This window comes from Lolium perenne, chromosome 1, assembly GCF_019359855.2.
Source record: "Lolium perenne isolate Kyuss_39 chromosome 1, Kyuss_2.0, whole genome shotgun sequence".
Lineage (NCBI taxonomy): Eukaryota > Viridiplantae > Streptophyta > Magnoliopsida > Poales > Poaceae > Lolium > Lolium perenne.
The window spans coordinates 23291270-23363358 of NC_067244.2; the positions used below are offsets into that span (position 1 = coordinate 23291270).

Genomic DNA, 72089 nt, shown 5'->3' on the forward strand with positions numbered 1-72089 from the left:
AAGTTCAGCACAATGTCCTATGTGTCCATACACAATTGTTTTTGGTTTCGTCTCTGATCAAAAGGATTTTCTCATTGCACGACCCATGTTAATGAATTGCAATTTACCAACTTTACATTGGAGTCATGCAGTTTTACACGCTGCTACTGACTAACTGTATATAGCAGTACTTCCCCTCTGCAATTGATACGTGGAAATCCTCCGAGCATTTCCCATCTACGTAAGTTCGGAAACGCTTCACGCGTACCGATCTCACCACCGCAGCGTACATCATGGGCCCACATATGCGGGATCTATGTGGGGTACATATATCCGTCGATAACCCAGTACCTTGAACCCCACATAAGGGATGTGTTCATAGCCCAGTACGCTGATTGCTTATATTTAAGGAGGATTATTTCCAGGCATTAGGGGGAGATTTCAAGTACCACATCGAATGCCAGGAAATTAATTGGGACTTCACGTTCCTCATAACCATGTACTCAAGAATCTGGACTCTACGTTCGGATTCACAAATTTGCAACACATGCAAATAACCTGCCAGATTCATTTACTGATCTCAAAGGTGTTATATAATCCTTTATTCCGGCTAGAAATGCGCCCGAAAGAGTGGAGGTACCAATAAAAACCACTCAACTCCCTATTTATTAAAAGAGGGGGAGTAGTACGGCCTCTAACCAGGATCTAGCTTCCTACAAGCAACAAGGAAAGACGAGGAGAAATCCTCTGAATCAGTAAATACATATCAACCTAGTGTTGATAAACACCTGATGGGTAGTATACACCCAGTGGACGGGAAACCTCCACGCCCTAGCTTCAGTTTGCACACACTGGCTGGGACATCGGAACACCCGGACTCATGCGTATTGGGGAATCACGAAGAGTCATCATGGGTGCTTGAGATTTCCTCCAACCATATCGATTCTGGAGAATCATATAACCAAAGCCTACAAATGTCGACAATATTTCTCTTGTATGATTGCAAACATCCTTCACAACGATTCAGATCTGAAGACCATGGCCATGGCAGAGTGTAAACCACTCGCCCGGATTGAAACAATCAAAGGATGCAATCCAAGCAGAATTAGCCTTGCTCCTCCAAATGAATTCCCTATGCGGTTCAATATGTTCTCTTCCAGCAACGGAACGAGATAACAAGGTGGTGAGAAAGCAAGGCTTGTAGCACAAGGTCGGATTTACGCAGAGATCCGAGACCTAATCTCCAGATGCGAGTGAAATCCTATTTCCGATACATTATTTCATTGGCAGTACAAAATCATCTATCTATGCAGTTGATAGATGTAGTGACTACATATCCATGTGGATCACTAGATTTGGACATTATGGTTCCCGATGGAATCACAATCCGAATCGAAATAAAAATGCGACATGTATTGTGTAAATTTAATAAGTCACAACATGGCTTATTGTTGTCGGTATATTTTGGTACAACCGATGTAGTGAGTTCCTTATACACAAGGATTACTCCTACAATGATGATTACCCATGTGTGTTTGTCATACACAAAGATTACTCTTACAATGACGAAGCGCGTGATCATCTAAAAGACGGAATTTGAGGTGAAGGATTTGGTGAAACCCAAATAGTGCTTTGATATTACAGGTCGAGCTACTTCACTCAAGTATTATGGTACACCAAGCTGCCTATATTATAAATATTGGAGAAACTTACAATGGAAAAGTCATAGCCATCTCCCATGTCGGTTAATCGATCTCTAGACGTAGAGAAAGATCCACTCAAACCACGGGATGATGTAGAAGGGATGTTGGAACTTGAAGTTCCATATCTCAGTGCCATTGGACCCACCAACGCTATTGGTTGGGAATCAAGAATATCTTTCGATATCTCCAAGGCACCACACATTACTTGACATATTCTTGTAATTTCAGAGAAATCTGAACTCCTATATCATCAGGATACACTGATGTTGGCTACTTGAATGATCCCCACAATGTGTATCAACATGGTAGAATTGTCGCTCCATTGATGTCTTCGAGACAGACTCTGGTGACTGCACCTACCAATCATTCTAAAATACAAAGCCACGTTAACACGTGTAGCTTTACGGAATGATAAACCACATAAATGAGTCATGTGGTATTGGTCCTCTTGAACCATCAATCATTATCTACACAGATAATGTTGCTTGTGTTGCATGGATGCAAATATGATACATCAAAAGCAATATCACTAAGCATATTGCCTCTAGATTGTTTTATCTCCATGAACTTCAGAAGAGTTGGGAATAAACATCTTGCAAGTCAAATCACACAATAATGTTGTTGGTTTGTTCACGAAGTCTCTACCAATTTCAATGTTCCAGAAGTATTTTATGGAATTGGTATGCGACGGCTTCCAAAATTGCAAGAATCAGGGGGAGTATCTTCCTGAATCAATCATGTTCAAAGCATCATATTACACTCTTTTTCCCTTTATGAGTTTACTACACAGGTTCTCATCAAGGTTTTTAATGAGGTAATATCAACACAAGATGATATGTCATATTTTCTGTTTTCCCCAACGGGGTTTTTAGGAAAGTATATACGACATATATTGTTCTCTAAACTCTATGGGTTTTTTCCTTTTACAAGGTTTTTCTCATATTGAGTTAACAAAGAGACAATACCAATTTTATGCTGTGTCATTTTCTCCTTATTTTCCCACTGGGTTTCGAAGGAGTTTTAACAGCATATCCAACCATTATATGTTGCACTATTTTCTCCTTATTTTTCCCACTGGGTTTTTAAGGAGTTTTAGCAACATATCATACACACTAGTCTCCTCATATATTTTTTTCCCACAGGGTTTTTAGAGGAGAGATTATGAGCTTCAAAGATCATCAAGACTACATGAAATAGTGTCAAGGTTATACAAGGGATACAAGACATTGCTTTGTGCAAGGGGGAGTGTTAGGATTAGATCCTAACTGCCATAGGCAGTTAATTAGTGCCCAAACCACCACCGTCCGTACGGACGCCTTTTTATCTAACAGGCATCTCCTACAGACGCCTTCTCTTTTAACCGACTTCCCGAACAGACGGGAACCCCTGTATAGATACCCCTTGTTGATCAATGAAGAAGATAGTTGAATCATTTTGTTATCTTTCTCGTTTGTCTCTCGATTACTTTCAACAGTTTCAAGAAACTTTAGAGCATGAATGGTACTTAAGAGGATTGTGTGAACAAAACATTTCCATATTGCTGCCATTTTTGTGTGAGATTAGTATTACATATGATTGTGGGTGCAATAAATCTTTTGACGCCATAAGAACTAACATGGTTAGGCGGGTGGTTGTACCCAGTCCATCAGAGTTCAAACCCTAGGTTTGACATTTCTGTGTCCCATAAAGGCGGAATATACATTTAGTGGGAGGCGACGTTCCCGTCGACAGCGACGCGCATTTGGTGACTTCATCAATTTCAAGATACATTCCGCCGGCTCAGTTTTCCGGAGGTGCTCATAGGGTATTGTGTTTCTCAACAACAAAAAAATCTTTTGACGCCATGTGTCTGCTATGCACTTGGTATTGCGTCATATCCTATGCATCTGCTTCCTGTTTATGTATACCCGGACGATTAAAATCGCTGCGTTAGAAATACCTTTGCGGTAATCTTGTGAGGCGGCTCGCAGTGTAGACGAGATACCATGTTGAGATAAATCAATTTCCTTCATATGCAGGAGAGGTAGGGTCCTGTGCGGAATGAGCGGTAGGGGCGATCTGGGTGACTGTAATATCCCAGGTTTAGAGGCTATAAAATGAGAGAACACCAAAGTGTGCATTACATTCATGCATAGAAAATCCGGGGAATTTTGGCGCTTTCAAATAAAACTTGTCACAGTAACTGAAGTTTCACTTGACTTGATGGAATTGAAGTAGATCATCAAGTCAAGCGCTATAAACTTCACTGTGATCTTTGCTAATACCCTGTTTTGGGTAGAGACGATGATTTGATCTATGAGCTAGATCAAATGGGATTAGCTTTGCTATAACAACATCTTAAGTGAGGATCAAATACCAAATCTTATAAAAGATCCCAACATGGTATTCCTTACAACCACACATTATTGAAGAATCAAGCCCTAACTTATTAACACTTAAAAGCTAGCAACTACCTGATGGGATTCGTAGCATAGAAAACAAAAAATTTCCTACCGCGAGAACGCAATCCAAGCCAAGATGCAATCTAGAAGATGGGAGCAACGAGAGGATGAACGAGACTAACCCTTGAAGATTTCCAAAGCCTACAAGAGAAGGCTCTCGTTGCTGCGGTAGACGATCACTTGCCGCTTTCAAAAGCGCGTAGAAGATCTTGACGGTGCCACAATCGGGCAGCACCTCCGTACTCGGTCACACGTTCGGTGTTGATGACGACGTCCTTCTCCCCGTTCCAGCGGGCAGCGGAAGTAGTAGATCCTCCTCGGAATCCCGGCAGCACGACGGCGTGGTGGCGGTGGTGGTGGAGATCTCCGACAGAGCTTCGCCTAAGCTATGTGGGAGATAGAGGTAGGAGGGAACCGCTATGGTTTGGGAGAGGGGGCGCCGGCTAGGGTAGCATTGAGGGGGTGCGGCCATGGTGGTATTGATGTGGCCGGCCAGCCCCTCTCCTCCCCTCTTTATATAGGTAGAAGCCCCAAGGTTTAGGTCAAAGTCTCCGAATAAGACCCCAACATAAACCTTCCATGTGACCAAACCTAGGGGGAGTGGAACTCCCCCCTTTCCTTGGTGGGGTGGCCGGCCACCATGGGGAGGAGTTCACTTGGGACTCCTCCTCCCTTAGGTTGGCCGGCCAAGGTGGGGACTCCACCTTCCATCCTGATTTCTTCCGGACTCTTCTAGAACCTTCTAGAACCTTCCAAAGAAAATACCGGATCATTTTCAAACCTAGAAAATGACTTCCTATATATGAATCTTATTCTCTGGACCATTCCGGAACTGCTCGTGATGTCCTGGATCCCATCCGAGACTCCGAACAAAACTTCGAACTCCATTCCATATTCCATATCTACTTAAACGACATCAAACCTTAAGTGTGTCACCCTACGGTTCGCGAACTATGTAGACATGGTTGAGACTTCTCTCCGACCAATAACCAATAGCGGGATCTGGAGATCCATAATGGCTCCCACATATTCAACGATGACTTTAGTGACATAAATATATTTGGGAAGAGCACTTTAATTGGAGATAATTTGATGCCATAAAAGACACAGTACATCTCTTAGTAATGGATCATCTCCAATTTAAGAATTAAATACCATTACCTTGCGATTCACAAATTAAATTTCAGATATTCACATGATATCAATCTTTTTAAATGAGAAGTTTGCAAGAAAACTTATTTTCAATTGCCATACAATTGTCGTATCGAATTACATGGAAAACGCAGTAAATCTAACTGCTAATAGTTAGCCTGATAATAAAGCTAACTTCCTATTTAGCCTAGATGTAACGCTAAGTATTCCTAACAGAGGCGAGGCGGGTGCTGGTGCGTACCTGGCGGGGAGGGCCGGAGGGGCACCTCGAGCGGAAACGGGATGAGGGGCTGGGCACGGTACGACGTAGGCGCTCATGTGGCGGCTACAATGAGTCCCAATACAAAACGCAAACGCAAATTTTGTGCAAACATATACTCCCTCCGTCCATAAATAAGTGTACATGCGGGGTTTTCAAGATACATTATGAAGTGAAATAAAAAATGCATTGGGAAGATGCATCTCCCCTCTTTAATTAGTTCACCTCCAATGAGCTAAGTGCTTGTAAATAACAAGGAGAACATATGCTCAATATTATTGGGTTTGATTTCCGTGCGATAAGAGAGAAGCAATTAAAGTGCATTGGGAATATAGAAGTACACTCTTTTGTGGACAAAATTTAGGGCTAGATGTCCACTTATTTGTGGACGGAGGGAGTATCTCCTGTACGTAGTCCTGTGCTGGCGTGACCTACCGTACTCGCACAGTCGCCCGATCCGATTCCTCCGTCCGTAGTACCCCGGCCGGGCGGTGGACGCCATGGCGGCGACCGGGTCTTGGGCCAATCTCAGCAGGGATATGCTCACGTTCATCGCCAACGATGCCGGCGACGGTTTATCTCTAGGAGACTACATGAGCCTCCGCGGCGTCTGCAGCGCGTGGCGCTCTGCGCTTGCGCCGCCGTTCCCCGCCCTCCTCCGCCTCACCGACGGCGGCCGCCGCCCGCCTGTCCGCCTCACCGTCTTCTTCCTCCCGTTGCGGCGCTCGTTCCGCTACATCTACATGCGACCCTCCACGGCGCTCGACGACTGCCTCCTATTCGACAATCTCATCCAGAGCCACGCCAGCATCGTCGGCTCGGGCAGCGGCCGCTTGGCCATCGCCGTCCACAGCCAGCTGGATGTCAAATCCTGGACGTGGAGGATCTACCTCCTCCATCCCCGCTCCGGCGAGGAGACGGAGCTCCGCCCTCCGTCCAGGGCCCACGGTCAACGCGTGCGCAAGGTCGTCTTCGCGCCGAACCCGCAGCACGCCGGACCAAAGGACTGGCCGACCGTCGTGGCCCTATACGGCCGGAACAAGGTGGCCTACATCGACGCGACTAGAAGCAAGGAGTGGACGACCGTCGACATCCCCTTCGAGGCGGTGGTGCCGTTGGAACAGTTGGTCGATCTGGCCTTCGACGCCGGAGGCGAGAACGTGTACTGCATCGACATAAGCGGCGGCGTGCATGTACTACGCATCCCCCATTATCGCGGCCAGAAGAACCTGCAGGATCCGGCACCAGGGCCTATCATGGCCTCGGACGGACTCGCCCCTCCCTACAACGTGGCGGTCCTGCGAAACCCCACCAAGCACCTCTTCTTCTGCGACGGCAGCCTATACCAGGTGTGGCAGGCGGAAAGGAAGCACCGGGACGAGATCTTCGTGCTGAGGTTCCATCCCGGAGGACACCGGCCGAGCTGGGACGTCGTGAAGGATCTCGGGGGCTGCTCCGTGTTCGTCGGCGAGAACAGCAACCCGACGGTGGTGCGAGGCGTCCGCGGCGTGAGAGCCGACTGCGTGTACTGGATCAACAACGGGCTGCACGGTGCTCCCTCCAGGGTCATGGTGCACGATCTGGCCACAGCCACCTGCGAGCTCTGCTGCGCTAACAAAGGTAACTGCTGGTTTTTCGATGATGCCAGCGTCGCCATCAGCAACAACGACGAGAAAAAACTAAAGAGAAAAAGATGTTCGACATAGTATTGGGCTCTTTCAATTTTATCCCCATGCATGGCGTTTTCTCCAATCTCCAACAGGAGCGGAACACTCTTTCATGTACGCGAATCAAAGAGACTATATGTTTCATGTCACAATGTTTTGTTTGGGATCAGTTAATTTTATGTGATGCGATGTGATGCTTTCTACGTGATTGTTTGTTAGCTTTGTTTTGTACTCTCAAAGGCTCCAATTCGATAGACATTTGATGACCTCCTCGTAGCCATGGATTAGCTTCACATGGTGGACGACATCTTCGTCGACACAGAGACGGCCGCGAAGCACATGTGCTACTGTGCAAGGCCCAGTGTGTGTACGCATGATATCTGACCAAAGACTTCTTCACTGTGCTACGCGATAATTCAAATGAACTCATCTTTGTCAGAGCATCTCCAGCCGCGTTCCCCAAAGGGATTTAGGACACGCTGGACAAATAACGTTCCTAGCAGCGTGCTCTAAAGCCTCTTTTTGTCCGGCGTGGCACAATACGGTGTCCGGCGCTCTAAGCCCGTCCCCGCTACACAGGAGACGATCCGGGCACGCCGGACACAACGTAAAGTGAGGCGAGGAGTGGCGGGACCGATGCATCAGCGGGTTTATTCAAGTTTAAACCTAACCGTCGCCTACCTCGCGATGGAAGTTATTGACGCGCATGCAAGACGTCTCGTCGGTGCTACGTAGTCTCCACACCTTGCCGGCGTTCGCACGCCACCACGCGTTTCCCGCCGCTTGGCCTCTTCCCGCTCTATCTTCCCGCCTCTTCTGGCGACATCGGCGTTTATAGAAGCCCCCCTCCCGGCTCAATGGCAGTCACCACAGCCGCCAGCACCCTTTCTCCACCGCAAGCACATCCCTCGTTACATAAACACCTCTGCGTAATGATGAACCGCCCCGGCGCCATCCGCAACAACGACGAGAACAAACTAAAGAGAAAAAGATGTTAGAGATAGTAGTAGGCTCTTTCAATTCATCCCCATGCATGGATGGCATTTTCTCAAATCTCCCAAAGGAAGCGGAACTCTTCCCTCCCTACGACGTGGCGGTGCTGCGAAATCCCGCCAAGCGTCAATTCTAGCGATTATGTTCAATTTTAGCCATTCCATGTCAATTCTAGTTCTTCCATGTCTGTTATCACCAGAATTTGACCGAGTCAGAGGTGGGCCGCGATCAAGATGGATTTGAAGATATACATGGAAGAAATATGTGAATCGGCCTTTATATGCAAAGTGTGGGCTAGTTGGCCCGTGTATCTGTAACATATTAGGATACGTGTCGGTTAGTTAGAGTTTTGCCCGTGCACGGTTAGGTGCACGTCTAAAGTTAGAAAGTCCCTTGGACTATAAATATGTATCTAGGGTTTATGGAATAAACAACAACTCACGTTCAACCAAACAAACCAATCTCGGCGCATCGCCAACTCCTTCGTCTCGAGGGTTTCTATCCGGTAAGCGACATGCTGCCTAGATCGCATCTTGCGATCTAGACAGCACAAGCTCCACGTTGTTCATGCGTTGCTCGTACTGAAGCCTTGTTGATGGCGAGCAACGTAGTTATCATAGATGTGTTAGGGTTAGCATTGTTCTTCGTTTAAACATGCTATCGTAGTGCAACCCTTGCATGTCTAGCCGCCCTCACACCTATCTTAGGTGTGGGGGCGGCACCCCGCTTGATCATTATTTAGTAGATCTGATCCGTTACGATTGCTCCTTGTTCTAGAAGGATTAGTTTAATATCTGCAATAGTTAGGCCTTACAAAGGGGTGGAGGATCCAGCGGCACGTAGGGTGTCGTTCGCTAGTCCTAAACAGGATGTTCCGGGGACCAACTTCGTGTTGGTTTTTAGGCCTTGTTTAGGATCGGCTTACGATCACCGTGCGTGGCCGCGAGGCCCAACCTGGAGTAGGATGATCCGATTATGCGGTGAAAACCCTAAATCGTCGTAGATCTAATTAGCTTTATCTTGATCAAGCAGGACCACCATATATTCGTGCACCCCGTACGAATCATGGGTGGATCGGCTCCCTGAGCCGATTCACAGGATAACCTGAGAGCCGATCGAGGCTCGTATTTAATGTTTACGTGTATGCCATGCAGGAAACTAAGCGAGGCATCTCCATCACCTTCCTGACCAGGTATAGGTCAGGTGGCACGCCCTTGCATTCAGCATCGGACGTGTGACCAGAAGTGCTTTGTGGGCCGTCGCTCGGAGGGACCTCAGCCAGCCGCAGCTCTAGGTTGTTCCCGGCTCTACGGTGTTGACCCGTCGCTGCCCGTCGGTGGGTTTCTGACGTCAACACATTCTGGCACGCCCGGTGGGACAATCGTCTACATCAACCACATCGCCATCTACATCTGAGATGGCGGACGGCACGCCAGTCACCTACGAGGAGCTGCCCGACGAGCTCAAGAAGAGGTATGACGAGATCAAAGTCACCCTCGAAGCCGACCTCATCGGCTCTTTTCAGAGAACCCGTTCCCATGGCATCAGATGGAAGGGGTTCTCACCACAAGGTGCACTCGATGGGATAGACCTCTCTGCCCCGTCGGAGGAACGCACCAGGTCCCTGCGGCAGGAGATCAACTACTTGGTGGCTCATTCGCTACACCGCCACTCTGAGAACCTGGTCAACACGTTGGAGCGTGTCGCTCTTCGCGTGATCCAGGAGATCATGAGGCACCAGTACTCGCCGTCAGGACCAGCTCTCGGGACGCATCAAGGAGAGTTGCCACTCCAGTCCCGTCCACCGCTGCCATATGCGTTGGCAGCACCGGAAGTGCCGGCTACACCGGCATTCGTCGTCTACAAGATTGGTGGTGACCCTAGTGACTACCAGTTCTTGCCCGAGGCGCCTAAGGAGATCCCTCACGGGTACACGTGCACGTATGTGCCAGATTGTGGCAACTGGGCAATCGCAAACCAGGCCACAACATCAGGGACTTCTGGGAAAACAGGAGGAACGTCAGCGACAGAGCTTGAGAAGCAGACGTGGCTAACTAAGTACGCCACCCCGACGAACCTCCAGAGCCCAGCTCCTGCAGTTGGCTCAGAGCTGGAAAAGCAAACATGGCTGGCTAAGTACGCCACCCCGGCGAATCTTCAGAGTTCAACTCCTGCAGCCAGCACAGCGGATCAGATCAGTACCATACTGAGAGACCAGTTCGGCATGGTGCCGAAAAGAAGGGCAATCGGCTATTCCAAGCCGTACCCCGACGAGTACGAGATGATCCCGCTGCCACCCAAATATCGGCTCCCTGATTTCTCCAAATTCAGTGGATCAGATGGTTCCAGCTCCATCGAGCACGTCGGCCGATATTTGGCACAACTAGGACCGGCTTCAGTGTCGGATCAGCTACGCGTGAGGCTCTTCTCACAGTCCCTCACGGGATCGGCTTTTGGATGGTACACCTCTTTGCCACCAGACTCCATCCGGACTTGGAAGCAGTTGGAAGAGCAGTTCCATATGCAGTACCATTCAGAGGCTTCCGAGTCTGGCATTGCCGATCTAGCACAACTACGTCAGAAGCGCGGAGAAACTGTGACAGAATACATCCAGCGCTTCAGGAATCTTAGGAACCGATGTTATTCGGTTCGTATAACTGAAAAAGAAGCAGTCGAGTTGGCAGTAGCAGGCCTTGCAACACAGCTCAAGGACATGGCCTCCCAAGCAGATTATCCCTCACTGGCGCACATGGTTCAGAAATTATCGGCATATGAACAGCGTCACCCGGACCTGTACCAAGACAAGTTCAAGCGTGCAGTAGTCCTGGTCGATGCAGAGGAAGACGAAGTTCCTGCGGGAGACCAAGAGGTAGCAGTGGCTGAATGGACTCGGGGAGGAACCCCCGTATCCTGCAAATGGGTAAAGCCACCAGGCCCACCCAAGGGATTTGATTTCGACGTGACCAAGACTGAGCAAATCTTCGACCTCCTGCTCAAGGAGAAACAGTTGACGATTCCTGAAGGTCTCAAATTTCCCACGGTGCAAGAGCTGAACGGAAAGCCATACTGCAAATGGCACAACTCGCTCTCCCATGCCACCAACGACTGCAGGGTATGGCGTCAGCATATCCAAGCGGCGATAGAAAAGGGGCGTCTAATTTTCAACCAATACGCCATGAAGGTCGACACCCAGCCCTTCCCCGCCGTTAACATGGTGGAATGCACGTACCCTGAAGGTTGCCAGCCAGGATCCTCGTTCAGCATCAACATGGTAGGACCTGGGAACCACTCTGGCAAAGATGGAGACGAGGGCAGCTGCTCTCGTAGCAAGGACACAGAGGAGACCGCTCCACGCGATCGGCTCCATCATAATGGCAAGCGCTACGTCACAGAGGGAGAGGTGAAGAACATAAGATATCAGCGACCCCTCTCTGATCACCTCCTCAACAAGTATGTGAGTCAGTATGACCAACGCCGACGGTCCAGCTATGATGATGAAGGAGATCGTCTGGCTAGAGAAGCCAGAAGATATCGTCGGCATGATCGCGATGAGGAGGAGCACGAGCGCCGTGCCACGGAAAGATCAAGGGAGCAAGATGACAACGCCAGGCACTGGGACTGCCCCTTCTTCAGACACTGCTGGGATTCAGGAATGAGCCGATTACCCACAATCGGCAATTGCCCAGAATGCAACCAGAAGAAGAAGGAGGCAGCCAACGTGTCTGTGTTCAAGCGCCTAGGGCCTCTCCCGCCACAAAGCAAACGCGCTGAGTCACCTCGGTGGGCGGATCTCGAGGATTCCGAAGACGAGGGACAAGAAGAAGAAGAAGACAGGTACCACCGTCCAAGGTGGTGCCCTGATGGACTCAGCCGTTCCCAAAAGCGCAGGGTTCAGCGATTGCGCAGCCTAGAGGAAGCCGAAAGGTTATACTTGCATACGTTAAGGAAGGCACGACCTGATCTAGCTGCGAAAGTTCAGCGAACCCTGGATGAAGAGGGTCGACCACGGAAAATGGAGTGGCGTCCCAAGCAAAGGAAAGCCGATGATGAAACATCGGCTGGCACAAACATGGTGTTCATCCTCCCTTCGGAGTTCAGTGCTCCAGGGTTTGACGAAGCATCTGTGGCACAACTTGACTGCGGCCCACGGTCGGTTATCTTTGAGAAGCCACGAGAAAAGAGCTACAGACATCTGAAGGCCCTGTACTTGCGAGGTTATATCGATGGGAGGCCTGTAAATAAGATGCTGGTGGACACCGGGGCGGCAGTCAACATCATGCCGTACTCTATGCTACGTCGGTTGGGACGCTCTAGCTCAGATCTAATCAAGACCAACGTGACATTGAGCGATTTCAACGGCCAAGCGTCTGATGCACAAGGTGTTCTGAACGTGGATCTGACCGTAGGAAGGAAAACTATCCCTACAACGTTCTTCATCGTCGATAGCACGAGCACTTATGCTGTGCTGCTAGGAAGAGATTGGATCCACGCCAACTGCTGCATTCCCTCCACGATGCACCAATGCATAATACAGTGGGATGGAGATGAGGTAGAGGTCGTCCAAGCCGATGACTCAGCCGAAATTTCAACGGCTGGCATGAACGCATGGGAAGCAGCAGGCCAAGAACCCCTCTCAGGTATCAATTTGGACGACTGCGAGCGCATCGACGTAACAAAGGGAAGGGTTAAGCTGGTTTTGTCCACTGGCCTGACCATGTAGCTGAAGCGAAGCGATGATCAAACATGGCAAGGCTGATCCCTGTGATCGGCCCCAAAAATCTTTGAAGGGACATTACAGAACCTTCAGTCAATGCTTCAATCATCATGGAGGCCGATCCCAGCAATCGGCCAAAATTATCCTCACCACATGTTCCGCTTGTGTTCGTCCTTGATCCTACCGGAGCCGACGTATGAATTACAGAGCCGATATCTACCATTCCCTGACAGATTCGGCTCGGGGGGCACCTAAACACGATGAACATGGGAACAGATGCAGGAGGACATGTGTGCAATGAAATATTGGGGGCCGATAGGAGGAAATCGGCCAGTACAAAAAAAAAAAAATTTAGAGCAGCCGATGCGCAGCCATCGACTCTAGTGGAATTATGCGAGGTTTATCAAATCTCCACCAAATCCAGGCCAGCGGTGGTGCCTTCTGCTTCTTCGCAGGAGTAAAACAATGGAAATTTCTTCAGCTGCTTCGTGCCGATCCGGGTTCCTGAACCTTTTTGTCGAGGATTTCCAATCTTTGGTGCTAGTTCAGCTGTGTTGACAGAAGGGGTTATCGGCTGTCTAAGGAAGAAAGGGGATCGGCTTTGGCGCATTCTCTCTGATATTCTCGCCTCGAGTAAGGCTCGGGGGGCAGCAGGCCTGGTGGATACTCTGTTTTGCTCTGTTTAAGGAGCTGATTGGGATACCATCGGCTGATCTTTCATTGCAACCTTCTTCACAAATGATGAGTATTGAAGAGAACCATTGGGTTTGGTTGGAAGAATTCAAAGGTTTTCCTGAAGATTTTACATTATCCACCAGATTTAGAAAATCATCAGTTGAAGAAGGGAAGGGTGAATTTCAAAGGACCGATGCGTTGCTATCGGCTCATTACGCATTGGCAAAGGGGGCGAATCGGCAAGGTCAGTATGAGAGGGAATCGGCTAAATTAAGCTCAAAGGAAATCGGCAAAATCAAATTGGGGAAAAGTTCTTCATTGATAGGCGAGATTTCTTACATAAAGAGCTGATTGCTCTCAAAAGGAAATACTAGGGTACATTGCCCCATCTACTGCTACTGGCCCTATACTAGAGGTCCTATCTACGGGCCGTCACTGCCCTCGTCGTCGCCGTCGTCGCCGCTGTCGGTGACATAGGCATCCCAAATGGGCCTGCCGAAGATAGTACCCGGGGTTTACTGAAGGCCCACTACCCGAAGAATAAGAAGATTCGGGAGCCCAAGATATATCAAGGAAAGTTAAGAGTTGTAATAAGAAGTGTTATTTGCAATCTGGCGGGATGAGTTAGAAACCGTCCCGGACTCTGTAACTTGTATAGCACGAATCCCTCGGCTCCACCTCCTATATAAAGGGGGAGTCGAGGGACGAAGAAATAATCGAATCGTTGTCTGCAAACCCTAGTTTTCATAATCGTCGAGTACTTTTCGGCTGAAACCTTCGAGATCTACTTGCCCTCTACTTCCAACTAAACCCTAGCCTACAATCCATAGGCATTGACAAGTTGATACCTTGTCAATTGGCGCCGTCTGTGGGAACTAGAGGCGTAAGGATCTGATCTCGATGGCACGTTCAAGATCTTCGACATCGTCAACCGCAAGCAACACAATGGATCGAGGTAAACAGATCGCTGCTGGTCTTGTCGATTTTGTTCCTCACCCACCCTCCCGTTTGGATGCATATGCGTATCTGGCGGAGCCCATGGAGATGACGTTCAGAAGGTTTCACTTTCGCGTCGAGAAGGAAGGATCGTATCGTGTCGAGATTCCGATTTCGTCGGGATCGTCGGTGGTCGATTCCGATTTTTCAAGCTACGCATCGTCAACTGAGTCAGGAGAAGAAGAAACTTCGGCGACACGCTACGTCAGTACCAGAGCAAGAGAGAAACTCGCCAAGATCTTCAGCGACATGTCGTTTGAGTCATCTGCGGACTCATATATAAGCGATGGCTCAAGCGATGTCGACAGTTATGACTTCATCGACAAATCTATCACAGTGGGCAAGGTCTTCATCAATCTCAATGATGATGTCACCAAACCCAACATAGATCTGAGTACAAAGTATCATCAGATTTATGCTATTGAAGATCAAGAGGAAACATCTGAGGCTTTCGACAGTCTGGGAAATCCATACGTCGATCCCTCCAATCTGTGCCAAGGCCTGGGCAACAAATACGTCGGGCCAGAGCCGCGAGATAGAGTTCAACTTTCACAAGCAGCGTGGGACAGAGCCGCGAGAGCTATGAACGGCACAGAACCAATGGCTACCACAGCCACACCAGAGGAATTGCAAGCATATCAATATAGGCTCGCACGAGCTGCCAGGGAATTGGAAAAACAGACAGCTGAGTTGAACAGGAGAAAGGAGGCAGCTTCTGCATCCAGCAGAAGAAGAGCAGATCTAAGCCGACAATCTAGAACTTCGGGTGATAGCCACAGGGAGGCGCGGAATAGAGCAAGATCAAGGCTGCAACACATACCCGAAGCAGAAAGAGAGCACTTGGTCCAAAACCTCGACATGTCCTTCATGTCGATAGATACAAGAGGAAATATCATCCCTAAGACACCAGAAGCTGGGTATATGGCGACACATGCTTTTATCCTTGCATCTAAACCACCTCCAGGTGATCCAAGGGAAACACTGTACAATATGGCGGTAGCAGGAGTTGGAGCTATGGGGACAGCGTTTGTATCAACGCCTCCCGAAGGAGCGGCAAGGCAAAATAGTCCACGACTGCGGCGGCAACAGCAAAGCACACGAAGGACCAAGTGGAGCAAGAGACACAGCAGCACAAGCAAGGGTCGATAGAGCACGGCAAAGCAGAAGGGATCATCGGCAATCTCCAGAGCTTAACGACGAAGATATGTGCGGCTTACCATGCTTCACGAGGAGAGTCCGAAAAACGCGGGTCCCCTCAGGATTCAAGTTACCCGATAATTTCAAGAAGTTCGACGGCCTTCAAGATCCAGAGGATTGGCTAGTCGACTATCTGGAGATGGTGAAGCTCACAGGAGGAACCAGGGCAACAGCTATGCAAAGCATCCAGGTGCATTTGAGTGGAGCCGCACGATCTTGGATAAAGAAACTCACTCCAGGATCCATCGACAGCTGGGAAAGTTTCGAGGACGTGTTCGTCAAGAACTTCAGATCCATGTGCAAAAAACCCGCGTCGTTAGAAGAGTTGAGAGCATGTCGACAAAAGCCAGATGAGCCAATGAGAAAGTACATCCAAAGGTGGAATATCATCAAAAACTCGGCAGAAAATATATCTGACGAGAGAGCAATAGATGCGTTTGTCGCAGGAGTCAGGCGTGGAGATTTTGTCGAGGACTTGAGAAGGACCAATCCAAAGACAGTATCCGCGTTAATGGAAATAGCAAACAAATGGGCAGATGGAGAAGACGCTGTCCACAACAAACGGCACAGGTCGCCAGAGGAGGACCGTGGTTGAAACTATCAACCGAGGCGAAGATTTCCTCGGCAGTACCAGAACTATGACGCTCCAGGACAAATTTCGGCAGGTTTTCGGACAAATACAGGAGGAAGCAACAGAGACGATTACCAGAGAAGCAATGAACAGCGAGGTGATAACAGGGATGATTCACGCAACAGGCAAAATAGCGGGCCTAGGTTCCCAAGGCCTTTTGTGTCCCCTGAAGAGATGATGAATGGACCGTGTCAGATGCACTTTTTCCTCGACAGCAACGGTAAAAGACAGTCAGGGCACTTGCAGAAAGACTGTCAAAATTTTCAGGCAATGTTGCGATAAGCAGAGAACGCTAACGCGGGCAGCACAGAGAAATCCTCGAGAACCCAGAAGCGAGATTCACTTGCCGCCTCCTCCCGCGATTACAGAGGACAATCGGCATCAGCTCAGAATAGCGGCAGCACCTCCACCCCCACCTTATGTCGATCCCAACTCCAACGGAGCAGTGTCGATGATTCAGAAGGGAAGGCCGTCCAATAGAGCTCAGAAAGTAATCTCACGATAGGTGTTTATGGCAGAGAAAATGCCTCCACCAACAGTTGAGTACCTTAATTGGTCAGGACAAGATATCGGCTTCACAATAGCAGATCATCCACAGCAAGTTCCTCGACCAGGGCAGTCAGCACTTATTCTGCCAGCAGTTATCGCGGGATTTGATGTCTCTCGAGTGTTCATAGATGGCGGCAGCAGCCTAAACCTTATGTATGCAGATACATTGAGGAAGATGAACATATCCTTAGCAAACTTGAAACCAACAGACACAAGGTTCCACGGCATCACACCGGAGAAACCAAGTTATCCATTGGGGAAGATCAATCTCGACGTTCAGTTTGGGACCCGAGAAAATTATAGAATCGAGAAGCTCGAATTTGAAGTCGTGGATTTTCCGTCGCAATACCACGCTCTGTTGGGACTACCAGCATATGCTAGATTTATGGCGGTGCCACACTATACATACCTGTTGTGGAGGTTGCCTGGACCAAAGGGACCAATCACAGTCAAAGGAAGCTTTGCCTTAGCCGATAAATGCGACAAGGATTTTCACCGGCTGTCAGAAACTTTCGGGATGCAAGCTGAGTATTTGGCGTCAAAAAGCATGACTGATTACGACGTACTGCCAGACGTTGGAAGGCCAAACAAAGAATCAACTTTCAGTACCGAGAAAAATTCAAAAGAGGTGCAGATTCACCCGACAGACCCGAAAAAGACGACATCTATCGCAAACGACATGGATATCGCATAGGAAAGCGCGCTCGTCGAGTTCCTCCGTGAGCACTGGAAAATCTTCGCATGGTGTCCAGCTGACATGCCAGGAGTACCCAGGGAACTTGCCGAGCACCACCTAAACTTGGATCCAGTAGCGAGACCAATCAAACAACCTTTGCGGCGTTTTTCGGAACCAAACCGCAAAGCCATGCTGTCAGAAATCAATCGACTACGAGAAGCTGGTTTTATCAAAGAGATATTTACAGAAGCCACATGGGTAGCAAATCATGTGCTGGTGCCGAAGAAAAACACTAAGGTCCTTCGCATGTGCGTCGACTTTACGTGTCTCAATAAACATTGTCCAAAGGATCACTTTCCCCTCCCGAGGATCGATCAAATTATCGACTCCACGGCTGGATGTGAACGTCTTTCCTTCCTGGACGCATATTCTGGTTATAACCAGATCAGATTGAAAGAAGAAGACGAAGTAAAGACCGCGTTTATTACACCTTACGGCGTGTTTTGCTACAGAACAATGCCCTTCGGTCTAAAAAATGCGGGAGCAACATATCAGAGAATGATGCAGAAATGTTTGGCGACACAGATCGGGAAAAACGTGCAAGTATACATCGACGATGTCGTCATAACATCAAAAAAGGGAACAACACTGATCGAGGATCTCAAGGAAACTTTTGACAACCTCGACAAATTCTGCCTGAAGCTGAACCCGATGAAGTGTTCTTTTGGCGTCCCAGCAGGAGAACTTCTGGGGTTTCTAGTCTCAGCAAGAGGGATTGAAGCAAATCCCGATAAAATACAAGCTATCGTGACAATGAGGAAGCCAACAAAGTTGAAAGAAATACAACAGCTAACGGGGCGAGTCGCAGCTTTGAGCAGATTCGTCGCCAGGTTGGGAGAAAAAGCATTACCATTCTACGCTCTGATAAAGCAAGGAGATAAATTCCAGTGGAATGAAGAAGCCGACAGAGCTTTCGAGGATTTGAAGCGCACAATCTCAACACCACCAATTTTGGTGGCACCGAAGGAAAAGGAATCTCTCCTGCTGTATATCGCAACCACGCCCCAAGTGGTGAGCACGGTGCTAGTTGTCGAAAGGGAAGAAGAAGGAAAACTCTACGGCGTGCAAAGGCCAGTATACTTCGTTAGCGAAGTTTTATCGCCCTCAAAACAAAGGTACCCTCAGTACCAAAAGATAGCATATGGAGTGTTCACAACAGCACGAAAACTGCGCCACTATTTTTCGGCACACCCGATCATAGTGGTCAATGAAGCTCCCTTGTCAAATATACTGAACAACCCAGAAGCTACGGGTCGCGTCTCCCTTTGGGGAATAGAACTTTCCCCTCGGGACATCACGTATGAAAAAAGAAAAGCAATCAAGTCGCAAGTTCTGCCAGACTTCATCGCAGAGTGGATGGAGTTGCAAAACACAGGACCCCCAGACTTGTCGAGAACCTGGACCATGAACTTTGATGGGTCCAAGAGACTAGAAGGGGCTGGCGCAGGAGTAGTACTCATATCACCTGAAGGCGACAAGTTGAAGTACATCCTTCGGATGATGTTCCCTAACGCATCTAACAATGAAGCAGAATATGAGGCTCTCATACACGGGATGAAGATGGCAAAAGCCTGCGGTGCAACTCGACTAAAAATCTTTGGCGACTCACAGTTGGTGGCTCAGCAAGTTATGAACTAATGTGACGCAGTCAATGATAGCATGATGGCATACAAGGAGGTGTACAACGAACTCGAGAAGTTGTTCGATGGATGCGAAGTAAATCATATTAGTAGATTGAGCAACGACGAAGCCGACGTTCTTGCAAACATCGGGTCGCAATGCCTTGCAGTCCCGCCAGGTGTATTCTGGGAAGAGATAACAGAGAGATCCACCAAGTCGACAAAATCAAAAAAGAAGGAGAAGAAACCCTCGGGGGCTACCAAGGAAAAGCAAGAGGAAGAAGAAGAAGATCAGGACCTGGTCATGGTGATACAGATACCGTGGATGCAGCCGTACATATCATACATCCTCAGGAAAGAAATACCCGACGATCCAGTTGAGGCAAGGCGAGTAATTCGACGCTCCAAAGCTTTCACGGTGGTCAAAGGAGAATTGTATAAGCGAAGCATTTCAGGCGTCTTGCAAAGGTGTGTCACACCCGAAGAAGGAAGAATAATTCTGAAGGATGTACACGAAGGAATATGTGGCCACCACGCAAGTAGTCGAGCTATTGCAGCCAAGGTCTTTCGGGCAGGATTCTACTGGTTGACAGCAATCGAGGACGCCAAGGACATAGTAAGAACTTGCGACGCGTGTCAAAGGTTTGCCGCAAAACCTCACTCTCCAGCAGCAGAGCTAGCACCAATACCATTGTCATGGCCCTTTGCCCAATGGGGACTTGATATGGTGGGCAAGTTACACAAATCCTGGCCAGGAGGAAAGGAGTACATGCTAGTAGCTGTCGACAAATTTACAAAGTGGATAGAAGCGAAGCCGATAAATTCACCAGACGGAGCATCTGCAGTAAAATTCATAAAAGGTCTCGTCTTCAGATTTGGAGTGCCCCACAGCATCGTCACAGACAACGGCAGTAACTTCACATCCCACGAATTCAAAGATTATTGCGAAGAGGTGGGTATCAAGTTGCACTTTGCGTCAGTTGCATATCCTCAAACCAATGGGCAAGTCGAGAAAGCCAATGGCATCATCTGCAATGGCATCAAGAAACGCTTGTTAGGACCACTGGAAAAAGCTCGACATACCTGGCCAGAAGAACTACCAAGTGTGTTGTGGAGCATCCGAACAACACCAAACACAGCAACACAGGAAACTCCGTTTTTCCTGGTTCATGGAGCAGAAGCAGTATTACCAATCGAGATAGAGCACAACTCTCCACGCGTCGTCGGATATAACGAAGAAGTGTCGAGAAAAGCACTAGAAGATGACGTCGACGCACTTGATGAAGCTCGAGACGAAGTACTGTCTCGAGTAACCAAATATCAACAGGACTTGAAGAATTACCACAGTCGACGTTTGCGGCCAAGATCTTTTCAGGTGGGAGACCTAGTTCTTCGGCTCACGCAAAAAAGTCATGAAAAACTCGAGTCACCATGGCTTGGCCCTTACATTGTCACGGAAGTAATCGGAGGAGGAGCATACAGGATAAAGGACAAGAAGACAGGGGTGGAGGAGCCAAACCCCTGGAACGTGGCGCAACTCAGGCGGTTCTACGCCTAGAAGTCGAAATATAGTCCTTGTAAAACTTCAATGTACTGAAACGCCCGCGAGTTTTCAGACGCACTCTTTTCCTTTTTCGGGGCACCGAGTGGGGCCGGGAAAGGTTTTTAATGAGGCGGGCTCGCGGTGCTGCAATATAATAAAGACAGTGTCAATATAACTTTCTCTTTATCGACATGCTCAAAGTCTTTGCTCCGACGAATTTCAATATAGTTCATCGAAAAAGAAAAAACCTTGCCTTGGTATTAAAATACCACGTGAGTCAGTAAAAATACAAAATAGTACTCAATAAAGAAGCTCGGGGGCTCATATTCGCCATAAATACATAAATGCCTTGGTTCAAAACCTCGCAATATACAAATACAGTAAAGAGTCACCGAAACACTCGGGGGCTAGACAAACATAGAAATATAATGATTGCTTCACAATATAATCATAGTCATGGGTTACAAAGAAGAAATATCTACAAGAGGAAAATAACTAGTCTTGATTCAGTATGTCATCAAGGGTAATTCTGTTTTCTTCAGGAGCAGCGCCAAGAAAGTCAGCATAATGACCATCGGCAAAAAAGTCGGCGTCCATCCGAAGAAGGTCCTCAATCATTTCTTCGGCTACAGGCGACACCTTCGTGTTAATCCTGTCCACACCAACTCTTCGATGTTTTACCTTCTGATGAACTTTCGCGACAACTTGGGTAAGGTCAAGGTTCGAGTGGCAGATCTGGAGCATGATAAGAGCAAATCTGGCGCCAGCCACCAATTGAGCTCTGACGAAGTCATGGATCTTGTGAGCATCTTTGAATTTCTCCATCAACTCAGGAAGAGTTTTTGGTTGAATGTTCCGAGGAAACATGGAGTTATAAACCATAGACAAGGTCTTGGTACAGAAGTCAAGGAAGTCGCGAGTTTGAGAGGCGCGATCCTGAAACCTGACAATTTGACGGGTCCTCTCCGGAGTAGCCCAGAACAGAGCACCATGGTCAAGGGAGAGGTTAACAAGGAGGTTCGTCCTAGTATTTACCCTCTCTTCCTCGGCAGCAGCATCAGTAAAGGAACCTATCAGGACAACGAAGTAGAAACCCTTAAGAGACATAGCATGAAGGTGAAAGATATCGGAGGATGAAACAAGCATACCCGACATATCTGCACTGGCTTCATTCATTAACTCGAGCATGAAATTTTCTCGAGTAGTTGCCTTTTCAGCCTCGGAAGCAGCAATTTCCTTAGCAGTCACGGCCTCGCGAGCTTGCTGAAGTGCAATTCTTTCGGCTTCAGATGACTTATGAGACTTTTCCATCATCACAAGTGTTTGCTTCTTCGCATACTGAAGTTGCTGTCGAAGTTCGTCCAGTTCTTGCGACAAGGTATCATCGACAGGTGCAGTATCAGCAAAAGCTCTCCTCGAGCGAGAAGAAGAAGGCGAAACATTGGAAGGAGCGGAAGATGGAGTATAGTTATCAAATATCAACTGAAATTTAAACAAGACAACATCAAACAACAAGCAAAGATAGAGTTTTCATTAATCTCTTGGAATAATTACAAGGGCATTACAGTGGAGCTAAGGAAGTACGTGTCGCCAAATGACTACTTTGGCGACAAGAGCAAAAGAAACATAGAAAGAAAAATAAAGAGGCATGCAACTAGACCTCCGGCCTTGATGAGCTAGGAGTCGACGCTGGTTTGATCCCGAGATAGGCCAAGATCTTCTTCGTGTTGGGCTTGGCTGCCTTAATCAGCGACCTCCATCTTGATTGCTCTATCTGCTCGGTGTCGCCAACTTTCGACCAATCAACAACCTGTTGACTGTCAGCAACCAAAGCGACAGTGTTTTCAACGGCAATCTTCATATTCTCTTGGCGCATCTTCAGTCCAAGGTCTTCGGGTGAACTGAACATCTTGGCAAGGTTAAGGAAAGTCGAGGGCTCCTCTTTCTTCGGGAAGAAGTAGGGGAACAACGCCGACAATCCTGCATTAGCATTCGACACGCCTTCACGAATTTCGGACCCATGCAGCTCCAGATAGGAAAGTGCGTCAAGGAGAGGGTCATCGACAGGATTCGTCAGATCAAAATCTTGGTTTGTTTGGGCTGTCAAGGAAACAAAGCGTTGGTCAAACAACAAGAAACAATGATTCTCATAAACATAGAAGGGATCAGCAATATTACTGAAAGTGCGGCGACTTTGGGTTTTCAGGCGCTTGAGGATCCCTTGTTCACGAGAAGCTTGCGCAGCTTTGTGCTCGTTTAAGGCAGATGTAGCATCCTCAAGTTTTTTCTGCAGTTCCTCGACACCAGCAGCTTTTGCCTTGGCTTTATCAGCTTCGGCCTTGGCTTCGCTAGCAACAAGTTCGGCTTTCTTGCGAGCCGCCTCACTTTGCTCAAGTTTTTGAGCAAGTGCGTCGGCACGTTCGTTGGCCTCTGCAAGTTTTCTCTGTCGAGATATGAAAAAGAGAGAGAAGAAAGATCAAAAATCGCGACAAGCAACAGGAGCAAAAAGTCAAGAAAAAACGGCAAGTATAAAAGTCGTTACCTTCGGCTCTGTTAGCATATTCACGGTACCCAATAAATTGGGATCCGATGCGGAGAAGCTCTTTGATCATGGGCTGTTCAAGACGAACACAGCAAGAGAAACATCGGCATGAAAAAGAGAGTGAAGGCGTGAAAAAACAAAATAAAGAAAATATAGATATCGACAAACTTACATCATCTAAGAGCAGAGTCGACGAACTGCCCAACTGAGGGGCAGGTTCAACAATCTTTTCAACCCTTGACCTTTTTGGTGAAGGAGCAAGGGGGCTTGCTGGTGGAGTTGTGGTGACGACGTTTTGTTGAGGAGGCGAGGTTTCTTCTCCTTCAACTAGTGTGTCTGAGGCAAGTACAGTACGTGACGTGCTTGTCCGAGGAGCCACGTCAACAGTTGGTACTTCTTCTTCGTCATCACTGTTGATCAAAAAATCGGCAGCTTAAAAAGCAAGACAAGATAAATATCTCGAGTACAAAAATAGGGAGAAATAAAGATGACTTACGAGCTGACGAGGGATTCAATATAAGGATCATAAGCTGCCTTCGGGTGAGAAGGAACAACTTCTTCAGCCTTAGAGGTGCCAGAATCCTCGGCATCATTCCTTTTCCTTTTGTTCCTTGGGGAAACAGCAGGAGGAAGGGATTGCGTCGACTCACTGGCTTCAGACTCAATTTCTTTTTCATGGGAAGCCGCAGATCTGTGAGAACCCGCGACTTCACTTTCAGGAATAGAAGAACCTTGAGTATCTTCGGCAATGATAGCCTGTTCTTCGACTTCTCCACCTTCAGGAAGAGGAGGAAGGGAAGCCATAGTAGGATGGTTCTGCAAGAACATAGCGACAAAAGAAAAATTAAAGAGATACCAAAACAATGAGATGCAGAGAAAGTTCGGAACAAGACAGAAACTCGAGAAGACAAAATACCTCGGGGAGTGGATTGGCGGAGCTGTATTGTTCCACGCGACAAGAGGAAGGAATAGGATCCTTCTTGGCCAGGCGGGAAATTCTTCGAATCAATTTCTCCAAGTCCTTTGCAGAAAGATCACTGGAGATTCTATTGGCGTCGTTTTCACCAGAATACGTCCAAAGGGGATTTTTGCGAGCCTGAAGAGGCTGCACTCTAATCCTAAGAAAGTAGGCAGTGATCTGAACACCAGACAGCTCTTTGCCTCGAGTGTTTTGAAGCTGATGAATACGAGACATGAGCGCCTCTTTCGCCTTTTTCTCTTCTTCGGAAGCTTCGGCATCCCAAGAGCGGCGGCGCTGAATTCTGGCACTTCCATCGAAAGGAATTATGTTGTGTTCAACAGAGTTGGCGCTTTCTTCGTGAATGTAGAGCCACTTTTTGCGCCATCCTTGGACAGAATCAGGAAATTTGACGTCGAAGTAATCGACATCAGTTCGGACACAGATAACAACGCCGCCTATGTTATAGGTGACGTTGTGGGAGCCATTGCGGCGGAGGCAGAAAATGCGTTTCCACAGAGCCCAATTAGGAGGGATTCCGAGAAAGCATTCGCAAAGCGTGATGAAAATGGAAATGTGAAGGATGGAATTGGGGGTCAACTGGTGCAGTTGAATCCCGTAAACAAAAAGAAGGCCGCGGAGGAAATCGTGAATTGGGGCCGAAAGGCCGCGGATGAGGTGATCAACGAAACTAACCCGGTACTCCATTGGAGGCTTGGGGTAGCTTTCTTCGCTGGGAAAGCGGATGGCGTCTTCCTTCTTCATGAGGCCAAGCCTCTTCAGCGTGTTGATGTCCTGGTTGGAGATTTTAGATCTCTCCCACTCAAGATCCTCGGCGGCCATCTTGGATTCTGGAGTGCTGTGGCGAGTGAGTCGTGTGCGCGGTGGCATCAACGGCAATGGGCAAAGCAATGTTCGTGAGTGCGGAAGATCAGAGAGAGTTGGGCGCAGGGGAAGCTTTTGCGAAGAGGAACAGATGAGCGGCGCAAGCGAGGGAGTGAACGGAGGTTGAAGAAAGGTTTATATAAGAATTGGGTGAAGCAGTGCGCCGTTGGATGAAGAAATCGTGTGGTGAAAAAAGATCTTCTGGATACAAGGGTAAAAAGGTATTTTTACTGAGATAGGCGTTACCGTACGTGCGCCAGAAAAAGCGGAGGACGTGTGTCCCCCACTTGCCCGGCGTGTCAACATGGTAGAAACAATGGACCCACAAGGCAGAAAAATCAAGATTACTAACAGAGATGAAGTAATTTTGATTAAGGGAAGCATGTCGACAAGAAAAATAAAAGAAGATTGGCGACAGGAGGAATTATTAAATACTTCGGGAGCCTTTGATCAAATACAAGTTTTTGCCCAAATGCTCGGGGGCTACTTCGACAAAAAGTAAAATTTCGAGTATGGCAGTATAGAAATTGCGGGAGCCTACAACTAAGCACAAGTTGTAATAAGAAGTGTTATTTGTAATCTGGCGGGATGAGTTAGAAACCGTCCCGGACTCTGTAACTTGTATAGCACGAATCCCTCGGCTCCACCTCCTATATAAAGGGGGAGTCGAGGGACGAAGAAATAATCAAATCGTTGTCTGCAAACCCTAGTTTTCATAATCGTCGAGTACTTTTCGGCTGAAACCTTCGAGATCTACTTGCCCTCTACTTCTAACTAAACCCTAGCCTACAATCCATAGGCATTGACAAGTTGATACCTTGTCAGTCGGCGCTGCTCCCGATGGGCTCGTCGTCGCTCCAGTGGCCGCCGACCGGGCCCTCATTGTCCTCATCTTCTTCGTCAGCGTCATCATCGCTGTCGAAGTCGCTGAGGTTGCCCGGCCAAGGGCAGAACCGCTAGGCCGGCGGCTCGTCGGAGGAGGTGTCGTCCTCCTCCTCCTCCTCCTCTTCCTCCTCCACCTCCTCGGAAGAGGTGAAGTCGTAGGAGTAGCGGTCGTCGTCGCTCTCCTCCTCCGTTTCCCCGCTGGCGAGGAAGCGGAGGTCACTCTCCCCGTCGGTCAGGGACTTGTCGTCCTCGGACCAGACGGAGAAGTCGTGGCTGGACTCCTCCCCAGCTTCGATGGCGCGGCGGGTGTTCGCCGCGTGGATTTCCTCCTGGGTCGGCTCTGGCGTCGGCTCACGGGAAGGGGAGGACTGGCTGGAAAGATCCGATGGAGCAGAGGAGGAAGAAGACATGGTGCCACAGGAGGGCTTTTGGAGTGCTAATGCGAAGGAGATGCAGAGGAGAACTGTTCGTAGCGGTTAAATAAAGGGGATATAGTGGAAATTCAATGCCACAGCAGTTTCCGAGGAAGTGGTGCCTAAGAAAAAAAAAACTGCCAGGTCACGCGGAGAAGTGGAGAAGGCAAGGCATCATGATGATGGATACTGCAACGGTTCTGCCACGACATGACCCGACGAAGGAAAAGCAGAGTGATTTTGGAATTACCAATTCCAAAACCAGGGAGGCATGTGTTATCACCAGAATTTGACCGAGTCAGAGGTGGGCCGCGATCAAGATGGATTTGAAGATATACATGGAAGAAATATGTGAATCGGCCTTTATATGCAAAGTGTGGGCTAGTTGGCCCGTGTATCTGTAACATATTAGGATACGTGTCGGTTAGTTAGAGTTTTGCCCGTGCACGGTTAGGTGCACGTCTAAAGTTAGAAAGTCCCTTGGACTATAAATATGTATCTAGGGTTTATGGAATAAACAACAACTCACATTCAACCAAACAAACCAATCTCGGCGCATCGCCAACTCCTTCGTCTCGAGGGTTTCTATCCGGTAAGCGACATGCTGCCTAGATCGCATCTTGCGATCTAGGCAGCACAAGCTCCACGTTGTTCATGCGTTGCTCGTACTGAAGCCTTGTTGATGGCGAGCAACGTAGTTATCATAGATGTGTTAGGGTTAGCATTGTTCTTCGTTTAAACATGCTATCGTAGTGCAACCCTTGCATGTCTAGCCGGCCTCACACCTATCTTAGGTGTGGGGGCGGCACCCCGCTTGATCATTATTTAGTAGATCTGATCCGTTACGATTGCTCCTTGTTCTACAAGGATTAGTTTAATATCTGCAATAGTTAGGCCTTACAAAGGGGTGGAGGATCCAGCGGCACGTAGGGTGTCGTTCGCTAGTCCTAAACAGGATGTTCCGGGGACCAACTTCGTGTTGGTTTTTAGGCCTTGTTTAGGATCGGCTTACGATCACCGTGCGTGACCGCGAGGCCCAACCTGGAGTAGGATGATCCGATTATGCGGTGAAAATCCTAAATCGTCGTAGATCTAATTAGCTTTATCTTGATCAAGCAGGACCACCATATATTCGTGCACCCCGTACGAATCATGGGTGGATCGGCTCCCTGAGCCGATTCACAGGATAACCTGAGAGCCGATCGAGGCTCGTATTTAATGTTTACGTGTATGCCATGCAGGAAACTAAGCGAGGCATCTCCATCACCTTCCTGACCAGGTATAGGTCAGGTGGCACGCCCTTGCATTCAGCATCGGACGTGTGACCAGAAGTGCTTTGCGGGCCGTCGCTCGGAGGGACCTCAGCCAGCCGCAGCTCTAGGTTGTTCCCGGCTCTACGGTGTTGACCCATCGCTGCCCGTCGGTGGGTTTCTGACGTCAACAATGTCTTACATGTCAATTTTAGCCATTCCATGCCACTTATGCATCTATGAACTTGTAGGAGGACAAGGAGATGGAGGACAAGGAGGTGGAGAAGGACAAGGAAGTGGAGAAGGACAAGGAAGTGGCCACGGAAATGGCGAAGGTTGATGTTGGTTGTATGAATTTGTTGTGCGACTTGGAACATTCTATGTTGGAGACTTTGTTGTTAGACTATATGGACTATTGTATGGACTTTGTTGGACTATTATGTATGAACTTTGTTGTTGATGATGTGCAAATGCTCTATATACTGTGCTATATATGTATGAGGATATATATTTGTATTTGTGTATTACATATGCAGGGATTAATAGAGAAACAGAAAAAATCTGGAATTTTTTCAGCACCACGGCAAAGATAGAAGCACACGGCAAAGGGGGCCTGCTGTGCACTGCGCTGCTGCGGCTGTCCTGCTGGGCTACCTTTGCCGTGCGGGTGGGAGGCGAAGCGCACGGCAAAGCCGAGGCTTTGCCGTGCGGCTTGGAGGTGAAGCGCACGGCAAAGGATGCCGCACGGCAAACAGCCAAGCCGCACGGCAAAGCCTGCCCAGCGCATGGCAAAGCTAGCCCGCACGGCAAAGGCTTTGCCGTGCGATTTTCGCGCGACGCACGGCAAAGACGGCTTTGCCATCTCGATATTTGCCGAGCAATCTTTGCCGTGCACGCACGCACGGCAAAGGCTTTGCCGAGCAGATTTCGGCATTTGCCATGCGTTTCGGCTGCACGGCAAAGCCTAGTTCTGCCGTAGTGAAGGGTTGTGTGCTCTAGGAAAAACCCTAGATCTAGGTCTCCCGGATCGAACGATGGTGATGCCACCCAGTTCCACTCCCCCTACCGGTCCATCATTTTGGAGTTGATGCTTGTTGGAGGGGTCCAGAGGTGGAGCTGCATGGCCTATTCCATGTCAAAGACCGCGGGTCACAGCGGCATGGCAGAACAAGGTATCATCAGCGGACGCGTATTGATGGACGCGCGCAGGGCGGATGCGTTGTTTGGCCCCGTGGTGCGTTGATAACAGGCCTGCTAAGGATTATGCATAGATGATGAACTTCTTGTACTCTTACTTATCGATGAAAGCATTACGTTGTTCAGTTTCGTAATGATCTTATCAAGCTTATCGAGCCACCGTGCGGATCTGTATAGAAGTAGACTAGGTTTAGTTTACTTTCTTAGGATATGGCTCGCCGCCGTTCTTGCTCTGCCAACCATGGTGGCGGTCTTCAATAAATCGGCTCTAGATTTTGGCTTGGGGAGGTGGTCTTCTCGACCATCGACCACGCATCTGGGAGCCGGTGGCTGCGCCGCTCTATTTCCCTCGGTGGATCTGGGCGTGTGCTTCTGGCTGCTGGGCGCAGGGCCGGTCCATACATATTCAGGGCCCTGGGGCGAGACAACAAAAAGGGCCCTTGTTGTTATTTTTTTTTCTTTCAGAATGCATTATATTTCAAGAGAAACTGAGTACATAACTTATATCGATGGTCTTTTAAACTACAAAACTCCCACAAGACATATATTCGCAACATTAATTCCAGAGAACCACGTAATGATAGAAGGAATAGATTGTAGCTATACAAAAGATCGATCTTCTAAATGCCAGAAGGTGACCATCATTTCATCACTCAATCTGCAAAACAAACAACCTTGTCATAACTGATTGCTAGTTGCAACTTATAGCTTCTGTGCTACTATGAGAATGATGCTAGTGAATGAGAAATTACATCATATTCTATCCCTTCAATCTGCTATGTTCACCAGAATAAAAATTCTCCAAAGATACCTACATAAGAAATAGTAAAGCAAATTTAGCACTTGTTCAGTTTCCTAGGCTTACAAGCCCCATTTCAATTAAAGTATGCCTAGATTTATCATCCAAATTGTCCCAATGTCGTGGATCAAGAATATCAGTAGTAAAAGGTTGTTGTTCATCGACACTTGGAATTTCCGAATTCGGTGAATCAACTAGATTTTCATGCTGACTAAAATTATTATCGACCTCGTTGGTATCATAATCATCGCCTAAATTCTCAGTGTGCTGCTCTTCAACATTAACTAGGGCTAATTGCAGGGAATTCCTGGAAGAACTACCGGTTCTAAAAAAATTGTCAATCGAGCCTCTCTGAGATTCTACCAATTCATCTCTCTCTTTTTTCTTCTCCTTTTCACGTTTACAGACAAACTTTTTCTAGGCAACATGTCACGGAAATAATTTGCAAAAAACAGTCAATACAGGGAACAAAAGCACCTGGATATGTCGAACTGCCGATGAAGATTTATTGATTTGCAGCTTGCAATACTCAGCATGAAGACAAAAGGGGAAGATCGCCTCGCTGATTCCCCGTCCCCTCTTCTTCTCCAAATTTTCTCACTGCTTTGTCTCCTCACGCTCAGATCCAATTGACCCTTGAGGATCTCAAGAACGAGCCTAAGAAGAGGAGAATGGGAGAATGAAAATTGGATGTGCTATTTAATAGTTTGAGCTAGGGGAAGAAATGAGACCCACCATCTCTCATCGTTGATGTGGTCCTGTTCTTGGGAATGGAAAGAAAGAGAGGTGATTGGGGAACCAAATAGCACCATTGCCCTGCCCATCAATAGATGCGGAGAATCAGTGATCTTGAAATTGGAAAGGAAAGAGCAAGATTTGAGGCGACGCCGCCGTCCTGATTGGAGAATTTGGAGAGGGCTGGGCGTGGGCGGACGCGAGTCAACGATGCGACTCAGGTCCAGAGGATAAGAAAACGATGCGTCGTGCTCATCCTTGATTTTTTCTCGGGAAGTAACGATGCCGATGGTTGCCTGGTGTGCTGGACTAGTACCTGGGCCGGGGCCCCTGCCTCCAGAGGGCCCAGGGCGGTCGCCCCGTTGCCCCGCCTTATGGGCCGGCCCTGGCTGGGCGGTGGCGTCGGGGTAGCGGCGACGACGACGCCCTGGCCTTTTGTGCTTCCTGCTCCGCTCCTTCCCCGACGACGTCTACTCCGACACGTTCGAGGTACGTGGGAAGCTTTGTACTAGAGTTGGTCGACGTTTGACGTCGGCGTGTACCAGAGGACAAGGAACCTGGGCTTCCGGAAGAGGATGGCAGGTGGAGGCTTTGGCTTTCTTCCTCGACTTGTTCGACGGAAGATGGCCGGGTTGAGACCTGGATTTGGGTGCGGGATGGTTTCCCGGCCGACGATCCACAGAGGAGGTGTGCTTACCGTTCGCGGTGAGCTCTTTTTGAGGTCCACAAAGGAGCTTGACTCCGATGGCCCTCCTCCAGGTCTTGTTCAGCGGGTCTTTCTCCCAGCTCTCCGGCGACGGCGGAGGTGGAAGATGGATGGAGTTGATGGCGCACAGAAGATCCTTCAAGGGCTTTTTTGCATATTTTTGTTCAGGGTCTTTTGTGTAATTGTTCCAGGTGACGTGTCCCTCTGGTATCTTCCAGAACGTGACCGCGTGTGTTGTAATGTGCTTTTGTTTACATGAATGAAATACGTGGTTTGCTTCAAAAAAAAAAAAACTCGAGTATTTCCGGAGTCGAGCCAACCTGGGGTTTTGAACTCGTTATATTAATGAGTCGAGTCGAGCAAAATCGATAACTAACTGAGTGTTTACGAGTTGAGTTGAGTCCAGCAAACTCGTTAACTAACGAGTATTTACGAGTTGACTCGAGCTGGCTCACTATCCTCCCATAGGGTTGAGCACGGAAACTGGGGCGAAGAACATGAGGAACCAACCTCTCCGCCACGACCCGCGTGCTAGGTTGAGTAGCGAGTGTGGTTATAGTTGGGCTTGCAGCCGATGAGAGGGTGGGAGCGGAATGTGAGTCACGGAGGGGTGACGTGGCGAGATAAGGACTGCGCGATGCAAACGATCCAACAAGCCCGAACCAGCTGCGAGCACCGCAGCCTCCGGGAGAATACAACCATTTTTCAATAGAAATACGGATAGATTTGGTCATTAGATGAAATGTTAGACGGTTGAGGTTATTTGATCAGCCCAATCTGGTACTGTACTTTTTATGCTGGCATACATATAGATATAGATTTGCACTTTTGTATCTCGGGTCCGATCAGGCAAAATCCGAGCGACTCCGGCAGACGACTATAAGCCCGAGCTTGATCAAGAGCGAATCTTCACTCTTCAGCCTTGCGTGCGTCACCCGGAAGACGATGTCCTGCACCGGTTATGTGGAGATGGGGGCAGATAAATAATTGCAAAGTTTTGTGTGTACAAGATTAGAATAACTTTAAAATAACTGATGTAATTTTTTATTTTTCCTGATCAGAAAATTTTATAAAAATGAAAGGAGTTAGATTTTTTTTGAGATATATGGTTAAAGAAGAAAAATAAGAAAACATGGTTCTGTTTTTTAGAAAGACAGTACAAACGCAGACGCTCACATACAAGCGTATACACTCACCCCTATGAACGCACATACGCACACCCTATCCCTATGAGCACCTCCGAAAGATTGAGCCGGCGGATCGAATCTTGAAATTGACGAAGTCACCACAGGCACCTCGCTGTCGACGGAAACGTCGCCTCTCACTGAATGAATATTCCGCCTTTATGAGACACACAGATATCAAATCTGGGGTTTGAACTCTGCTGGACTGGCGGTACAACCACCCTCCTAACCACCCAACCTTGGTTCTCAGAAAACATGGTAAGTATTCAGTTTTACCTATCTTCAATAAGATAGGGAAACTTGCTTCAGCATGTGGCCTTTTCCTTTTATTCGAGAATTAGCATGTTAAATTTATTAAGGTAGCAACACATTCAGACCATAAGATTAGATCTGTATAATCGGTCTGGCATTTAAATTCCGACCAATTTACAGGTTTGGACCTTTTTCTTTTGACCTGAAAAGACACGGTAAAATGAATTAGGTCCGTAAATCTTTTGTCGGCACCTTGAATCTGCCGTCGACTTGTTCAAAAAAAAAAAAGAATCTGCCGTCGAAGCAGGGGGCTCCTACTTCCCACTCTGTGCGGCCTCCTTCCGAGGCGCCGCCTAAAGGAACTGCCTCATTTGCTGCATTAGTGTGGCCCATTTACAGGGCGTTCGATCGTTCAATTTCCTTTTTCGCTTTTGATCGACCACTTTCCTATTTTGGTCTTCTGGGTTTTCTATGTCTGGTTTTTTCTGTACAGATTTAAAAACTGTTTCAATTTGAAAATTGTTCAAATTTTAAAAAGTTCAAACTTGAAAAATGTTTAAAATTGGAAAATTTCAAATTCTAAAAAAGTTCAGATAAAAAAGTGTTCATATTTCAAAATGTTCAAATTTCAGAAAGTTTAGATTAAAATTGTTAAAATTTGAAAATTATTAAAATTTGAAAAAATTTCATACTTAAAAAAATATTAAAAAATAATTTCGGAAAATGTTCAAAGCTAAAAAATCTGGTATAAAAAAGTTCAAGAGAACCGGAAACCACCGGAACTGAAGAAAACCAAGCTAGAACAGAGAAAACAATAGAAACAGAAAAAAAACCAGATACCCGAAAATCGTTGCTTCAGGCGGCCCCGACTATTGGGCTCACGTTAGGCGATGAATAGGTTTCGCCGTCGCATCCACCTTTTGTAACGATCCACGAGGGATTTGAGGGCCTCGTACCGCTATCGTCTTCTCCTAGAATGTTCGGCACCGGCGACCAAATCCCACCCCCCCCCCCCCCCCCGCCCCACACACACACCAATATAGGCCAGTCCCAACCCAGGGGGAGCACCGAATGGACACGTGTTGGCGGGAAGCATGGCTGGAAATAACATGTGTAGTAGCCTATTGATACGTCTCCGACGTATCGATAATTTCTTATGTTCCATGCCACATTATTGATGATATCTGCATGTTTTATGCATACTTTATGTCATATTTATGCGTTTTCCGGAACTAACCTATTGACGAGATGCCGAAGGGCCAGTACCTGTTTTCTGCTGTTTTTGGTTTCAGAAATCCTAGTAAGGAAATATTCTCGGAATCGGACGAAATCAACACCGAAGATCTTAGAATCCCTCGGAGCTTCCAGAACACCCGAGAACCGTCAGAGAGGGGCCACAGGGGGCCCACACATGGTGGCGGCGCGGCCCAGGAGGGGGGCGTGCCGCCCTAATGTCTGGTGGCCCCAGACCCCCTCTGACCTTGCCCTTCCGCCTATTTAAAGCCTCCGTCGCGAAAACCCTGACACGTTCGACGAAACCAGAGAAAACCTTCCAGAGCCGCCGCCATCGCGAAGCCAAGATCTGGGGGACAGGAGTCTCTGTTCCGGCACGCCGCCGGGACGGGGAAGTGCCCCCGGAAGGCTCCTCCATCGACACCACCGCCATCTTCATCAACGCTGTTGTCTCCCCTGAGGAGGGAGTAGTTCTCCATCGAGGCTCGGGGCTGTACCGGTAGCTATGTGGTTCATCTCTCTCCTATGTACTTCAATACAATAATCTCATGAGCTGCCTTACATGATTGAGATTCATATGATGATGCTTGTAATCTAGATGTCATTGTGCTAGTCAAGTGGATTTTACTTATGTGATCTCCGGAGACTCCTTGTCCCACGTGTGTAAAGGTGACAGTGTGTGCACCGTGTGGGTCTCTTAGGCTATATTTCACAGAATACTTATTCATTGTTATGAATGGCATAGTGAAGTGTTTATTTATATCTCTTTATGATTGCAATGTGTTTTGTATCACAATTTATCTGTGTGCTACTCTAGTGATGTTATTAAGGTAGTTTATTCCTCCTGCACGGTGTAATGGTGACAGTGTGTGCATCGTGTAGTACTTGGCGTAGGCTATGATTGTGATCTCTTGTAGATTATGAAGTTAACTATTGCTATGATAGTATTGATGTGATCTATTCCTCCTTTCGTAGCGTGAAGGTGACAGTGTGCATGCTATGTTAGTACTTGGTTTGGTTATGTTGATCTGTCATGCACTCTAAGGTTATTTAAATATGAACATTGAATATTGTGGAGCTTGTTAACTCCGGCATTGAGGGTTCGTGTAATCCTACACAGTTAGTGGTGTTCATCATCCAACAAGAGGGTGTAGAGTCTAGCATCTATCTATTTATTCTGTTATGTGATCAATGTTGAGAGTGTCCACTAGTGAAAGTATGATCCCTAGGCCTTGTTCCTAAATACTGCTATCGCTGTTTGTTTACTGTTTTACTGCATCTATACTTCCTGCAATATTACCGCCATCAACCACACACCAGTCCTGGACAGCAAAGCACTTTTCTGCTGCCGTTGCTACTGCTCACATTTATTCATACCACCTGTATTTCACTATCTCTTCGCCGAACTAGTGCACCTATTAGGTGTGTTGGGGACACAAGAGACTTCTTGCTTTGTGGTTGCAGGGTTGCATGAGAGGGATATCTTTGACCTCTTCCTCCCTGAGTTCGATAAACCTTGGGTGATCCACTTAAGGGAAACTTGCTGCTGTTCTACAAACCTCTGCTCTTGGAGGCCCAACACTGTCTACAAGAATAGAAGCACCCGTAGACATCAAGCACTTTTCTGGCGCTGTTGCCGGGGAGGAAAGGTAAACGGCACTCACACACCGGACCCCGGCAACGAAGCACTTTTCTGGCGCCGTTGCCGGGGAGGAAAGGTAAAAGGCATTCATACTCCGGTCCCAGGTAAAAGTACTTTTCTGGCGCCATTGCGTGAGTGTTCGAAGCTATTTCCTTTAGATCCTGCAATTGCATCTTTTTGTTTCTTGTTTACACTAGTTTGGCATAATGGACAACAATGAGCTTCTTATTCTATTTCCTGAGTTAAGACATGGATGGTTTGATCCGAAAATTAAAAAACCCATGGAACATATTAGCATGAATAGTTTGAATACCATTGTTGCTAATGATATGGAAAATTCTAAGCTTGGGGAAGCTGGTTTTGATGAGCATGATATTTTTAGTCCCCCAAGCATTGAGGAGAAAATTTACTTTGATGATACTTTACCTCCTATTTATGATGATTATAATGATAGTAGTCTTTTAGTACCGCCTGTTATGGAGGATAAATTTGATTATGATTACAATATGCCTCCTATATTTGATGATGAGAATAATAATGATAGCTACTTTGTTGAATTTTCTCCCACTACAACTAATAAAATTGATTATGCCTATGTGGAGAGTAATGATACTTTTATGCATGTGAATAAGAATGCTTTATGTGATACTTATATTGTTGAATTTGCTCATGATGCAACTGAAAGTTATTATGAGAGAGGAAAATATGGTTGTAGAAGTTTTCATGTTACTAAAACACCTCTCTATATGCTGAATTTTTTGAAGTTACACTTGTTTTATCTTTCTATGCCTGTTGCATCATGCTTCATGAATTTGTTTATTTACAAGATTCCTATGCATAGGAAGCATGTTAGGCTTAAATTTGTTTCGAATTTGCTTCTTGATGCTCTCTTTCGCTTCAACTACTATTTCTTGCGAGTGCATCATTAAAACTGCTGAGCCCATCTTAATGGCTATAAAGAAAGAACTTCTTGGGAGATAACCCATGTGTTTATTTTGCTACAGTACCTCTATTTTATATTTGTGTCTTGGAAGTTGTTACTACTGTAGCAACCTCTCCTTATCTTAGTTTTTTGCCTAGTTGTACCAAGTAAAGTCGTTGATAGTAAGGTTCATACTAGATTTGGATTACTGCGCAGAAACAGATTTCTTGCTGTCACGAATCTGGGCCTAATTCTCTGTAGGTAACTCAGAAAATTATGCCAATTTATGTGAGTGATTCTCAGATATGTACGCAACTTTCATTTAATTTGAGCATTTTCATTTGAGCAAGTCTGGTGCCTCAATAAAATTCGTCTTTACGGACTGTTCTGTTTTGACAGATTCTGCCTTTTATTTCGCATTGCTTCTTTTGCTATGTTGGATGGATTTCTTTGTTCCATTAACTTCCAGTAGCTTTGGGCAATGTCCAGAAGTGTTAAGAATGATTGTGTCACCTCTGAACATGTGAATTTTTGATTATGCACTAACCCTCTAATGAGTTTGTTTCGAGTTTGGTGTGGAGGAAGTTTTCAAGGGTCAAGAGAGGAGGATGATATACTATGATCAAGAAGAGTGAAAAGTCTAAGCTTGGGGATGCCCCGGTGGTTCACCCCTGCATATTTCAATAAGACTCAAGCATCTAAGCTAGGGGATGCCCAAGGCATCCCCTTCTTCATCGACAAATTATCAGGTTCCTTCTCTTGAAACTATATTTTTATTCGGTCACATCTTATGTGCTTTACTTGGAGCGTCTGTGTGCTTTTGTTTTTGTTTTTGTTTGAATAAATGCTTGTGTGGGAGAGAGACACGCTCCGCTGGTTCATATGAACACATGTGTTCTTAGCTTTTATTTTTCATGGCGAAGGTTGAAACTGCTTCGTTAATTGTTATATGGTTGGAAACAGAAAATGCTGCATGTGGTAATTGGTAGAATGTCTTGAATAATTTGATACTTGGCAATTGTTGTGCTCATGTTTAAGCTCTTGCATCATATACTTTGCACCTATTAATGAAGAAACACCTAGAGCTTGCTAAAATTTGGTTTGCATATTTGGTCTCTCTAAAGTCTAGATAATTTCTAGTATTGAGTTTTGAACAACAAGGAAGACGGTGTAGAGTCTTATAATGTTTACAATATGTCTTTTATGTGAGTTTTGCTGCACCGGTTCATCTTTGTGTTTGTTTCAAATAACCTTGCTAGCCTAAGCCTTGTATCGAGAGGGAATACTTCTCATGCATCCAAAATCCTTGAGCCAACCACTATGCCATTTGTGTCCACCATACCTACCTACTACATGGTATTTCTCCGCCATTCCAAAGTAAATTGCTTGAGTGCTACCTTTAAATAATTCAAAATTTATCACCTCCGATTTGTGTCAATATTTTATAGCTCATGAGGAAGTATGTGGTGTTTATCTTTCATTCTTGTTGGGCAACTTTCACCAATGGACTAGTGGCTTCATCCGCTTATCCAATAATTTTGCAAAAAGAGCTGGCAATGGGATTCCCAGTCCCAAATTAATTAACCTAAATAGACACTCCTCCATGGTATGTGATTGTTGGACGGCACCCGAAGGATTCGGTTAGCCATGGCTTGAGAAAGCAAAGGTGGGGAGGAGTGTCATCATAATAAAACTAAAATAAAAAGGCACTCCTTCATGGTATGAGATTGTTGGCAGGCACCCGAGGATTCGGTTAGCCATGGTTTGTGAAAGAAAGGTTGGAAGGAGTGCCACCCAAAAATAAAAATAATTCATGGGAGCCGCTCTTTGAAGGTTTGTCTGGCAAGGGGGTTAGAGTGCCCACTACCATTCGTTGACAACAACAAACACCCCTCAAAATTTTACTTTTATGCTCTCTTTATGTTTTCAAAACCAAAGCTCTAGCACAAATATAGCAATCAATGCTTCCCTCTGCGAAGGGCCATTCTTTTACCTTTTATGTTGAGTCAGTTCACCTATCTCTCTCCACCTCAAGAAGCAAACACTTGTGTGAACTGTGCATTGATTCCTACATACTTGCATATTGCACTTGTTATATTGCTTTGCATTGACAAATTATCATTGAGATATACATGTTACAAGTTGAAAGCAACCGCTGAAACTTAATCTTCCATTGTGTTGCTTCAATGCCTTTACTATGAATTTATTGCTTTATGAGTTAACTCTTATGCAAGACTTATTGATGCTTGTCTTGAAAGTACTATTCATGAAAAGTCTTTGCTTTATGATTCATTTGTTTACTCATGGCATTACCATTGTTTTGATCGCTGCATTCATTACATATGCTTACAATAGTATGATCAAGGTTATGATGGCATGTCACTCCAGAAATTATCTTTGTTATCGTTTACCTGCTCGGGACGAGCAGGAACTAAGCTTGGGGATGCTGATACGTCTCCGACGTATCGATAATTTCTTATGTTCCATGCCACATTATTGATGATATCTATATGTTTTATGCATACTTTATGTCATATTTATGCATTTTCCGGAACTAACCTATTGACGAGATGCCGAAGGGCCAGTTCCTGTTTTCTGCTGTTTTTGGTTTCAGAAATCCTAGTAAGGAAATATTCTCGGAATCGGATGAAATCAACACCGAAGATCTTAGAATCCCTGGGAGCTTCCAGAACACCCGAGAACCGTCAGAGAGGGGCCACAGGGGGCCCACACATGGTGGCGGCGTGGCCCAGGAGGGGGGCGCGCCGCCCTAGTGTCTGGTGGCCCCAGACCCCCTCTGACCTTGCCCTTCCGCCTATTTAAAGCCTCCGTCGCGAAAACCCTGACACGTTCGACGAAACCAGAGAAAACCTTCCAGAGCCGCCGCCATCGCGAAGCCAAGATCTGGGGGACAGGAGTCTCTGTTCCGGCACGCCGCCGGGACGGGGAAGTGCCCCCGGAAGGCTCCTCCATCGACACCACCGCCATCTTCATCAACGCTGTTGTCTCCCCTGAGGAGGGAGTAGTTCTCCATCGAGGCTCGGGGCTGTACCGGTAGCTATGTGGTTCATCTCTCTCCTATGTACTTCAATACAATAATCTCATGAGCTGCCTTACATGATTGAGATTCATATGATGATGCTTGTAATCTAGATGTCATTGTGCTAGTCAAGTGGATTTTACTTATGTGATCTCCGGAGACTCCTTGTCCCACGTGTGTAAAGGTGACAGTGTGTGCACCGTGTGGGTCTCTTAGGCTATATTTCACAGAATACTTATTCATTGTTATGAATGGCATAGTGAAGTGTTTATTTATATCTCTTTATGATTGCAATGTGTTTTGTATCACAATTTATGAAGTTAACTATTGCTATGATAGTATTGATGTGATCTATTCCTCCTTTCGTAGCGTGAAGGTGACAGTGTGCATGCTATGTTAGTACTTGGTCTGGTTATGTTGATCTGTCATGCACTCTAAGGTTATTTAAATATGAACATTGAATATTGTGGAGCTTGTTAACTCCGGCATTGAGGGTTCGTGTAATCCTACACAGTTAGTGGTGTTCATCATCCAACAAGAGGGTGTAGAGTCTAGCATCTATCTATTTATTCTGTTATGTGATCAATGTTGAGAGTGTCCACTAGTGAAAGTATGATCCCTAGGCCTTGTTCCTAAATACTGCTATCGCTGTTTGTTTACTGTTTTACTGCATCTATACTTCCTGCAATATTACCACCATCAACCACACACCAGTCCTGGACAGCAAAGCACTTTTCTGGTGTCGTTGCTACTGCTCACATTTATTCATACCACCTGTATTTCACTATCTCTTCGCCGAACTAGTGCACCTATTAGGTGTGTTGGGGACACAAGAGACTTCTTGCTTTGTGGTTGCAGGGTTGCATGAGAGGGATATCTTTGACCTCTTCCTCCCTGAGTTCGATAAACCTTGGGTGATCCACTTAAGGGAAACTTGCTGCTGTTCTACAAACCTCTGCTCTTGGAGGCCCAACACTGTCTACAAGAATAGAAGCACCCGTAGACATCACCTATCGTCATAGGATGCGGACCGGCCTTGTTGTCTTCTTCCTACTTACCTTCTGCACAGCGTTAATGGCCCGGTCGTCACGCTGGCATTTGCAGCAATGGAAGATGGGCGCCAACAACAACACATCCCGTCGATGGGGTACACATTGGCGTCTCATGGGAAAGCGCATCACGGAGCACGACCCGTTCGAGCACGTGTCACAGGAGACAGACGAGTTCGCGGAAGTATGGTCCGCGGCGGAGTACCATCGCGAGTAGACCGAGCTTGCACGACACCTCTGCTTCATCATCGATCTGGACGACGACGACAAGGCCGACCCGTTAAACAAGTCGTACTAGCACAGCGATGACGGCCAGCTTGCAGCAACCACCCGCCGCCGAGGAACTCATGGACTACGTGGCGGCGATGTACTATTGATACGTCTCCGACGTATCGATAATTTCTTATGTTCCATGCCACATTATTGATGATATCTACATGTTTTATGCATACTTTATGTCATTATTATGCGTTTTCCGGAACTAACCTATTGACGAGATGCCGAAGGGCCGATTCTGTTTTTCTGCTGTTTTTGGTTCCAGAAATCCTAGTAAGGAAATATTCTCGGAATCGGACGAAATCAACGCCCAGCATCCTATTTTTCCACGAAGCTTCCAGAACACCCGAGAATCGCCAGAGGAGGGCCACTGGGCCCCCAGATGATAGGCCGGCGCGGCCCTAGGGGGGGCGCGCCCCCCTAGTGTGTCACCGCCTCGTCGCCTCTCCGACTCCGCCTCTTCGCCTATAAAAAGGTCCCTGACCTAAAACCTCGAGACGGAAAAGCCACGGTACGAGAAACCTTCCAGAGCCGCCGCCATCACGAAGCCAAGATCTGGGGGACAGGAGTCTCTGTTCCGGCACGCCGCCGGGACGGGGAAGTGCCCCCGGAAGGCTCCTCCATCGACACCACCGCCATCTTCATCAACGCTGCTGTCTCCCATGAGGAGGGAGTAGTTCTCCATCGAGGCTCGGGGCTGTACCGGTAGCTATGTGGTTCATCTCTCTCCTATGTACTTCAATACAATAATCTCATGAGCTGCCTTACATGATTGAGATTCATATGATGATGCTTGTAATCTAGATGTCATTATGCTAGTCAAGTGGGTTTTACTTATGTGATCTCCGGAGACTCCTTGTCCCACGTGTGTAAAGGTGACAGTGTGTGCACCGTGTGGGTCTCTTAGGCTATATTTCACAGAATACTTATTCACTGTTATGAATGGCATAGTGAAGTGCTTATTTATATCCCTTTATGATTGCAATGTGTTTTGTATCACAATTTATCCATGTGCTACTCTAGTGATGTTATTAAAGTAGTTTATTCCTCCTGCACGGTGTAATGGTGACAGTGTGTGCATCCGTGTTAGTACTTGGCGTAGGCTATGATTATGATCTCTTGTAGATTATGAAGTTAACTATTGCTATGATGGTATTGATGTGATCTATTCCTCCTACATAGTGTGAAGGTGACAGTGTGCATGCTATGTTAGTACTTGGTTTAGTTGTGTTGATCTGTCATGCACTCTAAGGTTATTTAAATATGAACATTGAATATTGTGGAGCTTGTTAACTCCGACATTGAGGGTTCGTGTAATCCTATGCAATTAGTGGTGTTCATCATCCAACAAGAGAGTGTAGAGTATGCATTTATCTATTCTGTTATGTGATCAAAGTTGAGAGTGTCCACTAGTGAAAGTATGATCCCTAGGCCTTGTTCCTAAATACTGCTATCGCTGCTTGTTTACTGTTTTACTGCGTTACTACTGCTGCGTTACTGCTTGTTCTTGTCTGGGCAAAGCACTTTTCTGGTGCCGTTGCTACTGCTTATTCATACCACCTGTATTTCACTATCTCTTCGCCGAACTAGTGCACCTATTAGGTGTGTTGGGGACACAAGAGACTTCTTGCTTTGTGGTTGCAGGGTTGCATGAGAGGGATATCTTTGACCTCTTCCTCCCTGAGTTCGATAAACCTTGGGTGATCCACTTAAGGGAAACTTGCTGCTGTTCTACAAACCTCTGCTCTTGGAGGCCCAACACTGTCTACAGGAAAAGGAGGGGGCGTAGACATCAAGCTATTTTCTGGCGCCGTTACCGGGGAGGAAAGGTAAAAGGCACTCATACTCCGGTCCCAGGTAAAGTACTTTTCTGGCGCCATTGTGTGTGTGCTCGAAGCTATTTCCTTTAGATCCTGCAATTTCATCTTTTTGTTTCTTGTTTACACTAGTTTGGCATAATGGACAACAATGAGCTTCTTATTCTATTTCCTGATTTAAGACATGGATGGTTTGATGCGAAAATTAAAAAACCTATGGAACCTTATTTGCATGCTGGTAGTAATATTAGTATGAACGCTTTGAACACCATTGTTGATAATGATATAGAAAGTTCTAAGCTTGGGGAAGCTGGTTTTCATGATCTTTTTAGTCCCCCAATCATTGAGGAGAAAATTTTCTTTGATGATACTTTGCCTCCCATATATGATGATTATAATGATAGTGGTCTTTTGGTGCCACCTACTATGGAGAGTAAATTTTGTTGTGATTATACTATGCCTCCTACACTTGATGAGAATAATAATGATAGCTACTTTGTTGAATTTGCTCCCACTACAACTAATAAAATTGATTATGCTTATGTGGAGAGTAATAATTTTATGCATGAGACTCATGATAAGAATGTTTCATTTGATAGTTATATTGTTGAGTTTGCTCATGATGCTACTGGATATTATTATGAGAGAGGAAAATATGGTTGTAGAAATTTTCATGTTACTAAAACACCTCTCTATGTGCTGAAATTTTTGAAGCTGCACTTGTTCTATCTTCCTATGCTTGTTACTTTGCTCTTCATGAACTTGTTTATTTACAAAACTCCTATGCATAGGAAGCATGTTAGACTTAAATGTGTTTTGAATTTGCCTCTTGATGCTCTCTTTTGCTTCAAATACTATTTCTTGCGAGTGCATCATTAAAACTGCTGAGCCCATCTTAATGGCTATAAAAAAAGAACTTCTTGGGAGATAACCCATGTGTTATTTTACTACAGTATTTTTGTTTTATATTTGAGTCTTGGAAGTTGTTTATTACTGTAGCAACCTCTCCTTATCTTAGTTTTGTGTTTTGTTGTGCCAAGTAAAGTCTTTGATAGTAAAGTTCATACTAGATTTGGATTACTGCGCAGTTTCAGATTTCTTTGCTGTCACGAATTTCGACCTGCCTCTCTGTAGGTAGCTCAGAAAAATATGCCAATTTACGTGCGTGATACTCAGATATGTACGCAACTTTCATTCAATTTGTGCATTTTCATTTGAGCAAGTCTGGTGCCTCAATAAAATCCATCTTTACGGACTGTTCTGTTTTGACAGATTCTGCCTTTTATTTCGTATTGCCTCTTTTGCTATGGTGGATGAATTTCTTTGTTTCATTAATGTCCAATAGCTTTATGAAATGTCCAGAAGTGTTAAGAATGATTGTGTCACCTCTGAACATGTTAATTTTTATTGCACACTAACCCTCTAATGAGTTGTTTCGAGTTTGGTGTGGAGGAAGTTTTCAAGGGTCAAGAGAGGAGGATGATATACTATGATCAAGAAGAGTAAAGAGTCTAAGCTTGGGGATGCCCCGTGGTTCATCCCTGCATATTTCAAGAAGACTCAAGCATCTAAGCTTGGGGATGCCCAAGGCATCCCCTTCTTCATCGACAACTTATCAGGTCACTTCTCTTGAAACTATATTTTTATTCGGTCACATCTTATGTACTTTACTTGGAGCGTCTGTGTGCTTTTGTTTTTGTTTTTGTTTGAATAAATGCTTGTGTGGGAGAGAGACACGCTCCACTGGTTCATATGAACACATGTGTTCTTAGCTTTTAATGTTCATGGCGAAGGTTGAAACTGCTTCGTTAATTGTTATATGGTTGGAATCGGGAAATGCTACATGTACTAATTCTAAAATGTCTTGAATAATTTGATACTTGGCAATTGTTGTGCTCATGTTTAAGCTCTTGCATCATATACTTTGCACCCATTAATGAAAAAACACCTAGAGCTTGCTAAATTTGGTTTGCATATTTGGTCTCTCTAAAGTCTAGATAATTTCTAGTATTGAGTTTTGAACAACAAGGAAGACGGTGTAGAGTCTTATAATGTTTACAATATGTCTTTTATGTGAGTTTTGCTGCACCGTTCATCCTTGTGTTTGTTTCAAATAACCTTGCTAGCCTAAACCTTGTATCGAGAGGGAATACTTCTCATGCATCCAAAATCCTTGAGCCAACCACTATGCCATTTGTGTCCACCATACCTACCTACTACATGGTATTTCTCCGCCATTCCAAAGTAAATTGCTTGAGTGCTACCTTTAAATTTCCATCATTCACCTTTGCAATATATAGCTCATGGGACAAATAGCTTAAAAACTATTGTGGTATTGAATATGTACTTATGCACTTTATCTCTTATTAAGTTGCTTGTTGTGCGATAACCATGTTTCTGGGGACGCCATCAACTATTCTTTGTTGAATATCATGTGAGTGGCTATGCATATCCGTCTTGTCTGAAGTAAGAGAGATCTACCACCTTAATGGTTGGAGCATGCATATTGTTAGAGAAGAACATTGGGTCGCTAACTAAAGCCATGAATCATGGTGGAAGTTTCAGTTTTGGACATATATCCTCAATCTCATATGAGAATACTAATTGTTGCCACATGCTTATGCATTAAAGAGGAGTCCATTATCTGTTGTCCATGTTGTCCCGGTATGGATGTCTAAGTTGAGAATAATCAAAAGCGAGAAATCCAAAATGCGAGCTTTCTCCTTAGACCTTTGTACAGGCGGCATGGAGGTACCCCATTGTGACACTTGGTTAAAACATGTGTATTGCGATGATCCGGTAGTCCAAGCTAATTAGGACAAGGTGCGGGCAGACTATTAGTATACTATGCATGAGGCTTGCAACTTGTAAGATATAATTTACATAACTCATATGCTTTATTACTACCGTTGACAAAATTGTTTCATGTTTTCAAAATAAAAGCTCTAGCACAAATATAGCAATCGATGCTTTCCTCTTTGAAGGACCTTTCTTTTACTTTTATGTTGAGTCAGTTCACCTATTTCTCTCCACCTCAAGAAGCAAACACTTGTGTGAACTGTGCATTGATTCCTACATACTTGCATATTGCACTTGTTTTATTACTCTATGTTGACAATTATCTATGAGATATACATGTTATAAGTTGAAAGCAACCGCTGAAACTTAATCTTCCTTTGTGTTGCTTCAATACCTTTACTTTGATTTATTGCTTTATGAGTTAACTCTTATGCAAGACTTATTGATGCTTGTCTTGAAGTACTATTCATGAAAAGTTTTTGCTTTATGATTCATTTGTTTACTCATGTCATTACCATTGTTTTGATCGCTGCATTCATTACATATGCTTACAATAGTATGATCAAGGTTATGATGGCATGTCACTCCAGAAATTATCTTTGTTATCGTTTACCTGCTCGGGACGAGCAGAACTAAGCTTGGGAATGCTGATACGTCTCCGACGTATCGATAATTTCTTATGTTCCATGCCACATTATTGATGATATCTACATGTTTTATGCATACTTTATGTCATTATTATGCGTTTTCCGGAACTAACCTATTGACGAGATGCCGAAGGGCCGCTTCTTTGTGTTCTGCTGTTTTTGGTTCCAGAAATCCTAGTAAGGAAATATTCTCGGAATCGGACGAAATCAACGCCCAGCATCCTATTTTTCCACGAAGCTTCCAGAACACCCGAGAGTCGCCAGAGGAGGGCCACTGGGCCCCCAGATGATAGGCCGGCGCGGCCCTAGGGGGGGGGCGCCCCCCTAGTGTGTCACCGCCTCGTCGCCTCTCCGACTCCGCCTCTTCGCCTATAAAAAGGTCCCTGGCCTAAAACCTCGAGACGGAAAAGCCACGGTACGAGAAACCTTCTAGAGCCGCCGCCATCGCGAAGCCAAGATCTGGGGGACAAGAGTCTCTGTTCCGGCACGCCGCCGGGACGGGGAAGTGCCCCCGGAAGGCTCCTCCATCGACACCACCGCCATCTTCATCAACGCTGCTGTCTCCCATGAGGAGGGAGTAGTTCTCCATCGAGGCTCGGGGCTGTACCGGTAGCTATGTGGTTCATCTCTCTCCTATGTACTTCAATACAATAATCTCATGAGCTGCCTTACATGATTGAGATTCATATGATGATGCTTGTAATCTAGATGTCATTATGCTAGTCAAGTGGGTTTTACTTATGTGATCTCCGGAGACTCCTTGTCCCACGTGTGTAAAGGTGACAGTGTGTGCACCGTGTGGGTCTCTTAGGCTATATTTCACAGAATACTTATTCACTGTTATGAATGGCATAGTGAAGTGCTTATTTATATCCCTTTATGATTGCAATGTGTTTTGTATCACAATTTATCCATGTGCTACTCTAGTGATGTTATTAAAGTAGTTTATTCCTCCTGCACGGTGTAATGGTGACAGTGTGTGCATCCGTGTTAGTACTTGGCGTAGGCTATGATTATGATCTCTTGTAGATTATGAAGTTAACTATTGCTATGATGGTATTGATGTGATCTATTCCTCCTACATAGTGTGAAGGTGACAGTGTGCATGCTATGTTAGTACTTGGTTTAGTTGTGTTGATCTGTCATGCACTCTAAGGTTTTTTAAATATGAACATTGAATATTGTGGAGCTTGTTAACTCCGGCATTGAGGGTTCGTGTAATCCTACGCAATTAGGGGTTTTCATCATCCAACAAGAGAGTGTAGAGTATGCATTTATCTATTCTGTTATGTGATCAAAGTTGAGAGTGTCCACTAGTGAAAGTATGATCCCTAGGCCTTGTTCCTAAATACTGCTATCGCTGCTTGTTTACTGTTTTACTGCGTTACTACTGCTGCGTTACTACTGCTTGTTTACTGTCCTGGGCAAAACACTTTTCTGGTGCCGTTGCTACTGCTTATTCATACCACCTGTATTTCACTATCTCTTCGCCGAACTAGTGCACCTATTAGGTGTGTTGGGGACACAAGAGACTTCTTGCTTTGTGGTTGCAGGGTTGCATGAGAGGGATATCTTTGACCTCTTCCTCCCTGAGTTCGATAAACCTTGGGTGATCCACTTAAGGGAAACTTGCTGCTGTTCTACAAACCTCTGCTCTTGGAGGCCCAACACTGTCTACAGGAAAAGGAGGGGGCGTAGACATCAACTATCACCTAGGCATCGGCTGTGACCGTCATTGATTTTTTTTCTTTTTAGGTGGTTTTCGATGTTTTTTTTATTTTGTATAAACTATGTATGCAATCACTTTTTATAAGGACTTCAATTAAATTTTAAAGTTTTATTGATTGATGGGGAATGGCAAGGAGCCAACTGTTCTCCATTTCCGCCCCGACCACCCGTCGTATTTGCTAAAACAATGGCTGCGCCGGACGCGGTATGGAGGTCACAAGTGGAGATGCTATAAGGGCCACTTCTTTTCAGCTTCTAGACTGGCTTCGGGTCGTGGACCGCTGAAGCCCAAAAGAAGTCTCCAACTTTGGTTGAGAAGCCTCAATCCTTACTATAACCACAAACAGGTCCAGAGCAGTTTTCCGAGCTTCTCCGCTGGAGAATCGAATCGGTATATAGAATAGCCACCCTCGGGCACTTCTTCTCCGCCGCCCGCTGCTCCCCCATCGTCGGCGCTGCCCGCTGCACCCTCTGGCACTTCTCCTCCGCTGCCGGCCGCCCACCGCTCCCCCGCCATCGACGCTGCCCGCCGCACCCTCCGGCACTTCTCCTGCGCTCGCCCGCAGGCACCGCCGCTCGCCCTCTGTTCCCCAGCCTCGTGGCCGTACTCTGCCTCCCCGCCCAAAACATGGTCCATCGTTGCCAACGAGCTCGTCGCTCTGCCTCAGCCACTCGATGATGACACCGCTGCCGACGGTAAGGACCCTCGTCACCTTCTAATTTCAACTCTATTTGCATATCATGGACTACTTCCAAGATCTGATTCATGGTTAATTTCAATTCTATTTGCACATATCTTATCTCAGTATGAATGGATGATATGCGAATGATTTGATTTTCGTGATTTCAATTGTTCCCTGGATATGGTGGATGGTGAGATCGCTTTGCTGATGTTGTTATGCATCTAGGGCTGTTACAGATATTTCACTATAAATACATCAGATAAGTTAAATTTATAGAAGCTCAAAATAATAGAAGAAACTAGTTTCTAGGAGCTTCTCCCACCACAGTTTCTCCCGGCCATTTTTTAGAAGCTAGCTTATACATAAGCCTAAGCCCAAAAGAAGTGACCCTAAGACCGATGGGTTGGTGAGGCACAAAATGTGGTGGGCCATACTTATGGGTGACATGAGATCAACGGTGAACACCTAAGGTGTCGTTTAACTTGTTACGGCTTAGGTGGTACTACCTCGTGGACATTGTATATCGTGCTGGCAAAATGCTCGACTGAATCATATTATTTGAGGTAACCGTGTATTCCAATAATGTAAAAAGGGATCACAAAAATTCTTCAAAATAATAAACAAAGACACTGGGTATATGCACTGGCTGGAAACATTACTGAAAGTACTTGAAGCCTCCTGCACACACCGACAATATCAGCCATCACCAACCATCAGCCAAGACGCTCCCTGGAAGAAGAGGAGAAAGACATCCATCGTTGCCAGAACTATGTAAGCACCATGGCCAGCAAGGCCTTTTGAGCCGATCGAAGACCATACCGGCCACTAGTGTTTCGGCCCGTAAGAGGTATTTATCCCAGCTCGTAAGCCCGATCGGGACAAAAGGTTCAATATTTTTTCATTCTTTTTTCTAATTATTTGACTCGTTACTTTCTCACTTGGACCATTTTATAACACTAATTATACTTAATTTTTAGTTAAATTCTAGACTTAGTCACTTACCGGTCGATCAACCATCTTTACACTATTCCACCCTCACCACGCTTAACTTCTTGGTTCCTTCATGTTACGCTCCCGCGGATGTGATTGTACCTTGTTGTAAATACTAATATATCAATCATATTAACTCTTATACTATTGTGTCACATTTCTATATTTTATGAAACAAAAAAAATTATGTAAGTAAACAATAATGAATAAGATAATAATATTGAATTCCAATAAAAATAAAAATAATAATAAAACTATTTTTATTATAAAAATAATATATGCATTATTCATATAATATGACCAAATAATTAATATCTTTAAATCTGTAAACCACAATTGGACAAATAATATATGCATTATTATTACAAAAATGTGAGGAATTTGAATATGAAATAATTTTGTTTTTATTCATTTTTATTATTATCATAAAAATAATATATGCATTATTTATATAATATGGTCAAAATAATTAATATCTTTAAATCTGCAAACCACAATTGGACAAATAATATATGCATTACTATTAGAAAAATGTGAGGAATTTGAAGATGAAATAATTTTTTAATTTATTATTATAAAAATAATATATGCATTATTCATATAATATGGCTGAATAATTAATATATTTAAATCTGTATACCGCAACTCGACAAATAATATATGCATTACTATTAGAAAAATATGAGGAATTTGAATATGAAATAATTTTTTTCTTTCATTTATCATTATTATAATAAAATTAATATATGCATTATTCAGATAATATGGCCAAATAATGTGGGAAATTTGGATACGACATAATTAATATGTGTGGAATCTGTAAAACGCAATTAGAAAAATATGAGAAATTTGAATAACAAAAGAAAGATTCGATTATTGAAACGATTCATAGTTCATACAAATACAGAAGACACACCATACCACACACCACACCACCATCTACTCATCATCTTTAAATATTGAGGCGATCAACATGGCTATTGTAGCTAACTAGTCTCCAATGCCTCCTAGCCATCTCAATCCCAGGCGAGCGTCTAGAGCGGCATAGTGCACTTTCTTGTAGCTCAATGGAACATTGACCCATCCAAAAATTATTTCATATTCCTTTTCTTCTGCGGCGTCCTTCTTCTTGTACTTCTTCCTCTTCTTCTTCTCAAGGTTTGCTCCAATGATAGAGTTTGTTAGACCATAAAGACTCGTAGTGGGTTTCTTGGTGGGGTTTGGGAGTATCTTCTGGAGGTCGAACGTAGAAATAATATTAATACCGTAGGAACTCAGCATTTTCACATCTTTGTGGATAACCGCACCGCAGAATCTAATGTTTTTGTCCTGCATGAACTTCTTGAGAACTTGTGGCACTTCATCAGCCCTAAAAATTTGGAATACCAAAGTCTCGGTCGCCATCGAGAGTGGAAGGACGGCGACGCGCTGATTACCCTCGCGAGGGTTGGTGAACTCGCAATCCAAGCCGGCACACTTGGTTGGTGCGGCGTCGAGAAAGTCCCTCTTGACGGCGCGGATCCACTTCTCCACTCTTTATGCACGGAGAGCGATTGTGACCTTGAAAGACATCCCTTCAGCCATGAGGTGTTATATCTGAGATCGAGGAGCCGGGGCGCGTGCGAGGTGCTCCATTGAGGCCGGAACATCGACGGGGAGAGAGCTTTTGTGGGAGAGATGATGGAAATGTTGGAGATATGCCCAAGAGGCAATAATAAATGGTTATTATATATCTTTGTGTTTATGATAATGTTCACATATCATGCTATAAATTGTATTAACCGAAACATTGATACATGTGTGTTATGTAAACAACAAGGAGTCCCTATTAAGCCTCTTGTATAACTAGCTTGTTGATTAATAGATGGTCATGGTTTCGTGATCATAAACATTGGATGTTATTAATAACAAGGTTATGTCATTAATGAATGATGTAATGGACACACCCAATTAAGCGTAGCATAAGATCACGTCATTAAGTTATTTGCTATAAGCTTTTCGATACATAGTTACCTAGTCCTTTCGACCATGAGATCATGTAAATCACTTATACCGGAAAGGTACTTTGATTACATCAAACGCCACTGCGTAAATGGGTGGTTATAAAGGTGGGATTAAGTATCCGGAAAGTATGAGTTGAGGCATATGGATCAACAGTGGGATTTGTCCATCCCGATGACGGATAGATATACTCTGGGCCCTCTCGGTGCAATGTCGTCTAAATAGCTTGCAAGCATATGAATGGTTCATAAGAGACCACATACCACGGTACGAGTAAAGAGTACTTGTCAGGAGACGAGGTTGAACAAGGTATAGAGATACCGATGATCAAACCTCGGACAAGTAAAATATCGCGTGACAAAGGGAATTGATATCGTATGTGAATGGTTCATTCGATCACTAAGTCATCGTTGAATATGTGTGAGCCATTATGGATCTCCAGATCCCGCTATTGGTTATTGGTCGGAGAGAGGTCTCAACCATGTCTACATAGTTCGCGAACCGTAGGGTGACACACTTAAGGTTTGATGTCGTTTAAGTAGATATGGAATAAGGAATGGAGTTCGAAGTTTTGTTCGGAGTCTCGGATGGGATCCAGGACATCACGAGGAGGTCCGGAATGGTCCGGAGAATAAGATTCATATATAGGAAGTCATATTCCAAGTTTGAAAATGATCCGGTGCATTTATAGCAGGTTCTAGAAAGTTCTAGAAAAGTCCGGAAGAAATCACCATGAAAGTGGAGTCCCGGAGGGACTCCACCTTGTATGACCAGCCAAACCCTAAAGGGTGGAGTCCCAGGTGTACTCCGCCATAGGTGGCCGGCCACCCCACCTAAAGGAAAGGTGGGAGTCCCACCTTGGGTAGGACTCCCTCCTTGAGTAGGTTTCCCACCTATGGGAGGTTTTGTTGTTGGGGTCTTATTCGAAGACTTGGACTACAACTCTTAGAGATTTCCACCTATATAATGAGGAGAAGAGGGAGGAGGGCAGCCACTCTTGGTCGCACCACCTAGGGCTGCCCATGGCCGGCGCCCTACCCCCTCTCTCCCCAAACCCTAGCTCCCCTCCTCCACATACTACTCCCGCAGCGCATAGGCGAAGCCCTGCCGGAGTTCTCCACCACCACCGCCACCACGCCGTCGTGCTGCCGGGATTCCGAGGAGGATCTACTACTTCCGCTGCCCGCTGGAACAGGGAGAAGGACGTCGTCTTCATCAACACCGGACGTGTGACCGAGTACGGAGGTGCTGCCCGATTGTGGCACCGTCAAGATCTTCTACGCGCTTTTGAAAGCGGCAAGTGATCGTCTACCGCAGCAACGAGAGCCTCCTCTTGTAGGCTTTGGAAATGTTCAAGGGTTAGTCTCGTTCATCCCCTCGTTGCTCCCGTCTTCTAGATTGCATCTTGGCTTGGATTGCATTCTCGCGGTAGGAAATTTTTGGTTTTCTATGCTACGAATCCCTTCAGTGGTATCAGAGCCGTGTCTATGCATAGATGGTTGCACGAGTAGAACACAATTGTTTTGTGGGCGTTGATGCTTTGTTGTCTTTAGTTCAAGTACTTTGCATCTTTGTGGCATGGTGGGATGAAGCGGCTCGGGCTAACTTTACATGACCGCGTTCATGAGACTTGCTCCACGTTCGACATGCAACTTGTATTGCATAAGTGGCTTTGCAGGTGTCTATCTCTCCCACCATAGTGAAGATTCAATTTACTCTTTCTATTGACAACACTAGTATCACCATTGTGGTTCATGTTCGTAGGTAGATTGGATCTCACTCGAAAACCCTAAACCACGTAAAATATGCAAACCAAATTAGAGACGTCTAACTTGTTTTTGCAGGGTTTGGTGATGTGATATGGCCATGATGTGATGATTAATATGTATGAGATGATCATTATTGTATTGTGGCAACCGACAGGAGCCTTATGGTTGTCTTTAAATTTCATGTTGAGTAGTATTTCAAAGTAGTTGTAATAGTTGCTACATGAGGTGAACAACCATGAAGACGGCGCCATGGACCTTGACGCTACGCCGACGATGATGGAGATCATGCCCGTTGATGATGGAGATCATGTCCGTGCTTTGGAGATGAAGATCGAAGGCGCAAAGACTAAAGGGCCATATCATATCACATATGAATTGCATGTGATGTTAATCCTTTATGCATCTTATTTTGCTTAGAACGCGACGGTAGCATTATAAGATGATCCCTCACATTAATATCAAGATAATAAAGTGTTCTCCCCTCGTATGCACTGATACGTCTCCGACGTATCGATAATTTCTTATGTTCCATGCCACATTATTGATGATATCTACATGTTTTATGCATACTTTATGTCATTATTATGCGTTTTCCGGAACTAACCTATTGACGAGATGCCGAAGGGTCAGTTGCTGTTTTCTGCTGTTTTTGGTTCCAGAAATCCTAGTAAGGAAATATTCTCGGAATCGGACGAAATCAACGCCCAGCATCCTATTTTTCCACGAAGCTTCCAGAACACCCGAGAGAGGCCAGAGGGGGCCACTGGGCCCCCAGATGACAGGACGGCGCGGCCCTAGGGGGGCGCCCCCCTAGCGTGTCGTCGCCTCGTCGACCCTCCGACTCCGCCTCTTCGCCTATATAAAGGTCCCTGACCTAAAAACCTCGACACGTTCGACGAAACCAGAGAAAACCTTCCAGAGCCGCCGCCATCGCGAAGCCAAGATCTGGGGGACAGGAGTCTCTGTTCCGGCACGCCGCCGGGACGGGGAAGTGCCCCCGGAAGGCTTCTCCATCAACACCACCGCCATCTTCATCAACGCTGCTGTCTCCCATGAGGAGGGAGTAGTTCTCCATTGAGGCTCGGGGCTGTACCGGTAGCTATGTGGTTCATCTCTCTCCTATGTACTTCAATACAATAATCTCATGAGCTGCCTTACATGATTGAGATTCATATGATGATGCTTGTAATCTAGATGTCATTATGCTAGTCAAGTGGATTTTACTTATGTGATCTCCGGAGATTCCTTGTCCCACGTGTGTAAAGGTGACAGTGTGTGCATCGTGTGGGTCTCTTAGGCTATATTTCACAGAATACTTATTCACTGTTATGAATAGCATAGTGAAGTGCTTATTTATATCCCTTTATGATTGCAATGTGTTTTGTATCACAATATATCTGTGTGCTACTCTAGTGATGTTATTAAAGTAGTTTATTCCTCCTGCACGGTGTAATGGTGACAGTGTGTGCATCGTGTAGTACTTGGCGTGGGCTATGATTGTGATCTCTTGTAGATTATGAAGTTAACTATTGCTATGATAGTGTTGATGTGATCTATTCCTCCTTTCGTAGCGTGAAGGTGACAGTGTGCATGCTATGTTAGTACTTGGTTTGGTTATGTTGATCTGTCATGCACTCTAAGGTTATTTAAATATGAACATTGAATATTGTGGAGCTTGTTAACTCCGGCATTGAGGGTTCGTGTAATCCTACACAGTTAGTGGTGTTCATCATCCAACAAGAGGGTGTAGAGTCTAGCATCTATCTATTTATTCTGTTATGTGATCAATGTTGAGAGTGTCCACTAGTGAAAGTATGATCCCTAGGCCTTGTTCCTAAATAATGCTATCGCTGTTTGTTTACTGTTTTACTGCATCTATACTTCCTGCAATATTACCACCATCAACCACACACCAGTCCTGGACAGCAAAGCACTTTTCTGGTGCCGTTGCTACTGCTCGCATTTATTCATACCACCTGTATTTCACTATCTCTTCGCCGAACTAGTGCACCTATTAGGTGTGTTGGGGACACAAGAGACTTCTTGCTTTGTGGTTGCAGGGTTGCATGAGAGGGATATCTTTGACCTCTTCCTCCCTGAGTTTGATAAACCTTGGGTGATCCACTTAAGGGAAACTTGCTGCTGTTCTACAAACCTCTGCTCTTGGAGGCCCAACACTGTCTACAAGAATAGAAGCACCCGTAGACATCATGCACCGTTGCACAGTTCGTCGTTTCGAAGCATCTCGTGATGATCGGATGTGATAGACTCAATGTTCACATACAACGGGTGTAAGCCATGTTGCACACGCGGAATACTTGGTTTGCTTGACGAGCCTAGCATGTACAGACATGGCCTCGGGACAATGGAAACCGAAAGGTTGAACACGAGTCATATGGATGATATGATCAACATGTTGATGTTTACTATTGAAGCTACATCATCTCACGTGATGATTGGTTTTGGTGTAGTGGATTTGGATCGTGTACCACTTAACAACTATGAGGGATGTTGTATTAAGTGGGAGTTCATTAGTAATTAGATTAAAACATGAACTAATTATCATAAACATAGTCTGAGTAGTATTTTGAATTAATTTTGTAGTATTGGCATCCGTTTTCTACCATGCGCTAGTCTTGTAATTGAGATAGAAATACTGTTAAGTCTGACAAGAAACTTTACGGACTGGTACCGTATTGTTAAAGAATCAAGAAATGATTAAGTCCTATTGCAAACTTTTAGTAAACCTCACATTGTTGATTCAAAGAGTTGTGGTTTCAATTAGTACCTAAAGTTATCTTGTCTCCATGAAACTTGAAGTTCAAATCTGTTTGAAAAAGTAAGGAGCTGAAAATTTAGTTTTCCGAAATAAGCAAGGTATGAGATATATGTGATATCTAAGACCTTATTGCAAGATGATAGAATATAATCTAGTGATACTACATAAACTCATAAGTTTTATGGGAATGTATGAAGGTTGAAGATGCCAGGCATCACAATCCTCCAACTATTGGGGCACTAACAATATTCGCATATCCATGAAGTGATCGTCCTTAGTATGCACCGTTGCTAAGAATCGTCGTTTCGAAGCATCACGTGATGATCGGGTGTGATAGATTCTACGTGTGCATACAACGGATGCAAGCCAGATTTGCACATGCGAATACTAAGGTTAAAAATTTACGAGCCTAGCATGTACAGACATGGTCTCGGAAAGTCGTCATGATATGATGGATAAAATTATGAGTGAAATTGTTCATCATATTACAAAGTGACTAATAGTGAAATCTGGAACACTTGTCATATGATGATCAACTTCAAAGTAAGAACCTCAAGGTTATTGGTATTTGACCAACAAACCTAGAAGTTAATGATGTTGAAGTGTTTTTCTGAATAATGAGGAAAGCTAAAAGAGAAACTACAAAAGATATTTTGGCAGAAAGAAAATAAAAGACTAGAAAGTCTAGCTCAGGTGTATATAAATGATATACATGTTATGGTTGTATTCCTAGTTTGGTCACACAATGAAATTCTTGGGTATTTGTACCATATTGGTTGGTATGAAGTGTCATACAAAACAACGCAATACAAGAAAACAATGGCCTAAGTGACTGATAAAGAATATGGTAATAATGCACGTCTGGAACATAATAAAGTGTTATTATGTTTGTCGTTGGCATTCTACCTAGCCCTTAGCATTTATAATAAAGAAGTTAGTAAATTGTTATTTTGCTCTGGTCAAATGAAAACAATGAGTTGTTCAAATTATGACCTTGCTCTGGTCCAATGGATAAGTTATTATAAATCTTAATGGTGAAACACACATACATAACACTGACGCTAATATGCCGTAAGGTGATGACCCACAAGTATAGGGGATCGCAACAGTCTTCGCGGGAAGTAAAACCCAATTTATTGATTCGACACAAGGGGAGACAAAGAATACTTGAAAGCCTTAACAGTGGAGTTGTCTATTCAGCTGCACCTGGAAACAGACTTGCTCGCAAGAGTTTATCAGTAGTAACAGTTTTATAGCAGTAGCAGTAGTGAAATAACAACAGCAGAGTAACAAAGACAGCAGTAGTGATTATAGTAAACAACAGGATTAAAATACTGTAGGCACAAGGATGGATGACGGGCGTTGCATGGATGAGAGAAACTCATGTAACAATCAAGGCAGGGCATTTGCAGATAATAATAAAAAGGTATCCAAGTACTAATCAATCAATAGGCATGTGTTCCATATTTAGTCGTACGTGCTCGCAATGAGAAACTTGCACAACATCTTTTGTCCTACCAGCCGGTGGCAGCCGGGCCTCTAGGGAATATACTGGAAATTAAGGTACTCCTTTTAATACAGCACCGGAGCAAAGCATTAACACTCCGTGAACACATGTGATCCTCATATCACCGCCTTCCCCTTCGGTTGTCCCAATTTCTGTCACTTTGGGGCCTCGGGTTCCGGACAACAATACGTGTATACAACTTGCAGGTAAGATCATAAAGCAATGAATATCATCATGAATTGATAACATGTTCAGATCTGAGATCATGGCACTCGGGCCCTAGTGACAAGCATTAAGTATAACAAGTTGCAACAATATCATAAAAGTACCAATTACAGACACTAGGCACTATGCCCTAACAATCTTATGCTATTACATGACAAATCTCATCCAATCCCTACCATCCCCTTCAGCCTACAGCGGGGGAATTACTCACACATGGATGGGGGAAACATGGCTGGTCGATGGAGAGGCGTCGGTGGTGATGATGGCGATGATCTCCTCCAATTCCCCGTCCCGGCGGAGTGCCAGAACGGAGTTTCTGGTCTCGAGACGGAGTTTCGCGACGGTGGCTGCGTACTGGATGTCTTCTGGCGATTTCTTCTAACCCCCCGTGCGTTTTTAGGTCGAAGGCGTTAAGTAGTCTAGAGGAGGGCGTCGGAGGCCGGCCGAGGGGGCCACACAGTAGGGCGGCGCGCCCCCCTCCTGGGCCGCGCCGGCCTAGTGTGTGGGGGCCTCGGGCCTCCACCTGGCTTGCCCTTCTGGCTCCGTCAATCTTCTGGAAAAATAAGACCTTTGGCATAAATTCTGAAGATTTTCCTGAAAGTTGGATTTCTGCACAAAAATGAGACACCAGAGCAGTTCTTCTGAAAACAGCGTTAGTCCGTGTTAGTTGTATCCAAAATACACAAATTAGAGGCAAAACAATAGCAAAAGTGTTCGGGAAAGTAGATACGTTTTGGACGTATCAACTCCCCCCAAGCTTAGCTTATTGCTTGTCCTCAAGCAATTCAGTTAACAACTGAGTGCGATAAAAGAACTTTCACGAACACATTTGTTCATATGATGTAAATATTCTCATGATATGGCAAGTACTTAAACAATTCATAATAAGATACATGCAAATAAAATCATCTAATAGCTATGTCAATCATGGAAAAGGTACCAACAAATTAATAATGAGCATCATGAATCATGTCTATCAGCAGGATTGCAATATTCATAGAATGATATGATAAAGTGGTATCTCGCTTGCCCGTATTTGTACAGCAAAACATAAATGCTCGGGCACCTTTGAAGTTCATGGGAAGACTGGAAGTAGAGATTATCAAAGATAAAAGCATCAAAGTTATACCACAGTTAATCACATTTTGGGACAAGCATATTATACTAAGAATGACAGTTGTGCTCTCAAGAAAGTGCTCAAAGAAAGGATGGAGACACAATGTAAAAGTAAAAGATTGACCCTTCGCAGAGGGAAGCAGGGATTAACATGTGCTAGAGCTTTTCATTTGTAAAACAGGAGTAAAATTATTTTGAGAGGTGTTTGTTGTTGTCAACGAATGATAGTGGGTACTCTAACTACCTCGTCAACCAGACTTTCAAGAGCGGCTCCCATGAAGGACGTTATCTCTACCAGCAAGGTAAATCATCCCTCTTCTTTTTTGTTTACACACGTACTTTAGTTTTATTATGGATGACACTCCCCCCAACCTTTGCTTACGCAAGCCATGGCTAACCGAATCCTCGGGTGCCTTCTATCAATCTCATACCATGGAGGAGTGTCTATTTGCAATTTAATTTGCTTACTGATAAATCAGGGCAAAACATGTGAAGAGAATTATTAATGAAAGTTGATTAATTGGGGTTGGGAACCCCGTTGCCAGCTCTTTTTGCAAAATTATTGGATAAGCGGATGTGCCACTAGTCCATTATGAAAGTCTGTCAGGAGTAAATGACAAGATTGAAAGATAAACACCACATATTTCCTCATGAGCTATAAAACATTAACACAAATTGAGAAGCATTTTGAAGGTTTAAAGGTAGCACATGAGAATTTACTTGGAATGGTTTGAAATGCCATGCATAGGTATTTATGGCGGACACTTTGGAATAACTTGGTTTCAGGGGTTTGGAAGCACGAGCAGCGTTCCCGCTCAGTACAAGTGAAGGCTAGCAATAAACTGGGAAGCGACAATCAAGAGAGCAATAAATGTCATAATCATGCTTGCGACAAAATAAATTAACGGAGGCATAAAAGTGATACAAGAACTCTGAGGTAAAGTAAATCATCGAGGCTTAATTGACTTTTTGTTCGGTCATATGCATGCGTGAGCATGTGCCAAGTTGATTCAAGAGAATTATTCAGAGGAGGATACCACAATGTCATACCTATCTATGAATAAAGCAATGCAAGCAAATATTTATGATATGCTACTCATATTAATAAATTGGAGCTAATCATGAGAGATCATGAACTACTAGACTTTCTTAAATGACATATACCTCACATGAACCAACTAAGCATGCTCACATGGATGAGTATATGTACAAAAATGAAAACAAATAGAGTTCATACAGCCTCTCACCACAATCGGATTGTCGTAGATCGTCATTATTGCCTTTTCACTTGTGTAGCTTGAATAATATGGAATGAAAACCAAGCTCCCACCACCGAAGACCATTGAAATCATAATGAACTTTACAAAACCAAAGAAGAACAGCAAATATTTTTGGTGTTTTCGAATTGGAAACAAGGACAAAAGGAAACAAGCAAACAAAGCAAAATCTTTTTGGATTTTCTTATAGCAAACCAACGATAGCAAGCAAAGCGAAATAAAAGCAAGAAACCAAAATAAACAAGTGGTGAAGAGAAACAACAGAAATATTTTTGGTCTTTTTGTGTTTTAGGAAAGAAACAAAGCAAAAACAAAAGAATGAAAACTAAAAGAGTCACACAAACACAAAGCAGCAGAAATTTGTCAAACTAGACAGCAGTACAGTAATCGATTTTTAAGAAATTCTTCCGCTGCTCAGCTCGAAAAGTGTTCAACTAATGAAAGTTGGATAATAACCTGGGGAACATGCACAAAAATTGGCTTCGCAAAATAACGTCCTGGCTGTTTTTGAGAATTTTTTTGGTATCAGCCCAGAATCTGTTTTCAATCAGCACTTCCCCAAATATCATCTCCCCCTCATTAGAAAACCACTTCAAGAAACTAAACAAGTATATACAAGTATCCAGCAACCATAATATGCAAAGAATGAGTGATGCCGGTATACCTCCCCCCAAGATTAGGCTTTTGGCCTAAGTGGAGATCAATCCCATGGTGCCCATGAAGTAGCACCTCCGTAGTACGACGAAGATGGATCCGGGTATGTGCTGGAGGAAGCACCCGGATACGTGACGGTGTAGTCGTAGGAGGGCTCGGCGTCCTCGGAGTCATGCTGCTGGTGGAAGCCATGTATCTTCAGCTGCTCATCCACCTCCTCCTTAGAGCGCGACCATGGTTTCCTATCAATACTGAACAAATCTGGCTGCGGCAAAAGGATTTCCCTCTCATCCCCGTCAGCAAACAACATTCTATAGACCATATTATCTAAACTAGAGTCAGATGTAACAAATTGATGACTCTTCATAGCAGCAATATCAAGCCTTACAGGAGTTAATTTCACATCAGTAGGGTCAAGAGGAAGATCTAGATATGCTAAAATGCGCGATGCAATAATTACTCCAAATATAGGCCCCTTGTTAGACAAGCGGCGAGCAACAAGAGCACCAAGATGATAAGGTGTCTCTCCAGTGAGTGCAGCATTCAAGAAAGCAAGATGATAACTAGAAATATTACTAGTGTTCTCCCTACCAAGAATGCTAGTAGCAATGCAATAAGCAAAATACTTAATGGCGGGGAGTTGAATGTTTCTTATCTTGCCACGCTGAATGGTGCGGCAATCATCATTGGTGATTTCTCGATAGAGCTCCAGCAAAGCCTTGGGGTTGTCCTCGATCTTCCTTGCTGTACCTACAGGGGCAATATCCAATGCAGTACAAAAATCCTCCAACTTCATAGTAATAGGATTACCATAGATCCTGAATGCAACTGTCGGGCGATAGTGCTTGGTTGAACTTAAAGCTCTCCACAAAGATTTTAGTGAGCATGTGGTATTTCTCCCTCTCATCTCCCATGTAGGTGGTTAAGCCCGCCTTACCGACGAGGGTCAAGAAATCATCCAACAACCCTGCATTACTCAAAAAGTCATAACATGGGAAGGATGAAGCGTTAGGGACTCCATTGTCCTCTTCGGGTTCGAAGCTCGGTGCGATGAGGTCCTCATTATAGGATTGCCTGAATCGGGTGGCGGTCCTAGAAGGCCTCCCCGTGCTTGTCGTCTCTCTTTCAAACACTTCTCCAAAGTTACAATTATCCATCTTCCTTTTCTGAAATTTTTCAACAAACAATATAAAATTTGATTTGGTGACATATAATTGAGGGAAACTACTATAGGAACTTGGTAGAGTACTAAACATGCATCAAAACTAGTTTCTACAACTTAGAACAAGCATGCAAGCTCACTAAACATGTTACCTACAGCAGCAAAATATTCAAGATATACTCAACCAAACAAAATTCTACTTGGATAATCGGAGGAGTCACATACCGGAGAGCAAATGTGCCAAATTTCAGACAGAAATCTGGGCTGAGCAAAGAGATCGAGAAATCTTGAGCTCTTGAGCAGAAACGCGAGTGAGAGAAAGCTGGTGCGCGTTTTTTCGGGAGAGAGAAGAGAATGGGAGAAAGAGATGAAGTGGTGGGGCAAGGAGGGCCCCACACAACAGGGTGGCGCGCCCCCCTTGCTGGCCGCGCCGGCCTGTGGGGTGCCACCCTGGGGTGCCCCACTGGTCATCCCCAGGTGCTCCCAGGTGCTTCTTCGAAAAATAGGACCAACGGTATAATTTTTGTGAATTTTTGAAAACTTTGAAAAATGCACATTTCTGGGTGTCAAAATTATTATTACTGGGCAGAAAAAGATTTTTGAAATCTCTAATTAACTAAAGAACTTTGCAAAACAAAAGTGCTATAGCAAGTAAAACAAGTGGAGGAAGAAAAAGATGTTGTTTAGCTCTTCTATGCATATAAAATGAATATGTTAACAAGGTTGATCAAGTCTTGCCACCAAATAAATTTTACATAGCATAAGAAGAATTAAACCTCAAATCAATCATGTTACCTTGTATTGTATTGATATGGACCCAATCACAAGAGTTTGATATTCTTCTTTAGGCTCATATATTGGACAATCAATAGTTCCCACTTTGATAGTTCTCACATTAGAAATTGTATTAACTCCACATGCTTTCTCAATCTTCTTGGGAAAATAAACGGTATGCTCCTTGTCATCAACATTGAAAGTAACTTTTCCTTTATTGCAATCAATAACAGCCCCTGCGGTGTTAAGAAAAGGTCTCCCAAGAATAATAGACATGTTATCATCTTCAGGCATTTCCAACACAACAAAATCAGTTAATATCAAGCAGTTATTAGTAACTTGAACAGGAACATCCTCACATATACCAACAGGAATAGCAGTAGATTTATCAGCCATTTGCAAAGATATATCAGTCGGTATCAACTTATCTAAATAAAGTCTCTTATAAAGAGACAAAGGCATAACACTAACACCCGCTCCCAAATCACATAGAGCAGTTCTAACATAATTATTCTTAATAGAACAAGGAATAGTCGGTATACCTGGGTCGCTGATGTGTGTAGTTGACACGTCCGTTGGGAACCCCAAGAGGAAGGTGTGATGCGCACAGCGGCAAGTTTCCCTCAGTAAGAAACCAAGGTTTAATCGAACCAGTAGGAGTCAAGAAGCACGTTGAAGGTTGATGGCGGCGGGATGTAGTGCGGCGCAACACCAGAGATTCTGGCGCCAACGTGGAACCTGCACAACACAACCAAAGTACTTTGCCCCAACGAAACAGTGAGGTTGTCAATCTCACCGGCTTGCTGTAACAAAGGATTAACCGTATTGTGTGGAAGATGATTGTTTGCAAGAAAACAGTAAAACAAGTATTGCAGCAGATTTGTATTTCAGTATAAAAGAATGGACCGGGGTCCATAGTTCACTAGAGGTGTCTCTCCCATAAGATAAAAGCTTGTTGGGTGAACAAATTACAGTCGGGCAATTGACAAATAGAGAGGGCATAACAATGCACATACATGTCTTGATAAATATAGTGAGATTTAATTGGGCATTACGACAAAGTACATAGACCGCTATCCAGCATGCATCTATGCCTAAAAAGTCCACCTTCAGGTTATCATCCGAACCCCTTCCAGTATTAAGTTGCAAAACAACAGACAGTTGCATTAAGTATGGTGCGTAATGTAATCAATAACTACATCCTTAGACATAGCATCAATGTTTTATCCCTAGTGGCAACAACACATCCATAACCTTAGAGGTTTTTGTCACTCCCCCAGATTCACGGAGACATGAACCCACTATCGAGCATAAATACTCCCTCTTGGAGTTAAGAGCGAAAACTTGGCCAGAGCCTCTACTAATAACGGAGAGCATGCAAGATCTTAAACAACACATAGGTAATAACTTGATAATTAACATAACATAGTATTCTCTATCCATCGGATCCCGACAAACAAAACATATAGTATTACAGATAGATGATCTTGATCATGTTAGGCAGCTCACAAGATCCAACAATGAAGCACAATGAGGAGAAGACAACCATCTAGCTACTGCTATGGACCCATATTCCAGGGGTGAACTACTCACTCATCACTCCGGAGGCGACCATGGCGGTGAAGAGTCCTCCGGGAGATGAATCCCCTCCCCGGCAGGGTGCCGGAGGAGATCTCCAGAATCCCCCGAGATGGGATTGGCGGCGGCGGCGTCTCAGTAAGGTTTTCCGTATCGTGGCTCTCGGTACTGGGGGTTTCGCGACGGAGGCTTTAAGTAGGCGGAAGGGTAGGTAAAGAGGCGGCACGAGGGGCCCACACCATAGGTCGGCGCGGCCAGGGCCTGGGCCGCGCCGCCCTGGCGTGTCGCCACCTCGTGGCCCCACTTCGACTCTCCTTCGGTCTTCTGGAAGCTTCGTGGCAAAATAGGACCCTGGGCGTTGATTTCGTCCAATTCCGAGAATCATAAAGCAAAGACTTTTCATGAATAGTACTTCAAGACAAGCATCAATAAGTCTTGCATAAGAGTTAACTCATAAAGCAATAAATCAAAGTAAAGGTATTGAAGCAACACAAAGGAAGATTAAGTTTCAGCGGTTGCTTTCAACTTGTAACATGTATATCTCATGGATAATTGTCAACATAGAGTAATATAACAAGTGCAATATGCAAGTATGTAGGAATCAATGCACAGTTCACACAAGTGTTTGTTTCTTGAGGTGGAGAGAGATAGGTGAACTGACTCAACATAAAAGTAAAAAAGAATGGTCCTTCAAAGAGGAAAGCATCGATTGCTATATTTGTGCTAGAGCTTTGGTTTTGAAAACATGAAACAATTTTGTCAACGGTAGTAATAAAGCATATGAGTTATGTAAATTATATCTTACAAGTTGCAAGCCTCATGCATAGTATACTAATAGTGCCCGCACCTTGTCCTAATTAGCTTGGACTACCGGATCATCGCAATACACATGTTTTAACCAAGTGTCACAATGGGGTACCTCCATGCCGCCTGTACAAAGGTCTAAGGAGAAAGCTCGCATTTTGGATTTCCCGCTTTTGATTATTCTCAACTTAGACATCCATACCGGGACAACATGGAAAACAGATAATGGACTCCTCTTTAATGCATAAGCATGTGGCAACAATTATTATTCTCATATGAGATTGAGGATATATGTCCAAAACTGAAACTTCCACCATGAATCATGGCTTTAGTTAGCGGCCCAATGTTCTTCTCTAACAATATGCATGCTCCAACCATTAAGGTGGTAGATCTCTCTTACTTCAGACAAGACGGACATGCATAGCAACTCACATGATATTCAACAAAGAATAGTTGATGGCATCCCCAGAAACATGGTTATCGCACAACAAGCAACTTAATAAGAGATAAAGTGCATAAGTACATATTCAATACCACAATAGTTTTTAAGCTATTTGTCCCATGAGCTATATATTGCAAAGGTGAATGATGGAATTTTAAAGGTAGCACTCAAGCAATTTACTTTGGAATGGCGGAGAAATACCATGTAGTAGGTAGGTATGGTGGACACAAATGGCATAGTGGTTGGCTCAAGGATTTTGGATGTATGAGAAGTATTCCCTCTCGATACAAGGTTTAGGCTAGCAAGGTTATTTGAAACAAACACAAGGATGAACGGTGCAGCAAAACTCACATAAAAGACATATTGTAAACATTATAAGACTCTACACCGTCTTCCTTGTTGTTCAAAACTCAATACTAGAAATTATCTAGACTTTAGAGAAGCCAAATATGCAAACCAAATTAGCAAGCTCTATGTGTTTCTTCATTAATGGGTGCAAAGTATATGATGCAAGAGCTTAAACATGAGCACAACAATTGCCAATTATCAAATTATTCAAGACATTTTAGAATTACTACATGTAGCATTTTCCAATTCCAACCATATAACAATTTAACGAAGAAGAAACTTCGCCATAAATACTATGAGTAAAGCCTAAGGACATACTTGTCCATATGCTACAGCGGAGCGTGTCTCTCCCATACAGTGAATGCTAGGATCCATTTTATTCAAACAAAAAAAAAACAAAAACAAACCGACGCTCCAAGCAAAGTACATTAGATGTGACGGAATAAAAATATAGTTTCAGGGGAGGAACCTGATAATGTTGTCGATGAAGAAGGGGATGCCTTGGGCATCCCCAAGCTTAGACGCTTGAGTCTTCTTAGAATATGCAGGGGTGAACCACCGGGGCATCCCCAAGCTTAGAGCTTTCACTCTCCTTGATCATATTGTATCATACTCCTCTCTTGATCCTTGAAAACTTCCTCCACACCAAATTCGAAACAACTCATTAGAGGGTTAGTGCACAATAAAAATTAACATGTTCAGAGGTGACACAATCATTCTTAACACTTCTGGACATTGCATAAAGCTACTGGACATTAATGCATCAAAGAAATTCATCCAACATAGCAAAAGAGGCAATGTGAAATAAAAGGCAGAATCTGTCAAAACAGAACAGTCCGTAAAGATGGATTTTATTGAGGCACCAGACTTTCTCAAATGAAAATGCCCAAATTGAATGAAAGTTGCGTACATATCTGAGGATCACTCACGTAAATTGGCTTAATTTTCTGAGTTACCTACAGAGAATTAGACCCAGATTCGTGACAGCAAAGAAATCTGTTTCTGCGCAGTAATCCAAATCTAGTATTCACTTTACTATCAAAGACTTTACTTGGCACAACAAAACACAAAACTAAGATAAGGAGAGGTTGCTACAGTAGTAAACAACTTCCAAGACTCAAATATAAAACAAAAATACTGTAGTAAAAACAAGGGTTGTCTCCCATAAGCGCTTTTCTTTAACCCCTTTCAGCTAGGCGCAGAAAGTGTAAATCAAGTATTATCGAGAGATGATGAATCTTCAGCGGGGTTTGGAGTCTTCTCAACCATGCATAGTATATTGGATACATAAGTTTCAGCGACTCCCTTTTCATTAGTCTTGGGCTTGCTACTCTCATCAAACAAATTTTCAGGAACAAGCCAAGCATAGTTATTTTCTAGCGCTTCATTCATTGCTAGGAGCTTACATTGTATTGGTGCTTTGATCTCCCCACCATCATTAATATTATTAGTGTACCTTACTCTCTCCATGTCCATCTTTTCAAGGATACTAGCAAAATTAGTATAAGAACCAAGCATCTTATATTTACTAAAGACCTTTCTAGCCTCTCTTGCTAAACCACCAAATTCTCTAAGAAGGGTTTCTAAAACAAAATCTTTCTTTTCCCCTTCTTCCATATCACCAAGTGTAAGAAACATGTGTTGGATTATAGGATTGAGATTAACAAATTTAGTTTCCAACATGCAAACTAAAGCAGCAGCAGCAATTTCATAAGTAGGAGCAAGTTCTACCAAGTGTCTATCTTCAAAATCTTCAACGGTACTAACATGATTGAAAAATACTTCTATATTGTTTCTCCCAACTATAGACCCACGTCCTACCGGTATGTCTTTCACGGTAAAATTAAAAGGAAACATGTTGAAATGAGTAAAGCAAATGCAAGTAACTAATTTTTTTGTGTTTTTGATATAGAGTGCAAGACAGTAAATAAAGTAAAGCTAGCAACTAATTTTTGTGTTTTAATATAATGCAGCAAACAAAGTAGTAAATAAAATAAAGCAAGACAAAAACAAAGTAAAGAGATTGGGAAGTGGAGACTCCCCTTGCAGCGTGTCTTGATCTCCCCGGCAACGGCGCCAGAAATTTGCTTGATGCGTGTAGTTGACACGTCCATTGGGAACCCCAAGAGGAAGGTGTGATGCGCACAGCGGCAAGTTTCCCTCAGTAAGAAACCAAGGTTTAATCGAACCAGTAGGAGTCAAGAAGCACGTTGAAGGTTGATGGCGGCGGGATGTAGTGCGGCGCAACACCAGAGATTCCGGCGCCAACGTGGAACCTGCACAACACAACCAAAGTACTTTGCCCCAACGAAACAGTGAGGTTGTCAATCTCACCGGCTTGCTGTAACAAAGGATTAACCGTATTGTGTGGAAGATGATTGTTTGCACGAAAACAGTAAAACAAGTATTGCAGCAGATTTGTATTTCAGTATAAAAGAATGGACCGGGGTCCACAACTGTGGTGACCCTGCATACCACTGCATGTTGTAGTATGCCAGTCGTTGATATAACATTCGCGAAGTACCATTCCGCAAATATCACATCCCTCAGAGTAGTACAACAGAACATAGCAAGGTCCATAACTCATTCACATATTATTACAATACACATACACAAGTCGTCTTGGAGCTCCTCTTGGGTCCTAAGAGGATAACTCCTGGGTTCGAGGCGAACCCAACTTAGCTTACAATACCATAGTCTCATTAAACTAAACATTTATTTAATCGAGCAGCTACATGGTAAGAGTTTGTGCTGCTCGGCTACTACTACTCCTTAGATATCTCTAGGCTTGTTCTTCTCCGGAAGCCTCCCCGGATCCGTAGACGATGATGTAGTCTACGCCTTCAACTCCTCCTGAGAGGTCAGGTGCATCATAGCCGATAACCTCGGCTCCTTCATTGTTGTCGTAGTCCTCCTCCAGACGGTTCAGACAATCTAAGCATGGGATTTAAGAGTGGTATGAGTACGAGCGTACTCAACAAGTTCATTATAGATAAGAGGTGTTTAATGCACTAGCTACGATATTAGACCAGAAAGTCTAATACCAATGCAAGTTTTGATAAACATTTCTTCAAGAGATTGCTTTTATTTCAAAGAGCTATGTCCGTCAGCCTTCACCGGTTTACTAGAACTTCATGGAGCTCCTTTCCGGCCGCGTTCGCAGTTCCTCAATCCCGGAACAGGGAGTGACAGGTCACAGTTTGTTACACTCTGCAGAGGTGTGTTGCTTTACCCATAAGAGATCTTAACCTTGGTGCCAACCGGGCAGCTCTCCCGTTCACACTTCCTTAGGTGTGAGGCCCGGTATAAGGTCTAGCCAATCATGTTCCTCCGCTACCTCGAACACCCACCCTTTTGTAAGATTGTCCTCCCCTATATCCATGATGAGACCGTTCCGGGCACTTATATGCCTTCCCCTATCAAGCATGGATAGACCGTTCCGGACATCTTACAATCCATCATAGACCGCAATACCGTGGGGACTTAAGGCTTCCCCAGCCAACCGCTTGCACTTCAAGCGACAAGTGTCTACGGACTATGCCGTGGGGACTTAAGGCTTCCCCAGCCAACCGCTTGCCCTGACAGATACAAGTGTCTACGGTAAAGCGCATTCGTTGATGAACGAGAGGTGGAAACACTTTTGACTACTCCGTCCCACTCCGGATCTTATGGTTAACACGGGTATTACGGCACAAGAATCACTGGCGACATTTGTTGTTTAATCCTAGATGGATATAAACCCGTGCAATGGAACCTCCACCATATCAACACAATCCATGGTTCCATTGCCCACCACATAGTCATATTCATAGTTATGAAAGTAGTGGTTTTGATTTTTATGCAATAGTGATAACCATAATACTTTGCAAGTAATTTGATAGAAATACTCAAATGACATGAGCAAGTGATGAACTTGCCTGAACACTGCAAAGTTCTGCAGTTGGAAGGTATGGACTGACCCTTGTCCTCTTGTTCTGAAAAATAGCATCATTGTCCGATAAGGGCAATGGTTAAAGAAGCAATTATGCATGATTCCATTTTTAGGGTTTGTTCCCCCCTTCCGATATCGTTATTATTTCATGTAAGAGGTTAATACTAAGAATAATTTGGGAATACTTGTTTAAGAGTAAAATACTACCTTGAAATGTTGTCAAGGTGTTTTTGAAGTCCAAATGCATTAATGGACTTATTTTCATTATTGAAAATAATATGTGTGATTTAAATCATTATTTAAATCATCAAATTAAGATTCATTCTTAATTGTCTTCAAAAATTCTCTTTGATATTTTATTTAGTTAGAGAATTTTATGTTGATCTATTTTCATATTTTTAATTATTTTTTTAGAGCTATTTAACATTTCTTACATAATTTCAAAGTTTCTGTATTTTTTTGGAATTAGGAAATGACCTAAATGCCCTTGGGCCCCACCTGTCAGGGTGGCCCAACGGGTTAGGTCGCACCCGAGCCACCCTTTGGGCTCGGTCGGCCCATTCGTTCTCTCCCCTCTCCTCGCGCAGAAACCCTAATCTCTCTCTTTCTCTCGCGACACCGTGGTCGCCTCGCCTTCGCCGAATTATTCCGACCGCCACCGACCGTCCCCGCCGGCGAGATCGGACGCAATCGAACGGCCGCACGACGGCGCGTCGATTGGTCTGCGCCGATCCGTGTTTCCTCGCCGCCACCGCTCTTCCCCAACATCTCTGCGACATGGCCGAGGGTTTCCGCGGCCACCTCGTCGCAGCCATTGATCCTGACGCCGTGGCGTGGCCGTGTGCCCCGCCGTGGTTGCGCTGGAGCCCTGCGCCTCGGCGACCGCCTGGCTTGGCCGCGGCTTGGTGCTGCCGTGGCCGGTCCGTACCGCCGTGCCGCCATGGCACGCTGTGGTGCTGCTGCTCCAGGTAAGTGTTCCGCCACCCTCTTTCTCCTGTGCCTCTCTTCTTCCTCCAGTATCCCTGGCCATGGCTTCCCTCCTTGTGGAGGTGCTGGCCTGCTGTTGTGGATGCTCTGCTGTGCTTGGCTTACTGCTGTCGCCATAGATCCTAGCTTACTGTGCTGTGCTGTTCTTGCTCAATTGCTCACTGTGCTTCCTAGCTATTTCTGTTCATTGTAATCTCTGGCTGTGGTCCTCCTGCGATTGCTCATGAGCATCCAGTGATGCTCATGGCCTACTGGCATGCTCCTATTCTTTTTACTGTCACTTGGGCATACTGTGTGTGCTTAATCTTGTCCCTGGCTTGATTGTGGTGGTTAATCCTTGCATACTTGCAAGTGCCAGTGCCTCTGAGCTAGTTCATTTAGTTCAGATTCATGATTATGCTCAATTGAGCATTACTGTTGGCTTAGCAGTGTGATCCAGTGATGAATTGATATGTGCTTTTCTTGTGTATTATGATCCTTTGGTTCATCAAGCCTTTGATGTGCTTCTGGATACAATTATAAAGCCTGATGCTCTTATCTGTGATTCAATTGTTCAGTTATTTAATTATCTGTTCATGTGTTAATTGCTTAAAATGAGTTCTAGCATGCAGTAGCATGCTCTAACAAGCTTCTGGTGTTCATATGATCACCAGTTGCTTGTAGTAGCTGCTCTTTGGTGTCTGTGCCTCACTATTGCTCACATGTGCATCACACAGGCCTGGCCTGATGTGTGCTGTTGCTTGCTTAAGCATCAATTGATGCCTGTCATGATCCATTTGATCATTGGCAAGACCCTGGTGCATCAATTGCTTGTCTGTTTCATTTATCTGTTTATACTTGCTTGATTAGATGGATAAATGATGTGAACTGAGATTCAGTGATGATCATATCAATGAAATTGTTAGGATTAGATGGATGCCAACCACTGGTTGGGTACCCTAGCCCTCCTTTTGAACCCTACTGGGTGATGATATCTGTGCAGTGTTTCTTTGTTGGAATTGGTTAAGGGTTGAGGTGATCCTGGCAGTATTCATGTGCTGCCCTGGGATGGCTCCCCTGTTTGGTGGCTTTCTGTGATGGATAAATGCTCACTGGCTAGTCACTTAGTGAATTTCCAGTAGCCTTGATGTTGATAATCAGAATAGGCACATGTTGCCTGTCAATCTGATGGTTTAGCTAGGTCAATAGGTGCTTTGTGATTCTGATTGGCTGCAAGGAGTAAATCCATGCTGGATTTCTCTGGTTTTGA

At 44.8% G+C, this 72089-nt stretch overlaps 2 protein-coding genes and 1 long non-coding RNA gene across 3 annotated transcripts; 1 reads left to right on the forward strand and 2 right to left on the reverse strand.

Annotated features, from left to right (window-relative positions):
* Nucleotides 1–6034: 6034 nt before the first annotated feature.
* Nucleotides 6035–7240, forward strand: LOC127329124 (uncharacterized). The gene has a single exon (XM_051355668.1). The coding sequence runs from the start codon at nucleotides 6035–6037 to the stop codon at nucleotides 7238–7240; it is 1206 nt and encodes a 401-aa protein (XP_051211628.1).
* A 21895-nt stretch (nucleotides 7241–29135) lies between these two features.
* On the reverse strand, nucleotides 29136–30887 carry LOC127344370 (uncharacterized). Its single transcript, XR_007877941.2, has 3 exons — nucleotides 30519–30887; nucleotides 29737–30440; nucleotides 29136–29642 (listed from the first exon to the last, which is right to left on the reverse strand). It is a non-coding gene; the product is annotated as an uncharacterized lncRNA (long non-coding RNA).
* A 19589-nt stretch (nucleotides 30888–50476) lies between these two features.
* On the reverse strand, nucleotides 50477–50890 carry LOC127329130 (uncharacterized). Its single transcript, XM_051355675.1, has one exon. It carries the CDS (start codon nucleotides 50888–50890, stop codon nucleotides 50477–50479), a length of 414 nt encoding a protein of 137 aa, XP_051211635.1.
* Between the last annotated feature and the right edge of the window lie 21199 nt (nucleotides 50891–72089).

Bases quoted from the DNA above. Each gene is read 5' to 3' on its own strand.
- LOC127329124 (XM_051355668.1), top strand. From the start codon at position 6,035: ATGGCGGCGACCGGGTCTTGGGCCAATCTCAGCAGGGATATGCTCACG.
- LOC127329130 (XM_051355675.1), bottom strand. From the start codon at position 50,890: ATGGCGACCGAGACTTTGGTATTCCAAATTTTTAGGGCTGATGAAGTG.